Genomic DNA, 72089 nt, shown 5'->3' with positions numbered 1-72089 from the left:
TATGATGGAAGCAGTAAAGAAAAGGGTGGGCCTGAGTACCTAATATCGCACTCCATAATGCTTCCACATCCTGCTGGGACTTGAACATCCAGGCGGATTTTATGTGAGGATCATCTTGACAGAAGAGGGCAACGCCCGCTGGGCTCATGCGTGAACTAAGGTGATGAAAGAGTTGATATCCTCAATATGACACATTTCAGGTAATAATTTGCCAAGCCTCACACATATGGCAACGACGTCATGGGCGCTGACCTGGATCAGGAAGGCCAGCTCGCCCAACTTGTTAGCTACATAGGGAAGTGACGTTGGATAGCAGTAAAGACGGGAGATCATACTCATATCCGAGGAACTTCAGTGTGTGGTGGTATGGTCTGTCAGGGTGGGTTTCTCTGGTTTCTAGTGGAGGTTACGGTTCTAATGGGCTTATGTGTATGACTTGCCTTCGTTCACGGCCCGCGGAATATGTTCAGTGACTTGAGTCGTATGAGCAACACTGCCATCAGGATAACCGTTCCCACGCTTTAGATGGTACAGAGTGTGTCGGGAGTAAGTGATTGGTGGCCATCTGTTGAAAACTAAGCCAGGGGTGGACGGAAGCAGCTGTCATCGACGGCACTTTGAGGGGCCACTGACACTGGTAGACATCTGTTAGTATTTGTCAGTCGTAAAGACCGTAGGGGTCTTTGTCCCTTGGTGCTTGGGGGTCGCCAATACAGTTATCACGAGAGTATAAATACCAAGGTGGTCTCGTCACTGGCACTTTAAAGGTGACCGATAAAGTGCCCACTGTCTGACTTTTCCTTGGGGTGCACCATCGAGCACTGTATGATAATCACTTATTAAAATTGATGACTTGAATGCTTTGCTGAGAAAGTCTCCCTATGCACAGAGAACACTGCCCGTGAATCAATTCTGCTCACTAATCACTAGAATGTTTTATTGAATATCCCGGTGTAGTAAGGCTGGTAGGGCGTTGGGGTATAGCAGGGGAGGGCAGGGCCAAAACAGACTCGGCCTGGCTGCTAAACCGGAGCTACTTCTTCGGGCACGCTCTTGTCTCACTGTGTGTGTGAACCTCCGCCTGTCTGTCTGTTTGTTCACGAACTCCTCCTAGGGTTTTGGAGATAGACCCCCATAACCATATATATTCTGAAACTACATTACCCAGGGTACTTGGATAAGTATATTTCATTTTGATCAAAGGGGGTCCCCGGGGGGGGCACAAACCCCCCACTGAAAATTTTTTTCCCTTCGATTTAAATGAAATTTAAACCATAGGTAAATGACCAGAAATGATGCCTATTCACAAAATATCAGCAAATTTCAATAATATTAAGACACCCTAATGGGGGCTAAACCCCCCTATATTGAAAATTTTGGAAGCCCATAACTTGAGTATTGGAACCTCTATTATTATCACGGGCTTTTTCTATTAATTAAACGTAAAACAACAACAAAAATTACCTCTCTTTTATAGAAAAATTTGGCAAATTTAGACATTTTATCTATGACAAAACATCAATAGAATTATGGCAAGAAAAATTATTAGTTAATGCCTCTACTTTTTTAACATTTTCATTTATTTATTTTTTTCAGACATCCATTATGCCACGGAAAAGAAAGTCCAGTTATACAAATACTCCACATGCACAAAGGCTTCGTCGTCAATCTGAAAGCTGTGATGCAAGGGAAGAACGACTTTCTAGGCAAAGACAGAGGCAAACAGAGTCTCGGCAAAATGAAACCTTGGGTGAGCATCAAGAAAGACAGGAGCACGATAGATTTCGCCATATCGTTGCAAGAAGAAATGAGTCTGAAGAAGAGAGACAACAGCGTTTGATTGCTGATAGAAACAGGTAACAAAATTTAAGACAACGTGAGATTCAAAATGCTAAACGTTCTGCATTACTGTATGACAAAAATGACCCATGTAACAAGGCTGCAATTGGAGAAATGACCAAACTTTGTCAGTGTGGCGCTAAGAAATTTACTGGAGAATCACTAGGAATGTGCTGTGGAAATGGAAAGGTTACACTGGATCAATTTCCACCTCTGCCTCAGTTATTTGAAGAACTGTTCACTGGGGAAAGTCAATTCAGCAAACACTTTTTGTCAAGACTCAGGGAGTACAACTCTCTGTTTGCCATGACCAGCTTTGGTCACAAAGATGCAGCTGTCCAAGGTTGGAATCCATCTGTAAGAATCCAAGGTCAAATTTACCATCAACTTGGGTCACTGATGCCTCCTGAAGATAGAGGGGCAAGATACATTCAAGTTTACTTTTTGGACACTTTGGAAGATCAACTGAGAGCAAGAGGAGAGCATCAAAACTTAAATGCTGATATATTGGAGAGAATTACAGCCTGGTTAAATGAAAATAATCATTATGTGAGGGAGCTAAAGACTGCGCTAGAGCAAGTACGGCAAGGAAACATAAATGACAAGAAAATTGTAATTTGGGAAAATAAGCGTGCCCAGGGAGAACATGCTCGGCGTTTTAATGCACCAACAGGGGCTGAAGTTGCAATTTTAATGTCAAATGAGCCTACAGAAAATAGAGATATTGTTCTTCAGTTGAAACAAGGTGGATTGAGGAGAATTTCAGAGCTACATCGATCCTATGATCCTTTGATGTATCCATTGTTTTTTTCCATATGGAACAGACGGCTACCACATATATTTGCAAGGGAGAAATGGTCGGAAAGTCACACAGTTGCAATTTTGCTCTTTCCATATTATGTGCAGAGAAGGGAACTACCTCTTGCTTGGAAGGCGACTCTTCCAGCAATTCTTGGTGGATGCATACTGCAAAATAGAAACTGAAAGATTGAAGTTTTGGAGAAGAGAACAGCAAAGTCTCCATGCTGAAAATTACTCAGATTTACGTGATAGTCTGCTTGCTGCTGATGGAGATCCAAATCAAGTTGGTCGTCGCATTGTGCTTCCAGCGACCTATACTGGTGGTCCTCGATACCTTCATGAAAAAAGGTCAGATGCGATGGCCTTTGTGAGACACTACGGAAGAGCAGATTACTTTATCACTATGACATGCAATCCACGTTGGCCCGAAATTGTTGACAATTTGGCTCCCGGACAAGAGAGTCATGATCGACCAGATATTGTTGCGAGAGTCTTCAGATTAAAAGTGAAAAAGTTTATGGAACATATGAAGAAGGGAATATTTGGTACTTTGCAAGCATGGCTGTACACCGTTGAGTACCAGAAGAGAGGTTTACCCCATGCACACTTTCTTTTCTGGATAGCTCCAGAGCACAAAATCAAAGCCGAAGAATATGATTTGGCAATTTCTGCAGAAATCCCTAAAAAAGAGCAAGATAAAGAACTCCATGATCTGGTCATGAAACACATGATCCATGGCCCATGTGGTCCCCTAAATGCAGGATCGAAGGCATTTAGGCAATCCTGTTTTTTCTTTCTTTACGGGGATTAAGCCCACTTGGGCATAGGTCAATGACCCACATTGGGGCCTTGGGGGGCGAAAATATTTTAATAATAATATTAATAATAATGATAATAATGGTAATAATAATAATAATAATAATAATAATAATAATAATAATAATAATAATAATAATAATAATAATAATAATAATAATAATAATAATAATAATAATAATAATAATAATAATAATAATAATAATAATAATAAGAAGAAGAAGAAGAAGAAGAAGAAGAAGAAGAAGAAGAAGAAGAAGAAGAAACATAAACACACAAAAAAGAAGATCAAGAGAAACAATATATGTGTGTTGTGTTGTAAGAGAAACAATTGAGACTCTGCAATTGTGTGTAAATGTGGCAGAAAGTCAGTCAGATGAGGAACCTGGGACTTGGTCACAATTTTGATGATGCCATATGGCAGCAGGGTCTACCATTAGATAACACATTATGCTTCCAATATCTTTCCAAGCGGTAGTACCTCCCTGTTTGGTAGCTGCCTACTCCCGATGATGTAGTCCTGTACTATGTAGTGTTATCCTGTGTTATATGATGCTATTCTATGTTATATGGTACTATTCATTATAATGTAGTGCTCTCCTGTGTTATATGGTGCAATCCTGTGTTATTTGGGTCTATCCTGCATTATGTAGTGCTATCCTGTGTTATATGATACTATCCTATGTTATATGATGCTATCCTGGTTATATGGTGCTATTTTGTATTAAGTAGTACTATCCTGTGTTATATGGAGCTATCCTATGGTACAGATATGGTGCTATCCTGTATAATGTAGTGTTATATCATGATATTCTGTGTTGCATGGTGATGTTCTGTGTTTTGTCGTGCTATCCTGTATTATATGGTGTTTCTTGTGTTAAGTATCGTGTTATACTGTATTATGCAGTGCCATCGTCTGTTGCATGGTATCTTCACCTGTTTTTGTTCTTTTCTACTTATTGCTCGGCTGCTGCCCAGTCTTGATGCATGTCTAATGGTGTTATATAATGCGAGATGTTAACATTTTATTGTGCAGTGTTTTCATATGTACATAAACCTCTATAGGCCTCGGCAATGAAGATATGAAAAGTTATTTAAGTGGAATATATTGAATTAGTCAACACATGTCATAAGGAAAATCTAGAGGATGTCAGCAAATGTTTTTTTGTTTTGTTTTTCTGACGGAGTGCGTTGCCGCCAGTGGTGTGCCAGGTGACCTTACATAATGACAGGATCTATCGTCAGACGTTATCCCTTCCTCACCTGTAAGAAAATCATTACATGTTTAAACCTCGGGCTCTCTAATAATGTATATACGGAATTTCAGGTGGTGGACATCAATAGTATAAAAAACTTTACGTCAACCACAGCCTGATGCACAAAACAAATTCCACGCTCGTCTCTTGTCTTTTGCCAAATAATTTTTTGTGTTACTTTATGCTCTTGTCTGTTAATTATAAATGCTGCAAAGGGGTAAATGTTAACTACTGTACTCAGTAAATGAGAGAGAGAGAGAGAGAGAGAGAGAGAGAGAGAGAGAGAGAGAGAGAGAGAGAGAGAGAGAGGTGCATAACACCAGAAAGCCTTGAAATTCACCAGATAATATTGATATCATAAGGTGAAACCAGATAGAAAATAGTATCACTAGATAACACATTATTGCGCTAAATAAAACATAACACGAGATAACACATAATAACAGGAAATAACACAATCAAAGACATACTGTTGCCAGATGATTCATTAACACCTTATTGTAGATATATGAGACGAATATGCTGTAATATGTAACTGTACTATTTACCATTATTGATTCAGGTCTCTGTATTATATGTTATAATCATACCCCCTTTTGTCACTGAGTGTAATTCATGTTTTAGGCACATGCGCGCTGTACACGCATGCGCAGACAGAGATACCCAGAGAGATTCCAAGACAGGACAGTTTTCCCTGTCTTAACTCCTTTTGTGTGTTTGTCCCAGAAATAGAACTTACGAACTTGACACCAGTGTGTTTCCTTTACCCTTGATTGGAAGCATCACCTGGGTCTCCCACATGGCGCAGTGTTTAGCTGGGACATCACATTATTCAGAATTGGAGTGGACACAGAATCTCTCTCGGAGCCGCCATCTTGTCAACTCCTCCTGTCCAGTGGATCGGCGCGTACCTCTCAAGATATTCCTGGATTTACAGTGCAGTGTTGTGAAGTGCTTTTTCAGTGTTGTGTGTGCCCTTTAGTATCTTTAAAGTGTTTCCCGGTGTTCCTGCACTTTTTACAAAAGAGGGAAGCCTATTTAAGACCTATGGGAGAGCTCAAGTTTTGACATCCGCCTTCGGTCGTGTTCCTACCGGCACTGGGCGTCTGAGCCGCGAGGGGAGTTGCTGTAGCCGCCAGTGCGCTCCCGAGCCAGCCCGACCCGAGTACACGCACGAACGAACGCACACACACACACACTCACAGACGCTCGCAGATATCTTCCATTTAAAGACAATTGCTTTTCTGCTCACTTATTAATTACAGTAATTGTGAGAGAAATAAACCAGGCCATATGGAAGATCAGGAATTTATTGGGTTTTCTTCAGATACCCAACAAGTCCAACTTCAGATTGATGTCAGTGCAGTAAGTGGACTCCAAGTGGAGCGGAAAGTGGATCAAGCGGCCCCACCCACCCTTAGCCCCCACTACACACGTCCGCAACCTGCCACAGGTGTCGACTTCCTTCATTTAATTCAGTTTTTGGAAGAAAACCGACGACAAGACGACATCAGGAGGCGACAGGAAGACGATGAACGAAGACGTGAAGGGGATCACAGGCGTCAACAAGAAAATGCCAGATTCAGTGCCATTATCGAGTTGTTGGCACCTGTTACCCTTCAAGCAGCTACTACACCTGCCTCTTCGTCCACAGGCGCGCCTGCAGGGTCCTCTTCAACTTCTTTGCCCCCCCTCACAGAAAGCACTCGCTCAGAGTCCACCGCCACTCCAAGCTGATGCCTCGTTCCAGGTATTCCGTGAATGGCGTCGGAGGTGGGACGATTATTCGATGATGGTCGATTTATCGAGGTTGCCTAGGGAGAAACAGCTGATCCAGATGAGAATGTGTCTCACCCTAGAGACGCAACGTATCCTGGAGCACACCCTGCAAATTCCCCACAACACAGACAAGACTGTGAAGGACGTCTTGGATGCTTTACAGACGCATATCAAGGGTCTCCGCAACGAAGCTCTGCGTAGGAGAGAGCTTCTCAGTTGTAAGCAGCTGGAGGGTGAGTCATTTGCAGATTTTTACGTACGACTCAGACGCATCGCTGAGGAGGTTGACGTTTGTCCTGGGAACTCGTCGACTTGTGAGGAAACACAGCTGAAGATGATTATCCTCATGGGCGTGCGGGACGAAGAGCTAATTCAGAAGCTTATCTCCCTCGACACTGCCTCCTCTCTACAGGATGTTGTCACCACCTGCCGCTCTTACGAAGCCACCAGAAGTGCGACTTCTGCTATTCGTGCTCCATCTAACCAGCTGTGTGCCATCTCCGCATATAAGAAGAACAAAGGACGTGACGGGACTTCAGCCTCACATCCGACTTCAGCTTCACATCCGACTTCAGCTTCGCATCACTCTTCAGCATCACTTCAGACTTCGATGCCAGGTCATTCATGCCAATATTGTGCTCGTCGGCATGGTTCTGAATGCCCTGCCGCTGACAGCACCTGCAATAACTGTGGCCTTCGTAGTCATTGGGCTAGGACACTGAAGTGCCCTGCCAACAACGTTCAGTGCCGCTCCTGTAGCCGCATTGGACATTATGACAAATGCTGTCAGTCACGGAAGAAAAATGATACTACTTGCAATTCTCAGGCGGCGAAGAACAAGCGCTGTTGTCGCGTGGGATCCTCTTCTTCTCCTGTCAGCAAGACACCTCAACCCATCTGTGTTCACCTGTCATACGGCGACATTACTTCCCGTATCCAGATGCTTCCTGACACAGGTGCGGACGTCACAGTCATCGGCACAAGACACCTCGACATTCTGGGGATCCCTAGGAGCAGTTTGCAGCCACCGTCAACTTCTACAACGCTCACCGCAGACGGTTCTACAATGGCACCTGCTCTGGGTACACTTCAGGCTACCCTCACCCTAGGTAAGCAGTCATGTTCTGCCAGGATTCAGGTCCAGAAAGGTGTTCAGATGCCCCTACTGTCTTATGGCCACTGTCAAGAGTTGGCCATAATATCTCCAGACTTCCCCAAGCCAATTCTGGAAATTAAACATGTCAACAGGTGCAAAGAGCTGCCCCTCCCACCCAATACGTCACCTTCTGCAGCCAGGGAGTTCTTCCTACTGCAATTCAAGGACGTACTGGGTTCCAAGGAGGACCTCAAGACGGCTCCACTCAGCAGTCAGCAGCAGGAACCCCTCATGAACAACGACAACCCTACGAGGCCCTTTGAGTCCGTCTCTGCCGATTTCTTCGTTGTGGCGGGAAAGTCCTTTCTCGTCATCGCCGACCGGCTCTCAGGGTGGCCTGTTGTCGTTCCCTGCGGAGGCAACACTACTGCCTCTCATACAGTACGTATGTTCTGTCGCTACTTCCGGGAAGTTGGTGTCCCTCTCCGCCTGAGGACTGACGGCGGGCCCCAGTTCACCAGCAACGACTTCCGGGACTGCATGGAGCGATGGGGAGTTCATCATGTGGTGTCCTCGCCACATTATCCCCAGTCCAATGGACATGCCGAGGCTGCCGTAAAGTCCGTCAAGCATCTCATCCTCAAGACGGCACCCTCAGGCAACATTGACTGTGAGAAGTTTGACCGGGGTTTATTGGAATTGCGGAATACCCCAACTTCACAGGTCGCTCCCCAGCACAGATGTTATACGGCCACCCACTACGGTCATGTGTCCCTGCCCATCCTGAGTCCTTCTCGAGGGAGTGGCAGGCCAAGACCGAGGACTGCGATCGTCGTGCAGCCGCCCGTGCTGACCAGGTAAAGGCACAGTACGATCAGCACGCCCGACCCCTTCCCAGGTTGAGTATCGGGCAAACAGTTCGGGTTCAAGACCCGACGTCTCACCGCTGGGACAAGGTCGGGGTTGTCATGGGCTGCGGCAAGACCAGGGATTACGAGGTCCGTCTCCCTAGTGGTCGGGTATGGTGGCGGAATCGCCGCTTCCTTCGTTCAGTACCGTCCCCTAGTGGTGAACCCCTCCCCCACATCCCTGTGAACCCTTGCTTGGACGAGAAAAGTAAGTCCTCATTCAGTGACCCCCCAGTCTTCCCACGTCACTCTCAAAGGCTCCTGGAAAAAGAGTCCGCTCGAGATTGCACTACGAGCGTGAGGGGGAGGGAGGTGTAGATATATGAGACGAATATGCTGTAATATGTAACTGTACTATTTACCATTATTGATTCAGGTCTCTGTATTATATGTTATAATCATACCCCCTTTTGTCACTGAGTGTAGTTCATGTTTTAGGCACATGCGCGCTGTACGCGCATGCGCAGACAGAGATACCCAGAGAGATTCCAATACAGGACGCTGTTTCCCCTGTCTTAACTCCTTTTGTGTGTTTGTCCCAGAAATAGAACTTACGAACTTGACACCAGTGTGTTTCCTTTACCCCTGATTGGAAGCATCACCTGGGTCTCCCACACTTATAATACAAGTTAACGTATGATAACATTACATAAAACAGGTTGTGATTAGGCATTTTTGAAGAAAAGTAGACAGACCATCTCTCTTTCCCCAATTTGAGTGTGCTGGATCCAAGTTTGGTGTCTGTCGCATCTTCAGACCACTCTTAACCCTTTAAATCGCGGAAAACATAATGACTTTCGTGATCGCCACTGCGGTACCTGTATAAGATTTACTATATATCTTGGCATGTAGACCAGCAAGAACAATAATTTTGGTGTCCTTTCCTAGATTTTCGGGGTCAAGGAGTTTTTATTGAATATTGTAAATACCGGTAGATTTATTTTTCAGCAAGCTAATTGGCATAACTAAAACTTCTACTGCTTTGAGTAGATGAACCCTCTCATATAACCTGAGATCACACATGTCACACGAAACAAAATTTCTGTACAATCTAGACACAGAACCTGAAGATGCGTCTCAGCACAAAGAGTCTATGAGTTCTAGGCAGAGAAATGACAAACACAACGAAGACAAACTGATGGCTACAATGATGTCATTTAAATTATTTTCTAATTAGGGAGAACCATTCTTGCTAAATATTGCGAAAAAAAAAACTTGGCCACACAGGAAATTGGAGAGAGTCTGTTACATGTTAGAGAGAAAGGACATGAGCAATTCAACACATTTTTGAAGGACAGAATTTTAACAAAAGGTGCACAAACGATAAATTTTCGAGGAACTTGCACAGAAACAAAGTATTGACATTTTCCTCGCTGTTTGAGACAGAAAAAAGTCAACAAGGTCTGGGAATCCCAAGGGATTTTTCCAGGTATATATGACAAAGGTCAAGGACAAAGTTGGGCCTTTAAAGTCAGGGAGGGGAGAATTGATAAATGGCAGTGAAGAAATAAGCAAAGCATTGAACAGCTACTTCTTATCAGTTTTCACAGAAGAAATTTGCGATGAAATTCCGGAGGTGGAACTGATATTTAAGGGAAAGGAAGAAGAGAAATTAAAGAATATCACTATCAGAAAAGAGGATGTTCTAAAGAAGATAAATAAACTAAAGAATACAAAATCCCCAGGGCCGGATGAAATTTTCCCTCGAGTCTTAAAAGAGTGTAGGGAACAGATTAGCGGACCCTTCGTAAACTTATTTACAAAATCATTAGACACCGGATTGTGCCAGAGTTGTGGAAACAGGCAAATGTAGTACCCATATTCAAAAAGGGAGACAGAACATCAGCGTCAAATTACCGGCCGATCAGTTTGACGTCAGTAGTGGAGAAATTTCTTGAATCAATTATAGTAGATAGCATCCGATCGCATCTAGAGAAAAGCAAATTAATCTACGACTCTCAACATGGGTTTACAGAGGGAAAATCTTGTCTAACAAATCTGCTAACGTTTTTTAGGAAAGTCTTCGAGGTAGTAGATAATGACGAAAATTACGATGTTATTTACTTAGACTTTAGCAAAGCATTTGACAGAGTACCGCATCAGAGGCTTCTGAGAAAAATTAAGGCTCATGGTATCGAGGGGAAAGTTTTAAATTGGATAAAATCATGGCTCACCGATAGAACGCAGAGGGTCAGCGTAGATGGTGTTAAATCTGAGTGGGGCCGTGTAACCAGTGGGGTTCCCCAGGGATCAGTACTAGGCCCACTCTTGTTCATAATCTACATAAACGATTTAGATACTGGGATCAGCAGTGACATAAGCAAGTTTGCGGATGACACCAAAATAGGGCGGCAAATTAATTCAGGGCAGGATGCAAATGCATTACAGGAGGATCTAAATAAACTGCAGGGGTGGTCTGAAAAATGGCAAATGAAATTCAACACCAGCAAGTGCAGCGTACTTAATATTGGAAGAACAAATACTTATATAATGTATACAGCCTTAACAACATCGACCTAGAGAAGTCGACTTGTGAAAGATACCTAGGGGTACTTGTAAGCCCGGACCTACGGCCTAGAAAACAGTGCGTTAGTGTTCGAAATAAGGCAAACAGAGTATTGGGTTTTATATCTAGAAGTGTAAGTAATAAGAGTGCAGAGGTCTTATTGCAACTATATCTTGCGCTAGTCAGGCCGCACCTCGATTATGCGGTTCAGTTCTGGTGCCCCTATTATAGAATGGATATAAATTCACTAGAGTCGGTGCAGCGAAGAATGACAAAAATTATTCCGGGACTTAGAAACCTTCCATATCAGGATAGGTTAAAGAAACTTAACTTGCATTCCCTAGAAAGACGAAGAGTGCGGGGAGATATGATAGAAGTATTTAAGTGGGTGAAAGGAATCAATAAAGGGGATATAGATAAAGTTCTTATAATATCTGAGCAGGACAGGACTCGGAGCAACGGATTCAAGTTGGATAAGTTTAGGTTTAGGAGGGAGATAGGAAGAAACTGGTTCACAAATAGGGTGGTGGACGAGTGGAACAAGCTTAGCAACTTTGTAGTAAGTGCGGGAACTCTGGAAATTTTCAAAAGGAGGCTAGATAGATTCATGGATGATAGAGAGTGGTAGTAACTCTCGACAGGAGCTGCCATGCACATTGCACAGGCCAACCGGCCAATTACAGACTCCTTATTTTCTTATGTTCTTATGTTCTTATTTTTCCACGGCTGATTATTGCTCATGAGACGAGTGGGACAGTAAAGTTAAATCTAACATCAGAAGGACAGTGTCTGACAAAATTGGGTTGAGGTGAGGTTGGTGATGTTGCGAACCTTATCGTTGATGGCCAGGTTATGGTGGTTGATATTGGAAAATCAAAGTAAGCAGCAACATGGTGAGACTTGTATGATACGAGGTATAATAGAAGCACCGTTCTTTGAGAGGAATCTTTCAGTTGGCTAGATATTGAATTTGATAGGTATCATGAAGTCTCAATAAAGTCATCAACAAGAAATAGGCGTAATAGAGTAAGTGAGAATGGTGATGTACCTTTGCCTTCAGACTGGAGTATTTCCATTGGTTTGTGAAAAAATGAGGATGATTTGGCACGGTTTCTCTCTGAAGTGATAATAAACGATGGTCGTAATGCACCAACACTTGTCATATCTGGTGGGTTCATTGACGAGACAGAAGTGAAATCAACCAGTCCAAACATCGACACATCTGTTCTTCAAGCAAAACATGAAGAGGCTGACACAAAATTCATTCTATATTTTATTGAGAATCAGTCTAAGATTATAATATTACATGCTCGAGACATTGATATATTTCCGCTACTTCTTTCTCACTGTCATATTATGTCATGTACACTATGGCTAAGAGCTGGCACAGCCAAGAAGATAATATTTATTCCAATACATGCACTTTTTGAGCAAATGTCCTTTGACTCATCTGTGATGGAGAAAATTTTTGCTTTCCATGCTTTAACTGGAAGTGATGTTACTTCATACTTTGGTGGTCACCCAAAGAAAACTGCGTGAAGAGTTTTATAAGGCTGGATGCAAATACTATTGACAAGGCTCGGTGGCTGTTGTTCATGAAGTCTAACACCCCTGAATCCCTGCCACCAACAAGCTATGCCTTAAAATTCCATGTGATGTGTTCACACTATCAGGCAGCAATATGGAGACAAGCTCATGTTAACTACCCTAGTCTACCCTCTTCTGAATCCCTATATTGGAAATATGACGAGAAATTAGTATCTATACTGACGTCTCTGTCCCCGGTACCTTAGCCCTTTCTTGTGTTAATTTCATGTGGCTGAACATCAGAGTGTTGGAGTTAATGTTGTAAATGAAGAAAGACTGGTATGTCTTGTACAGCACAGTGCATCTGCAAAGACAATGGTAACTGCCGTAACTAGTGAAAATTCAAAATATAAAATTGAGAGATTCATTTACATAATATTGTAGATACAATTCAAGATTGCTAAGATATTGTTTCCATTGTTTCCTGTGTGTGTGTGTGTGTGTGTGTGTGTAGAGTGGTGTAATGTGTGTAGAGTGGCAGCATTATGATAGCGTTATGGTGCAGGCGTTGCTTGTTTCCTCTCAGTTTCTGATTCCACCAGTAGCTAGCCCTCATAATGAACAGGGAAGCAACCTTGCATAAGATTTGCCCTGCCAGTACATAGCCTCGGAATCCCAAAGAGAAGGCACATAGGCGATCCGTCATGTGAACACGCCTAGGTGCCTTGCGGATTAACCTTGGCAGGTATAAGGCTACGGGAGTAAACCACTTGATATTATGTTCTTGGGGGGATCTTCTAAACAACAACTCTAAGTACAGCTATTTATAAGTTAACTCAATGACACAGATACATTAATAGATCATTATATTTACGTTACTAGACATTGACTTTTGGACACAAACAAGAAAGGGATACACTTCCCACCGTAAGTAACTTACCCAATGGATCTCTTTGACAATGACTCACGTGTGACCTGAGGGAGGCCCAGCGGCTAGGGAGGCTGTCTGCAAGTGCTGCAGGACTCTACCTCCTGTGGGAGACTCTGCTAGCTGGGGACTGTGATAGGAGTGGGGAGGGAAGTCTTCCTCTGTGAGGGAGCTGTCATCCCCTTCCCCGTTACAATAAAAATAAGAATGTTAATGTTGAAGGTTGGTTGGTTGGTTATACAGAGAGAAGAGAGCAGTGGCTCTGAGAGTGGAAGAAGGGTATAGTACAAGGTAAAGTTCAGAAGTGGGAAGTAGAGGAGAAGGTTAACAGCAGGTGGGCTATCCACCTTGCGGAGACGGGTTTTTTTGTCTTCCGTAACAGTGCTGCCTTAGTGGTTCATGGGGTTAGGGAAGGCCGGTCTCAGCCAAGCTAAGCTAAGTTATTCTAAGTTGTCCTTGGGGCATATTATCTTAGGGGGGGGGGTCCCTCCAGGTCCTTGTGGCACTGGAGGGATGATCCCCATCTTTTTTTTTTGTGAACTATTTAGGTCTTTGTTTATTTGTGGGGTCCCTCCAGGTCCTTGTGTGACTGGAGAGTTGTGCCCATCTTTTGGTTCTTATTTGTTGTTATTTTTTATTGTTATTTTATTGTTATTGTGTATATAGAGGCTCTGGTTCTTCATTATCATTTTTCCTGCTTCTAGGCCACCATCTGTGTGATGTGTTGTTGTTTTCTTCGATTAGTTTGTTTAGTATGGGATCCTGTTCTTGCTGGATTTTTTCCCATATTGCATTTGCTTGAGTGTGTATTCTGGTGTTGAGTGGGTCTATGCCGTGTTCTGTGTGTATGTCTTGTACTGTTTGTGTGTATGGTGGTTGGTGTTTTGCCGCTCTTCTGAGGGCTATATTTTGCACTGCTTGATATTTAAGTTGATTAGTTCTTGCGATTGTGTTCAGAGGTATCGGAGGGTATTCTAAGTGTGGTCTGATCAGTGCTTTGTATAGGTGCAATTGCGTGTTGGTGTCCAATTGGCGGAATCTTCTGAGCTTTGTAAGTTGTGATCTTGCCATAGCTATTCTTTCATTGATGTGAGGGATTATTCCGCTTCTGGATATCTTGAGTCCTAATGTTTTTCCCTTGGCAACATATGGTATTTGTTGATTGTTGATAATAATAGGGCATGGGTTCGTTTTTGCGATGTGAATTATTTGGAGTTTTTGGACATTGGTTTTTATCTTCCATTTTCGTTCATAGTTGTTTATAATCTCCATTTCTCTGCTTGTTCTAATGGCCATCATTTGTTTGGATTTTCCCGGGTACCTGATTATCTGTGTTACATCATCTGCGTATGCTATATATTCTGATTGCCGTGGTTGCGGCATATCTGCCGTGTATACAGTGTATAACGTCGGCGATATATTACTGCCTTGGGGAACTCCGCTATGAAGGTTGAAGGTTTGTCCTAGATGGTTGTCGATGATTAATTTGGCCTTTCTGTTATCTAAGAAATTGCATAGTAGTGCTGTGATATTGGTAGGCATGTCTAATTTGATTATTTTTAACTTCAGTCCTTCATGCCAAACTTTATCAAATGCTTTTGAAACATCTCTTAGAATTATATTGCATTGTTCTTTGTTACTTGCAGCATTTGCAATTGATTCATATATTAGTGCTATTGCTGTATTGGTTCCTCGGTTTTTTCGAAAGCCGTGCTGTCTCGGGTTATATTTGTTTTCTTGGTCTAGAAAATTTCTGAGTCTGTGGTTAATTATTTTTTCCAATATTTTACCGGGTGTTTCCAGTAATGAGATAGGTCTGTAGTTTTCTGCTTGAGTATGGTTCTTTCCTGCTTTCGGGATGAGTCTGATTTTGGCTAATTTAAATTTGGTAGGGAAAAAGCCAGTTGCAAGTGAGGCATTGTATATATTTTTGAGCTGTTCGATCATAGACTGAGGAATGTTTTGTAGTACGATTTTATTAATTTGGCTTATGCCAGGTGCTTTATTCTTGAAGCTTGCTATTGTTTTTACAATATCATTTTGAGTTAGAGGAGCAATTATTGGGTTGTTGATGTTTAATGAATTGAGGTTAATTTTTACGGTGGGTTTCCATTTCTCTGTGTTCTGGCTCAAATATGTTCTAGTTGCCTGTTCTGTTTCTTGGCAGAAGCTTCTATTATCTTCGCCGTTGATTCTGAATATATCTTTCCAGAATTCTCTAAATATTGGTTCTTTATCGTGTGGTTCTGTTGCCTTTCTACCGTTTTTGTCCTTTATGTAGCTAGTTTCTTCTGAATTAATTCCCATTAGGATTTTTATTTTTTTCCAGAATGCTTTTGGATTTCTATAATCTGCTTGTGTATCCTGGATCAGTTTGTTCCATTTTTCATTGTGTTTGTTCTTGCTTATGTCTTTCAGTTCTTCTTTTAGATTCCTGTATAATATTCTGTTGTCATTGCTCCACCCGTGTGTTTTTGTGTATTCATAAAGATTGGTGAATCTAGTTTGAATCATTTTCTCTTCATATGTTAATTGTGCATGTGGTAATGTACGGTATGTTGTTTTTGGGATGTTGTTTTGCATTGCTGTTGTTACTTCATTGTACCATGTATCCAGCGATTTGTCAACCTCAGTTGTGTCTTTGTTGTGTAGGAGTGTTGGTTCGTTTTTGCTGAGATCCAATTTAAATTTTTCCCAATTTGCTCTATTAAGTGAAAATCTTGGGATTGATGGAATTTGTATCGGGGATGTGGATAAAGTTGCTATTATGGGTAAATGATCACTGGTTGTTGTGGGTCCAGCTTTTAGATGTACGTTTAGATGGTGATGCCTATTGGTTAAAACAATGTCAGGTTTCCCAGTGTTACCGGCTGATACGTAAGTTGCGAAGTCGGGCCCAAGGTGTGTTATTGTCCCATGTTCGATGAGAGCATGTAGAATTTTTCCTCCTGGGTTTCTGATATTGTTTCCTAAGGTTGTGTGTTTAGCATTGAGGTCTCCTATGAAGTATGCTGGATTGTTTTGCCTCATTAGTTTTAAGATGTCCCCTGTAGGGAATATTGGCCTTCTGAATGTTAAATATGACGTTCCTATTGATATTGGGCCTCTGGTTGTATTTACTTCGGCTGCAAGAAAGTTGCTATGAAAGTTGTCAATGATTTTGTATTGTATGTTGCGTTTTATAGCTATTGCTATGCCGTCGTGTGGTTCATCGTGTATGTTCATTTGATGTACATGGTAGTTAAAGATCTTGATTTTGTCACCTTCTTTCCGACCATGTGCGTTGATAAGGATGATGTCTGGGTCTATTGTGCTGTATATGTTGGTGAGTTCTGATTTCCTCGTCAGATTCCAGGCAAGGACGTTGTGCTGAATTATCTTTAACAATTTATTTGTGTAATCGTGGATCCCGAGAACTTGGTGTAGGGTGTTTGCTGGCTCGTGTATCTCCTGGTGAGTGTCTACTCCTTTCCTCCTTCAATCCCGTTCTGATTTTCTTAAATTTAGTTACATCCACTTTTTCAATTCTATTGTATTTGGTGTTTATAAGTCCTGCAGTTATCAATTGGTCTATATAGGTTTCTTCTACCCTATCGTCTTCGTAGGTGAATTTTACTGTGCCTTCCTTGATTTCCTGCAGAAGTCTGTCATTTGTTATTGTAGAACATAAGAACATAAGAAAGTGGGATACTGCAGGAGGCCGACTGGCCCATACAGGGCAGATCCCTTTCACACCCATCCCAGCACTTCCATGTGCCAATCCAACTTCGTCTTGAAGCTCCCTAGCGTCCCCGATCGTACTGTAGCACTCGGTAGCCTATTCCACATATCCACAACTCTATTACCAAACCAGTGCTTGCCTATATCCTTTCTGAATCGGAATTTATCTAATTTAAAGCCATTTGTTCTAGTTATTTCGTTATTACTGAGCTTCAGAACATCTTCCATTTTACCCTTGTTAATCCCACTTACCCACTTGTACACCTCTATCATATCTCCCCTAACTCTACGCCTCTCTAATGAATGTGCCTAAGCTTTTCAGTCTTTCTTCATATGGAAGGTTTCTAATATTATGGATCATTTTTGTCATTCTTCTTTGTACTCTCTCCAAAGAATCTATGTCCATTCTATAATAAGGACACCAGAACTGAACCGCATAACCCATGTGTGGCCTCACTAATGCTAGGTAAAGTTTCAAGATAACGTCAGCAGTTCTGTTACTCACAGACCTAGATATGAACCCAAGAATCCTGTTTGCCTTGTTGCGAACGCTAATACATTGTTTTCTAGGTTTCAAGTCGTTGCTAACAAATACACCTAGATCTTTTTCACAAACTGAGTTTTCTATTTCCGTGTTACCTAGTTTATACTTAACGTTTGTATTCGTCTTCCCTATCTGTAGTACCTTGCATTTATCAGTATTAAAATTCATTTGCCAGTCTACTGACCACTCATGTAAGGTATCTAGATCTCTTTGAAGGTGTTCAAAGTCACTGTCTGAATTTATCACTCTCCCCATTTTGGTATCATCTGCAAATTTACTAATCCTACTAGTTATGCCTAAATCAAGATCATTAATGAATATAACAAACAGCAGAGGGCCTAATACAGATCCCTGGGGAACTCCGCTTTTGACCGCACCCCAGTCTGACTTTAATCCATTTATGCTGACTCTTTGTTTCCTACCAGTTAACCATGACCTAATCCATTTTAATACTGATCCACCTATTCCATGTGCTTCTACCTTCCTTATCAATCTCTCATGAGGGACTCTATCGAATGCTTTACTGAAATCTAAATAAATTATATCATATGACTTATCATTATCTACCGCTTCATATACTTCTGAGAAAAAGCTAAGCAAATTTGTGAGACAAGAACGTCCCTGGGTGAACCCGTAGGTGGTGTGTTGACTGAATAGAAGCGGATGCCGATCTCATTGCCTAGGTCTGCTGGCTGCACATCGCTTGGTGAAGATGGGGGGGCACGATGGCCAGAGTGGAATTCTTGTCTTAATTTCGCTTTGGTTGGATCAGCTTTTGCAGGTTGTGGTTTCTCTGTTTGCTGACTTGTGGAATCTGATGATTTGCGGTGTGGTGTGACTGCTTGGGTGATAGGGTCTATTTCCATGACGGTTTCTTCTGTGCCTAGTTTGGTTATGTTGAAGGAGGAGCTGCAGGGCCTATATATTGGCGGTCACGAGCCGGAAGATATCGTCACTAATCTGGGTTTGTCTGTTCAGGTGACAGGTGTACTGGCTGGGGGGTAGCTTCTTGAGCAACACGGTCATAACGCCGGGTTAAGCTAATCGCGTGTCAGTGAGAACCGTGACCTCTACTTGGGTCAGGTCTGGACAGCTGTGTTTGCCCAGGTGCGTTTCTTGAGAAACACGGTCTTAACGTGGGGTTAACTCAGGTACCTTGTCCTTGACCTCTCCTGGGCATCTACTTACTGTTATATGTGTTGTATTTCTCTGGGCTGTAAGCTGTTTTGCCTGATTAACAATCATTACATTTGTAGTATATACCAGAGGGATTTGATACAATCAATACAGCCTGTGAGTAACATATAGCTTATTCTTGTTATCATATTGTACAATTTATCTTCATTTTTGTGTCACGGAATCCAATAAATTTGCAAAAAAATGTATGTTTTATGAGTCCGGTTATGAACTGTAGATTAATTGCATTTCAAGGTACATATAAGAACATAAGAACATAAGAAAATAAGGAGTCTGCAATAGGCCGGTTGGCCTGTGCATGGCTGCTTCTGTCGAGAGTTACTACCACTCTCTATCATCCATGAATCTATCTAGCCTCCTTTTAAACCTTTCCAGCATTCCAGCTCTTACTACAGAGTTGCTAAGCATGTTCCACTCGTCCACCACCCTATTTGTGAACCAGTTCCTTCCTATCTCAATCCTAAACCTAAACTTATCCAACTTAAATCCGTTGCTACGAGTCCTATCCTGCTCGGATATTATAAGAACTTTATCTATATCCCCTTTATTGAATCCTTTCACCCACTTAAATACTTCTATCATATCTCCCCGCACTCTTCGTCTTTCTAGGGAATGCAAGTTTAGTTTCTTTAACCTATCTTGATATGGAAGGTTTCTAAGTCCCAAAATCATTTTCGTCATTCTTCGCTGCACCATTCCATAATAAGGGCACCAGAACTGAACCGCATAATCGAGGTGCGGCCTGACTAGCTCAAGATAAAGTTGCAATAAGACCTCTGCACTCTTATTACTTACACTTCTAGATATAAAACCAAATACTCTGTTTGCCTTATTTCGAACATTAATGCACTGTTTTGTAGGATGTACTTCCGGGGTTACAAATACCACTAAGTCTCTTTCACAAGTCGACTTCTCTAGAGTAATGTTGTTAAGGGTGTATACATTGACAATATTTGTTCTTCCAATATTAAGTATGCCGCACTTGCTGGTGTTGAATTTCATTTTCCATTTTTCTGACCGCTCTTGCAGTTTATTTAAATCCTCCGGTAGGGCATTTGCATCCTGCCCTGAATTAATCTGCCGCCCTATTTTGGTGTCATCCGCAAACTTGCTTGTGTCACAGCTGATCCCAGTAACTAGATCGTTTATGTAGATTATGAACAGGAGTGGGCCCAGTACTGACCCCTGGGGAACCCCACTGGTTACACAGCACCCACTCAGATTTAACACCATCTATGCTGGCCCTGTGCATTCTATCGGTGAGCCATGATTTTATCTAATTTAAAACTTTCCCCTTGATACCATGAGCCTTAACTTTTCTCAGAAGCCTCTGATACAGTACTCTGTCAAATGCTTTGCTAAAGTCTAAGTAAATAACATCGTAATTTTAGTCGTTAACTACTGTTTCGAAGAGTTTCCTATAAAACGTCAGCAGATTTGTTAGACAAGATTTTCCCTTTGTAAACCCATGTTGAGATTCGTAGATTAATTTGCTTTTCTCTAAATGCGATCGGATGATGTTTGCTATAATTGATTCAAGAAATTTCCCCACTATTGACGTCAAACTGATCGGCCGGTAATTTGACGCTCATGCTTTGTCTCCCTTTTTGAATATGGATACTACATTTGCCTGTTTCCAGTGTCTAATGATTTTGTAGATAAATTGACGAGGAGTCTGCTAATCTGTTCCTTACACTCTTTCAAGACTCAAGGGAAAATTTCATGCGGCCCTGGAGATTTTGTCTTCTTTAATTTATTTATCTTCTTAAGAACATCCTCTTTTCTGATAGTGATATTCTTTAATTTCTCTTCTTCATTTCCCCTAAATATCAGTTCCACCTCTGGCATTTCCTCGTGAATTTCTTCTGTGAAAACTAATAAGAAGTAGTTGTTCAATGCTTTGCTTATTTCTTCACTGCCATTTATCACTTCTCCCCTCCCTGACTTTTAATGCCCAACTTTGTCCTTGACCTTTGTCCTATATACCTGGAAAAATCCCTTGGGATTCGCCTTGGATTCTCTTGCTATCCTGATTTCTTAGTCTCTCTTTGCCTTCCTTATAATTTTCTTAGCATTCCTAGATTGTTCATTATACCTATTTCTGAGCTGCTCCTCCCCTCCCTTTATTTTCTTATAAATTCCTTTCTTTATTCTTATGTCATGTTTAAGTTTTCTGGTCATCCACCATGGCTCATTCTTATTTGACCTAATTTTTCTGTATGGTATATTTTGTTCTTGTGCTTTATGTAGTATATGAGTGAATATATTATAGTCCTGATCAATTGTTGTGTCACCTGTGACCTCACCCGTTCCTACTGGAGACTGACCTGACTGCTCCCAGGTGAGATCACCTCGGTACCTTCTTAACCCCTCATAATCAGCCAATCGAAAGTTTGGGACTCTGACCATATTGTCATTGTTTTTCGTTTCCCAATTTAGGATGAACCTGATTTCTCTGTGATCATTGTTACCTAGTTCTTCCCCTACTGTAATTAGTTGTTTCATAAAATTGTCCTGCACTGCGTCTAGGAAGTCTTCATATTAAAAGTCACCTACAATGTTATCCCAGTCAATATTTCTGAAGTTAAAATTCCCCATAATGCACAGGTTGTTGTATTTTGCTGTCCTTCTCATTTCCTGCCATGTGGGCTGAGTTGCTTCTTTCGCAAGACTTGGGGGCCTGTAAATCACTCCCATAATTAGTTTTTCGCTTCCTTCCTTACTTTCTACCCATACAGACTCTCTTCCTATTTCACCCTTTCATGAATTATTAATACAATATAATAATGTGTCCCTGACGAAGAGTGCGACCCCTGCCCCCTTCCTACCTTCCTGTCCTTGTGAAAAAGGTTGTACCCTTCTATGTGGTACTCTGATAAAAAAAATTTGCTCACCAGATTCATCCAAGTTTCGGTGATTGCTATGACGTCTACATTCTCGGTACATACAACTGCTCTCAGCAAGTCTATTTTATTTCTAACACTCCGACTGTTTGTATAGAATACATTTAAACCTACCCTTCCCTGGTCCTGTTTTACCCCTTGTCCTGAGTAACCAATTTTACTTCCCAGGGCCTGCTTGTTTTTTGACTCCTACTTACCCCGACCTCTCTCTACTGGCACCCCCCCCCCCCATTTGGAGTGACAATTTCACGCTCTAGGGATGCAGACAACGTCTTTACCCCCGCACGAGACAAGTGTACTCCGTCACGACTGTACAGGTAGTCGTTGCCATTGAATGGTTGCCGGTTATCAATGAATGCCCAACCATTTTTTGCACAATGTTTTTCCAGTCGGCAATTTATAGCAATTGCCCTGGACAGCCATTCACGACCAACTCCTCTTCTAGGCAAGACATCACATACTATCGGGATCCCTCTCCTATCTCTAACCTTCCCCAGCGCCTCCCTATACCTCTTGAAAAGTTCCTCACTCCTAACCTTTCCTATGTCGTTACCTCCCACACTAAGACACACTACTGGCTTGGTACCCTCCCCTGACAAAACCCTATCTATCCCCTCAGCTACATGCCCTATCCCAGCCCCAGGAAAACACACCTTAGCCCTACGTCTGCTATCTCTTGCACAAAAAGTCCTATATAAAAACCTCACCTGGCTGTCCCCAACTACCACGACCTTACCACTGGGCAGGGTTTGAACAACTGCCCTTTTCTCTCCTGGCACCACACCGTCCTGCCTCTTCTCTTCCTCGTCCTGCCTCTTCTCATCCCCGCCAGCTTCCTCCAACCTCTGGTACGGGTTACTGCACTCCACACCCTGGTCAGCTTTCCCGAGTCTGACCCTAGTCCCCTTGGAAACAACCACTCTCCACGCCTGCTCCTCCGTTGAAGGTGTCCTGCTAGGCAGGACACCTACCTGAAGGAGTTCAGTCCTGAGGGCTTCGTTCTCCCCCTTTGGAGCGTCTATCTCACTCTTCAACTGCTCCATCTGACTTAACAGAGTGGCCAGTGGTTCGTCTTTCCTGACACACCGTCCCTCTTCCCCCACAACACAACGATCCACGGCGGCCATTTCCTCTGGTCACTAACACAGTGAGTGCACGCAATGCTGTAGCCGAACATCTGCTATACCGCATCTCTTAAACTATGCTTGGCTGATATTATGATTACATTGTTTTGTTTTCAGAATATCGCCAGTCATAATTCCCGACGCGTTGGCTATCCTCGTCCCCTCTTTTTGTAAGAGTATCCACATCATCGGCTTCTTATGAATTTGGAACAGCCATCTTCTTCTTCGTACCGCCTTCTTCCTCAGCTGTGTCTCTCTGATATCCTGATTGCGTTCTTCAGTTTCATGATCAATTTTTCGGGATATTGCAACTTTTTAAAATGCCAAATTACTTTGAATTAAACCTTCAAATATATCTTGCTACATATCCAGATTAATTTTGCAGTCCCGCGGAAAGGCAGAACTTTTCAAATAGTGAGGAAAACACCAAAATTGGTGGATATGTAGCTTGAGATATATTCATTGATAAGAGAGTTTGAATTATGCCATGTATTCACATGGCGAATATTGATGATGATCCCCTTTTTTGTATTCAGCTTATATTTGAGTGTTTTAATTGTCATTTTATTATATGTCCAATTAATCTAAGTAATAAGAGGTTTCAAATTAGTTTATAATATATTTATTATAAGAATACGGAAATTTCAACACTTTTTTTAACGTCATGCGACCCATGTATTCCCAAATTTCTGTAAACATAGCTAGCGATTTCCAGTCTCAAAACTATTACAGCTAGTCTAGGATCATAATCAGTGATATAGTGCATGAATACACATATTATTCTCGACTCTGGAAAGATGCATTTTATTCAGAAAATATCAGTCTATTCAATAAATTAATAAAATAATCCCATGATATCAGTAACTTATGACTGCTTCTCTCATTATATACATCACATCTACTGAACAAAAGAGTATGGTGGATACACATAAACGCATAAGTGAATATGAAAAGCAAATTGTTACCTTTCAACCTAAGTAGAGTAGCTTAACGCTCATAATAAAAATGCAAGGCCGATATACCTCTTCCTTTGTGTAGATTACTGAAGATTAAATTTACATGAAATAGCTGGATACAATTGTGTACATAGAATTATGGTGCATGATTCTCCAGAACACAAAACAAAACAGACAACGTACCACAACAGCCAGTTAATGAAGTCCTGTGAATTAATTTAACGATTCTTGGGTTGTACAAATGCACTTAGTAGTTGGTGAAGAACTGACCTTTTTCTTGAGATATACGAAAAAAAAACCCAGACATGATGGAACATCATTAACGATAAAAGTATTTATGTTTAAAAAAAAATAAAAAATAGTAGTGTTTGTGATTGTATAGATTCCCATAGGAGAACAAGGGTTTAACAAAAGAGATCGTATTTAGGGAGTGAAGGACTGTATATATTCAAATTGATTTACTTTTGACATAAAGTAATTTTCATTGAACTGAAATTCACTTAAACCAGCGATGCTCCAAATTCTTTACAGCTAAAACTTTTGGGCAACCGCGTTATCAAGGTTAAATAGCACACCACGTCATTCTAGTCAACTTTGCAATATACAGTAGTTATCTGCGACTGTGATGGTAAATCATATCTCCAGGTAATCGGTAGACACAACTTTAGATGAATTACAGGAATATGGAATACAAATGCATGTGATATTGGCGTTCCTATGAACTGTTAAAAATATCCAAAGTATATTGCTTTTTCAATTAACACGTCTCAAATAAATTATTTAGATTATAGGAAATTATATATTTGGAATGCTAAAAATATAAAATTTTCTTCGGAAAATTCCTCAAGACAACTCCTGCTGTCCACGTCTTTACCACAAGCATTTTACTCCTCTTTTTTACAGTCTAATTATGAAAATAAGTAATACATTTCCCTTGTCTCTACATTTATTGCATACAGTAGCATTAAAGTCAGGAAAAATTACACAATATCTCAGCAAAAACTGTAGTAGTCTCTGTAGTGTTTAGTTATACAGATAAATTATTTTAATTACCTGCAGACCAAAATATCAGAAAATATAAAGGTAAAGAATATAATGTTTGTGAATTAAAAAGGAATAAATAACTCAGATGTGGTAAGAGGGTGTCTGAAGGCGTTCTTACTCAATGGGATCTAAATTAATTATTTTTTTTAAAGACATGATACACTGCGTCTTAGTGACTGACATTAAGATGACTGAGAAACGGTTTGAAAATAATGCATTGAACTCTGCAGTAGTTAAACGTGCTGTTTCATCAAGACTTGTATGGCAACATTTAAATTCCGAAGTTTTATGGAAAAAATAACTCATGTGTGAGATATAAATAGGAATATAGCATATTATTATTTTTTATATTCTCTACGTTATTTAATCCCAGTATGTTTAAGATGAAGGCTCAGAAGCTCAAGACACAGTACAGACAGACTGACAAGGTGTCCAGCAGCGAGGATCACGTACATTCCCTGAAGTGCAAAAAGATGACTTTGTTAGTTACCAAGACACTCGTGATATAAATGCACATTGATTCACATCTATGAATAAAAACAAATATGATATCTTTCCTAAGACTGTAGCAATTATCAAAGACACTGTAATTTTTGGTAATACTTAAGAAATAACTTACCCATATGTTAGTAAGAGAGAGAGAAGTCTTGACAGTGACCTTGGTAGGTGTTCGGTAACACACGGTGGAGTTTGGCTCCTCTGTTTTAAGCCACTGGAAAAATAACCCAGCTTCCGTCATCGACGTAATCCTGTTAGTCGAAAACATAATTGCCATAAATAGAAAAACTTGCATTACTTCTTGGTGATATTAAATGATGTATGAAACTTATTTCCAAAAAGTGTTGGTAACTGAATAAGTAAAGAAGTTGAAGCATGAAAAAAAAAATAGCACTATTACCACTATTGATAATATTTTACATTTATCAGTAAAAGTAGCTGTTCAGTCTTGTATCGAAAAATATATATTTTTGTGTAAGTAATATTAATCGTATGCTCCGATCTGGGGGTATATGGACTCTGAATCCCTGAACTTTTGAGTCTAAAAATTCATAAACAAGTTGTTCTGTTTACCAACAGATCGCGCGCTTCTCTTAGTAGTTTTTGGTGTATGTATGCATGTGCCTGCATGTAGGTTTACATGTGCACGTGTGTGTATGGACGGCTATACAACAGAACATATCAAATCAGTTGTAATTATTCATGTGAAGTTTATTGTCTCAGCATATGTGACAAATACATATATATATATTACGTATTTGATATGTTTCTAAGTACAATTTTAACCATCCATATTAAAAATGAATGATGAATTAATGTCCTACAACCGGCACGATAATTAAGACCAAGTGTGTGTGTGTGTGTGTGTGTGTGTGTGTGTGTGTGTTAGTGTATATATATATATATATATATATATATATATATATATATATATATATATATATATATATATATATATATATATATATATATATATATATATATATATATATATATATATATATAGTCTTGTGTGTTTGTTTGCGTGTTGGTATATTATACAAACACAAACAAACACACACACATAAACCTACATACTACTACTCTGTAATCACATGGAATCGAGTATGACTATCATCCAGCTATGATACTGTACAATGATATGAGTTATTAGAGATGCCACCTTCGTTGGTGAGCTTTGAGGTGATTCGAAAGACCGATACGCGATCGGCAGGGCCGTCCACAGATATTGCACGTGTGGAGGGCTACATCTAGTGCGCGAAGGGCGTCGTCAGTGTCTTTTCAACACCTGTATTTGTCTGCCTCGGTATGCAGTCGGGCTAACTCGAAAGTATTGACTCTCTCTCGCGTGGTGCTCCTCCAAGTGTTATGGTATTCTCCCAGGTGAGGGGGCCGATTTGGCACTTTTTCAGGTTTGTCATAAGACTATCCTTATACCTTTCCGTTGGCCGCCAGTGTTACGTTTGCTATTCGTTAGGTGACTGTAAAGTAGTTGCTTTGGCAGCCTACTGTTGTTCATGCGGGTAACATGGCCAGTCCAACGTAGTTGTTGGTGTCAGCTAGAATACTGGCATTTGTTCTCTTGTTTTCTCAGCGAACTCGAAGGATTGAATGGAGGTGAAAGTAGGTGAAAGTTTTCAAGTGCCTTGAGGTGCCTCCTGTAAGTGACCCATGACTCGCTGCCATACAGCAAGGTGGGAGGTCCACTGCTTGATACACGTGCAAATTGCAGCCCCCTATAGCTAAAAAAATGGGTATGGAGTCTGTCAAAAGCTTGAGATGCACATCAGATCCGATGTTGGATTTCTTCATCGATGTCTGCAGTGGTGGATAGGTGGGAGCCTTCTTCTCACTAAAGGTATCAGCTTTGGTCCGAGACATTGGGTTGTTTTGCCACTCAGTGAACTCAGCACGTTTATTGTTGGCAAGTACTTCGATTTCCAGGACATTTTCATCAAACCAATCCTAGGGTTTTCTTTTGACATGGCTGAGGGTCTCGTTGCAGGTTTTTGTGATAACAGCTTTGATGGGATCCAATTCGGCACTGGGATTTTGGTTGTTTGTTGTTGGGTTGTTTATCAGCCCATCGTTGAGCTGCTCTCTGAAAGCATGTGATGCCGTTGGATCCTCTAGTATCTTGGTGGTAAAGCATCTTCTGGAGGCTTATTGCTTTCGCCTTTTTAGGGCGACGAGGAGGAAAAGTTTGGCTCTGACGAGCAGATGATCTGTGTCCTAGTGGTCTGAACCACGCATGGCTCAGGTGATGAGGACACCCCGGCGATCTCTTTTTCTGACAATGATGCAGTGAATGAGATGCCAGTGGGTGTTACCAAAAACCCTTGGACTTGAGGGCCTGCCTAAACAAAATGTTGGTGACAGTTAGGTTGTGTTCAACATACTTGTTGAAGAGAAGTAAGCCATTGTGATTACACTTGCCTACTCCGTTTCTACCTATGGTTCCCTGCCACATGTCAACATCTCTGCCAACTCTGGCATTGAAATCACCTAGGAGCACAACCTTTTCTTCTCTGTGGATAGACGTTAGCACTCTATCAAGGCCGGCATAAAAGGCCTCCTTGATGTCATCCTCTACATCCAGTGTTGGGGCGTATGCACTGATAAATAAGGCATGGCGTGAGTGATTCAGCGGGATTCGGAGTATCATAAGGCACTCGTTGATCCCAACAGACATTTCAGTTAGCCTATGTACAGGAGGATGTATTGGCGAATGGAAAAGCCAACTCCGAAAATGCAGTTTCTCTCCACAGCAGGTTTACCCTTCCAGCAGAAGGTATAACTGGACCCCGTTCTGTGAGCCGACCCTCGTCTGGGAGCGGGAACTCACTAATGGCTGCTTTGTCGATGTTATACCTAAACAGTTCTTTTGCCATAACGGTGATTCGTCTTTTAGGGCGCTCTCTTGTGTCAGTATCCAGAAGGGTCCTGCCATTCCATATAACGACCATAAGAGGTTGCATAGTTTGTTTTTGTTTAGATCTGTGATTGTGATTATGTTTTCGATCGCATTAAGTTGACCTTACTGGGTGCAGCTACCCAGCCAGGTTGCTTTTTTAGGCAGGTTATGTTCAGGGTACCCTTTCTAGCCCCCTCCCCATGTGGGGAGAGCAGAATGGCTCCTGGAAAGGGCTGCTCAGTCCCGCAAACAGGGTCTGATTGCACTGCTGCCTAGATCCCAGCACCTAAACGACCATCTAATCTATGCAGACCATGTGCAGAGTTGTGACTGGAGACTCCTGGCAGTCATCTCTGCCTGTCCCCATCGCCATTCATCTGTCATTATAGAATTTTTGGCCCGTATAGGGATTTTGATGATGATGAAAAGTATGTTGAGCTGGAATATGGCCGTGCGAGAGTTGATTTATGTGGTGAGGCAGGAGCGCAGGTTGTAGCCACACATCTTGGCTCTCCATTTTCCTGGTCCAGTGGTGCAAGAGTTGCAACGACTGGAGAGAGGGAGAGTTGCATTGGACTGATGGTTGCCCAGTTTGTTGGATTTAGCCTTAGTAGCCTGTTCATCCTGCATGGCCTTCATCAGCCGGTGTAGTTGTTGGGTTTCCATATTGGTCACCTCTTCCGCCTACACCACCGTTGGGGTCTTACTTGAGATCTCTAATCATCTCTGCCTGATGTGGGGCTCCACCGTGTAGCCTTATTGCTACCAAGGTTAATCCGCAAGGCAGTGGGACAGTGGTGATAGGCGCCTGGGCGTCTCCATATGTCAGTGGGCCTATGTGCCATCTCTCTGGGGTCCACTGCTGCTCTGAGATTTGCTGGTCTAGCCTGGACCCATGAGGCACCCAGTTACTGTGTGGTGCCACGAGGAGGCACAGCAGGTGTCTTGATGGTGAAGATGCTGTGTACTGGCAGAGGAAGACCTACGCAAGGTTGCTTCCCTGTTCACCACAAGGGCTAGCCAGCAGCGGTAGGTGAAGCAAGAAGAAGTAAGTACTGCCTGCATCTTAACACGAACATAATGTTGCCACACTAGATGCATTACGCCACCCTGTGCACACACACACACACACACACCTACATGCACGAACATAAACCAAAAACTACTTTCAGAAGCGCGCCATCTGTTGGTAAACAGAGTGAAAAGTTAAGAGATCCAGCATAAAAATACCTCCTGATCGGAATATACGAAATTTTGTCCGTGAGTTTACTGTACCTCTTACTTATAGCTGGTACAAGTGGACTGTTCTTTGGGCCAACCATGGCAAATATTAAGGGCAGGAATTCCTCTTTTGACTCGTAGAATGAGCATTCTCCTGGAAAAGAATTTGTATATGGGATATCATGCTTCAGAGATGCGATGGCAGAGTGAACACAGCACTCGACCTCTATCCTAGTTAGATCCCTATAAATGAGTGCCTAACTTTGCAGCTGCCTCCCTCTGTATCGAAAGCTTACTAAGCAGTGTTCTGTATCTGCACTGTTCCTAATGAGTCATCAGGTGTGGGTAACCCGCTTTAATTTGTAATATTTTACAGTACGACGTTAAACTATGACTGATGGACTAACGGAAATTCGTGCAGGCACCTACTAAGGTAGGCTAGCGTGTACGTTCCCTCCCCCACTAAGCAGGTCTATGACGTCACGTGAGCCGGTCCTGACCGTGTTGGGTTACACTCAATTAAAAACATCGTGGTAAATACTTGTAGTTAGCGTCCTCACAAGCGGTATCACATGAGACATAAAATTTAGTTCTCTGCAATTATTAATATATAAAAGAACAATTTTGAACACTATTCACAGGAGATGGTTGGCTGTGAAATACCTCACTATTACTTTTACATTGTGTTAAATCCACTTAGACTCAGGGTTGCTGCTTGCTTGGTTATGTTTCTGGCACTCTTAAGTGGTTTGTCGTTTTGTCCAGTGTGGTCCTACACACACACACACACACCTCGCTCCTGAGCCAGAGGTCAATAGACAAAACGTGTGATGTCTAACAAATGCTTAACATGTGTAACCAGTAACAGAAATAAGGCATTTTTATAAAGGCATGATCCTTAACTTTCACACAACAGTCACTTGTGGTACGATATGACGGTACCACTGACAATTCCTCTTTGTGGGCAGACTCCGTTAAGACTGTAATGATGGCGACATCAAAGAAGAACCATGTAGGGTGTTAGGTCATGATAAAGCCGTTGCGGATCAGGAACGAGTCTTACACAAAGCAGCGAGCAGGCAACAACTTGGAGTGCGGTATCTCATGTTTTGAAATAACAACACGGTAATTTTGTGTAACAATACCGTATAAATTTTCAGTTTTTGGCTGGTTTAATGGAAATTAAATACATCAGGCTCAGATGTTCACCACTTTAGATTCCCAAGAGAAATACACTTCAGAAAATTGTTGGTAAATTTCTGTAATCGTTCACTTGACTAAACACGACTACATTGATGATATGAAGAGTCGTTTTCTGGGAACTGAAAGTCCTAAGAACAAAATAATCCCAAAGAAATATGCCGTACCGACTCTCTTTCTGAGAGGCTTTGCCGATTAAATGTTATTGTGTTATAAAATACGCAAATTTTATAGCGAGGCATCGTCCTGTCCAGAAAAGATCAATACTCAGATCCACCTATGACCCACATGGCATGGGTTTACGGTTGAATGGCCTGGCTGTCTATTTAACCCTTAGTGTAACAACAGGTCTGAAAGCAAAAATGCATTCAGGGTGGTACTACCGCCTGGGAAGATATTGGAGGCATAATGTATTGTCTAATGGTAGACCCTGCTGCTATATGGCATTACAAAGATTGTGACTAAGTCCCAGGTTGCTCATCTGACTTTCTGTCTCATTTACACACAATTGCAGGATCTCAATTGTTTCTCTTACCATTATTATTATTATTATTATTATTATTATTATTATTATTATTATTATTATTATTATTATTATTATTATTATTATTATTATTATTATTATTATTATTATTATTATTATTATTATTATTATTATTATTATTATTATTATTATTATTATTATTATTATTATTATTATTATTATTATTATTATTATTATTATTATTATTATATCATTATTATTATTATTTATTATTATTATTATTATTATTATTATTATTATTATTATTATTATTATTATTATTGTTATTACATTTTCGCCCTCCAGGCCCAATGTGGGTCAGTGACCTGTGCCCCGGTGGGGTAATCCCTGCAAAAAAAAAAAAAGCTCAGAAGTATTTAAATCATCTTGTGTCACAGAAAGACTTCTGGCTGAAGCTAGTTTGATTAAGAAATTAAAATCAATAAACCTTAGTGATGGTCAGTTCAAAACTGATAATATGTTACATAAATTTATTTGTCAGTGGCCCAAGGTTAAAAATGCTTTGAAAACCTTTGATCTTGATGTATGATAGTTATTTAGTGGGTCCCATATTTTTGACCTGACCTGACTAGTCACGTCACCCCCCTTCTCTTAAGCTCCTCTACGTGTGTGTTGGTGTGGGGATTAGTGGATGACATCATTATGACCTGTCCTTATGTTTTTAAGGTCACCCTGTATATTTATGCCTCTCTCTGTCCACGTAATCCAGTTGCCTCTGAAGATGTCTTGAATAAAGACGAAAGCTAAGGTGCTCCGTTGTTTCCCTTTTCCCGTGCGATTTTATATATATATATATATATATATATATATATATATATATATATATATATATATATATATATATATATATATATATATATATATAAACAAAGAAATATGTGTTTGTGTGTCCCCACGATAATCTCGGAACCTACTTTACCGATCTGTAGTGATGATGGATGGTGTTATATGTAGTGATGATGATGGATGGTGTTATATGTAGTGATGATGATGGAAGTTGTTATATGTAGTGATGATTAGACTTAAAATAATATCAGTTTAATGCTAAAAAATATACTTTGCTGTAACATTGTAGTGAAAAACATGGTGGAACTTACATACACCGTTAATGAACTATTGGTGGAAGAAGAAGTTTTGGGGACTGAACAGTGAGACAAAGTGGAGCCTCCTGGAGGGTGGCGTCCTACCGTGGCCTAGCATATGAGCCGCCCGTCTGTTTGTAGGGGGGTTTGTTTGTTTGCGTGTTCGCATGAGAATCTCGGAAAATACTTTACCGATCTGTAGTGATGATGGAAGGTGTTATATGTATTGATGATGGATGGTGTTATATGTAGTGATGATGGATGTTGTTATATGTAGTGATGATGGATGGTGTTATATGTAGTGATGATGGATGTTGTAATATGTAGTGATGATGGATGGTGTTATATGTAGTGATGATGGATGATGTTATATGTAGTGATGATGGATGTTGTATGTAGTGATGATGGATGATGTTATATGTAGTGATTATTGACAATAAAATAATAACAGTTTAATGCTAAAAAAATATACTTGGCTGTACCGTTGTAGTGAAGACTTGGTGGAACTTATATACGCCGTTAATGAACTAGTGATGGAAGAAGAAGTTTTGGGGAATGAACAGTGAGACAATGTGGAGCTTCTCGGAGGGTGGCGTCCTACTGAGGCCTAGCGAATGAACCGCCCTGACCAAACTTGGCATGGATAGCAAGTGTTTCCTTCCTTTTCTCATGGACAGTTCTATGTTGGATGCTACAGAGTGGGAACTGGCAAAAATCTATACAGACTTGCTACTAATGGCAAAACCAAAAATGTGGTCTACCCTAATGTACTACAGTGAGACAATGTGGAGCCTCCCGTAGGGTGGTGCCCTACTGTGTGTGTCCGCTCTAGAATCGCGGAAACTACTTCACCTATCTGTAGTGATGATGGATGGTGTTATTATGTAGTGATGATGGATGCTTTTATATGTAGTGATGATGGATGATGTTATATGTAGTGATGATGGATATTGTTATATATAGTGATGAGGTGTGGTGTTATATGTAATGATGATGGATGATGTTATCTGTAGTGATGATGGGTGGTGTTTTATGGAACCTCGTGTTTCGAAGCCGGATTTGGTAAAACGTTACTCTGACCACCTACGTTATACGGGTAGTCCCCATTAGAGGTTCACGGCTCCATAAGCTCGTTGAACAGGCTTTGTGTGAAATATAACAGAGTCTAGGACTGCTTTTAGTATCCTGGTGGTCCAGCGGTTAGTGTTCTCCGGTCACAGTCATGGGCTCGTGGGCCATGGGTTCGAATCCTGGCGGGTTGAGGTGTTTAATATATATATATATATATATATATATATATACATTTATGCAAGTAAATCACTGTAGGTGCGCGTGATCTAGGTATATGCTGATAACCACAAGGAAAGAAGAAAACACGAAGTTCCCAAGCGCTTTCGTGTAATTCACATCTTGCGCTTGGGAACTTCGTGTTTTCTTCTTTCCTTGTGGTTATCAGCATATATATACATATGTATATATATATATATATATATATATATATATATATATATATATATATATATATATATATATATATATATATATATATATATATATATATATATATATATATATATATATATATATATATACTCTGCCAATGTACTGTACTGGTATTAATAAACACCCTCCAAACTTGAAAAAAATTAATATCCTTTTATTTCCAAATGAGAACTGACGATTATCATTCGCAATCTTGAAAGTAATTAATTAGTGAAATAAAAGTGTGGCCGCACAACGAGCGTATTTGGGACTCTGTCTGGCTGACCTAGCATATAATTTATAGAACTTGGCACCCACTGGAGTCTATGATGTGCCTGATTTTGAGCAAATTCTCTTAATATTTCTAATAATTGGGTAAACCAAATCAAATCGAACAACTACGGATTAAAGCTAAGACCAAATACTCTTATGTATACTGTACATAGTAATTTGTTTTAAACATCACCTGTTTTCGTGTAGTCTTTACCCAAAGACATCTTCAAGCCATAATGTACCTCCATGAGGACATGGGTGCCTCTCCTCACCCAGGTGTCGATGTCATTGGGGAACTGGGCCTGTGTTCTCCATAATAGGCGACCTTCCTTTTCCCGATCGCCAACTTCACGGAATATGCCAGACTCAGCTTCCTGGAATTAATACCAGACATGAAACGAAATCATTGTTGTTAAGCGATTAAAGTCACCCCTTAGCCGTGAAAATATGTCCGATTGGAATTATAAAAAAACGCCCATATAATACAAACTGACTCTGCATAACAAGGTGTCGAGGGTTTAGTCAGAGTTAGATGATTTTAGAGACTATATAGATATTAATACCTTTTAGTTTTGTTTTTTATATATCATAATGGGAACTTCACTTCATTAAACCAGAGGATATACAGATGATAAAGTGAAGTAAAATAACATTTTATTAATAAAAATAAGCTTTTATTAACATAAACTTCACAAGAAGTTTAAAAAAAAAGGAGCTAAATTTTGATAATTAATTGACAGTGTAAATATAAAGGATATAATTAGATAACATACTGTTTGGAGATATCACTAGTGCTCAGTATGATGTCATGTAACTCAAGGTTAATAATAACTATAGATTAAAAACAATGCAAGGAACTAGAGGGCATTAGATCTATAGGCTCTAAAATCATCTAACTCAGACTAAACCCTCGACACAGGGGTTGATCAAGAAACTTCTATTCAAATATCGGGGTTAAATTGTACTTTTCTAAAATAAAACGTTGTTTTGATAGTGTTTATTAAATTTTATTGTTTGCTTGAGGCATATCAACAGTGAAATCGAAATCATCAGATATCTCCTTTTGTAGGGTAGAACTACGCAGGAAGTTCATGCAAACATGAACAAACATTAAGGAACGTTTCTGCAGCTTATTTCACTGTTGTTAAGTGGTGCGTAGAATCTAAACGAGAGAGAGCAAGAGCTTCATGTAAACAAGTCCACCACCTCAGGTAATCGTTACAGTTTGTTTCTAGGGAAATTAATGGAAAAGTGCGTAATCTCGCCATGAACGATCGGAGAATGAGCCATTCATTTCTGAGTCTGTTGGCATTACATACTTCGGTAAACACAATATTAAATGATAACGTAAAACTCAGTAAGGTGACTATAAGGTGGGTGTCACGAATGTTGACAAATTAACGTACTAAAACTTGACTGAGGACGTCAAAATTACTTTTATAACTTTTCTGTCTTACCCCAGGAAACATTATATACTAGTTTATCACATTGGATAAAATATAAGTTCAACATTTCGATGATGAATTGAAACACCAAAGCAATGCTTGGAAACAAACACCATTGCCACTTCCCAAGAAATTTCATGGCGTTCCCTCGTCAGGATAAGGCATGACTTTTCATCATCTGGACTGGGAAAGTAATCCTGCTTGTCGATTACTAAGAGAGAAGCGTTACCATCACAGGTAAGAGACATAAAAAGTTGATTGGAAAACTGCTTCAGGCAATAAAATGAACAGCGAGAGTAGTTGCGACATGGTGTGTCTTCAGTTGCAGTGCTTGTTATCAGCGATGCGGGATAAACTATACACTACCTCAACAATCACCCCACGGGTATACGCCAGACTTTACTCCTCGTGACTATTAGTACCCTAATCCGAAGAAACACAATCGGGGACGGAGATTTTCTATGGATCAGGAAGTGATTGTTTTTCTAGTGTTTGGTTAGGGGATCAACAAAAAGGTTTTTCTAAAAGAGGGATAAAGATTTTGAAGCGTCACTAGTTCAGTTGCATTACAGATTGGGGAGATTAAAATAAAGGTTAGAAATTATTTGAAGGTGCACTGCCTTTTACTCTCAAACAACGAATTTATTGATCAACTCTTGTATTCATGTGTGATTCTTATTTCGTTAACTATGGTAATTCATTAGTTTTGCATTGATTACACTGGTCAACATAAAAAAAAATTCTCATGGCTCTGGATCAAAACAGTCTGATTCTAGTGTAATTGTATGTGCTGAACTCAATTATGACATTCGTATAGCTGTATCAGGCTCAGTTTTCCAGAACCAGCATATCTATATATTTAGTGTACCATGCTATTCATACAGTAATTTATATGCTCATTGGCTCCACTTATGCAATTATTTTGTCCTGATTTGTGCTTTTTTGTTTGTTTCAGTTTGCTGATTCATGATATAGCATATCTACACCTGCATGATTTGTAATTACTCTGAAATTAACAAAACATGGAACGTCGCAAGTGTGTGAACGGTGCTGACAGTTTTTGCTACATATGTGGTGCCTTCACTCCTGGTAGCCTCAAGAAACCAATCACAAAAGCTGTTCGACTGAACTACAAAAGTTACTTCAAATGTCATTTGGGTGACCAAGACAAGAAATGGGCACCTCATGTAGCCTGTAAGCCTTGTGTTAACCACCTGAGCGAGTGGATGTGTGGTAAACGAAGTTCAGGAATGCCGTTTGCTGTACCAATGATATGGCGTGAACCTAAAGACCACAGTAGTGACTGCTACTTCTGTCTCACAAATATTAAGGGAATAAAAATCAAGACACGAGGCAAGGTACAGTACCCCAATATTGCTTCTGCAATCCGACCAGTACCGCACAGTGCTGAACTTCCAGTCCCAAATCCACCGACTGAACAAGAATTGAGTGATTCCGATTCTACCTCTACCTCAATGGAAAACGACTACCAGGATGACTCTGAAAATACCAGGCCTAAACTATTTACTTAAGAAGCGCTTCATGATCTCATCAGGGACCTAAACTTGTCTAAAGAAAAAGCTGAAGTTTGGGATCCAGACTAAAGCAGCGTAACCTGCTAGAAGATGGAGTGCATATCACTACAGCGCGTTACCGACATAGACAGCTGTCTGCATTTTTCAAGATGGCAAACAACCTTTGTTATTGCGAGGACGCAGTATCTCTCATGCAACAACTCTGCAAGTCTGAAACATACAAGACAGAGGATTGGAGGCTGTTTATAGACTCAGGAAAAGACTCTCTGAAAGCTGTTCTTTTACACAATGGCAATCGGCTTCCATCTGTCCCAATAGCACACGCAACAAAAATGACTGAGAGCTATGAAACAATAAAAATTCTGTTGGCCGCTATAGAGTATGAGAAACACCAGTGAAAGATATGTGGCGATCTCAAAGTCATCAGTTTACTACTGGGCCTTCAAAGTGGCTACACAAAGCACATGTGCTTTTTGTGCTTGTGGAACAGCAGAGCTGATGCAGAGCACTATGTGAGAAAGGATTGGCCGACAAGACCAAGAGATGCGCCTGGAAGGTTTAACTGTGCTCACATTCCGCTTGTAGATCCAGAAAAGATATTTTTGCCTCCACTGCATCTAAAGCTCGGTTTGGCTAAAAATTTCATCAAAGCTATGGATCAATTCGGTGCTGGGACTCTATACTTATCTCAGAAACTAGGTGGTGTGGTTTCCGAAGCCAAGTTGAAAGCAGGTGTCTTGAATGGACCACAAATTCGTATACTAGTTAATGATAGCGAATTCACCAAAACATTGAACCCACTGGAGAAAAAAGCATGGGAATCATTTGTCAATGTGTCAAAGAATTTTCTTGGAAACTATCGTGCTGACAACTACAAAGAAATCGTAACAACCATGCTTCAGAATTATCATGCATTGGGAGCAAGGATGTCCTTGAAATTGCATTTTTTCCACTCTCATATTGAATTTTTCCCAGGTAACCTTGGAGACGTTAGTGATGAACACGGCGAAAGATTTCATCAAGATATCGCCCTAATGGAGAGCAGATATCAGGGACAATTCAGTCCTAACATGATGGGCGACTATTGCTGGACACTGCAACGAGAAGAGAGCAAGCTGTACAAGAGAAAGAGTAAAGTTCAGAAGCACTTTTAGAACTTCATATTTTGTCATTATAAAGGATTTGAACTTATGTTTTTTGGTACAATTTTTTATGAGCTTATCTGTGATAGGTTTAAAATTGTATCTTGCATGACGCGATAATGTTACTATATTTACTATTTTTTTTATTCTTTAAGAAAGTAGGTCTGATGGTAGAATGAAACATCCAATTAATATTCATTAATATGAAATTAGTCATGAAAGCACAGTCACATGAGATAATCTCATCTTTTGCACGACACGTGATGGAATATTAAATATTTGTACCTATTGATTTTTTTATAAAACCTGGTCTGATAGAACAAAACAAATATCAGATTCGAATTCAGCAATATGAAATTAGTTGTGTGAGCATGATCTCATATGTGAACCATTTTGGCTGTTGACCAGTGTTATCAACAGATGAGGTTATTTCACAAAAAAATATTGGTTACTCCAACCACTTCTGTATGAGGAACTGACATAACAGACATTAAAAAAAAATACAACAAAAAGTGTTTAATTTACACACAGTAAGGTAGCGTCCGACGGATGAGCCTTTCAACCACACCATGGTAACCGAAGGGTCATCAAGCACCTCCCGAAGGCTGTGGTAAGGCTCTGAGATGTGTCTCACGGCCAGGAGGGCCATGAGGTTGCCGGCGTAGCTCCGTGTTAACACCAGCGTCATCAACATCCACACCGCCAACACTACCCGCTCCCACCACCAGTCATCAGACACTAAGATATCTGTTGAGGAAGTTATACCATGAAATCTAAGTAAAATATTGTTCTTTATTTAAAATGAAATTGCTCTATCAGTCGTGATATCCTTTCAAATATATTCAATTAAATCATCAAACAGCGGAACAGTCTCTTGCAACACATTCTTTCGTTTTTAACAAATAAGTTAACGTTTACTTTATGTCTGAGCTTTAGATTACTTTGGAATCTCTTTACATATTCAAGCAGTGTGCTAACAGAGCTTCATTAACTGTCGGTCATACTAATCTACGTCTTGCTTCATCCCCAATTCTAATATTCTTAATTATATCTAGTTCTATTAACTAAACTTAATCTAGTCTACGTTAGGACAGGCAAGTTTATTTAGCTTTCTAGTGCGCCAAATTACTTTTCATGTTAATAATTAAATTTTAACCAACCTTGCTGTAGCAGTATACGGCAGTAAGAGAACAAGATCTGTAACAAAGACTCTTGACTTTTTGTTTTGGGAAAGAAAAACGAAGATATAAAAAAAATAACCGCTGCTAACACCAGGAGTGCTGTCAGGATGACCACCCACACTAGCGGCGCCAGAGGCAGCAGGAAGCCCCACGGGTCCACCTCTGGCTTCCCTCGAGCACCCAGGATCCTCCAGTAGTCCGTCAGTATTGGCACAGTGAAGTCCACCACGTCAGCTCGGGATTTACTCAGAATGAAAGGGCCAGTACCAATACTTACTTCCTGCAATTACCAGAATTCAATGTAACATAGAAAAAAATATGTTTTACTGAAGTAGAGTGACACTTCGTTATAACCGTAAATGTGAATTTATATTTCCAAATGATAATCATACCAGCATTAGTGCTATGACACAGTCTACTAATTTCCAGTCATGGCAGGTTTAGCATATTACATTCCACGTCAAGACTTCCCAAATTATAAAAAAAAATCAAATCAAATGGGATATAGGTAAACATAAAACAGGGCAGGGATAGAATATGAAATTGAATCAGAAAATAGATTTTTAGCATTGCTATAGTGTGACTTTGATGAACAAGGAACAGGACAACAATTTAATAATAAAACAAAAGGAGTGATGTTAGAGAGTGGCGGAAACTTTTATGTCATAAGAAGAACGAGGCTAAAAGGAAGTAGATGACATATGAATATTTAAAGAAAATGGATAAAGCTTGTGGGAATAATCAGCTTCCAGCAGAATTTATAAACAAAAGGGCAAGAATGGGATAAAATGTTTGACTAAAATATGTAATTTGAAATACTTGCCAAAAATGCAAGAATCCTTAGTGTGAACACAGCTTAGAACATTAAGATTCATAAGTCATGCTTACAAAGTTGTAGTAAACAAAATTTTAAGGAGAATAAAATTTAGAATAGAAAGTTTGTCATCTGAAAAGCAAAATTAAATTCAGAAAAGGGAAAAGGAACTAGAGAATTTATATTTGGTTTGAGAATTTGAGAGAAAGGGCTTTACAGGTTCTAAAAATTTCTACGTCTTTGTTGATTTAAAAAAAAAGCGATTGATAAGGTAACGCACAACCAACTTACTGGCAACAGGAGGATGCAGTGTTTGTAAATAATGAACTTACTAATTTGTTCATAGTTAAACAAGGAGTAAGTCATATATGTGTTATAACTCTAATATTGTATAATATATTTACAGATATCTTAAGGAAAAAAATATAATGGTAAAGTAATATCAAATATACACAATGCAGATGATACTGCTCATATGACAGATAGTGAAGAGGCATTACAAAAACTCGTGAACAGATTGGTGGAAAAGGTGAAAAATATGATTTAAGAGTTAATGCCGTAAAGGAGAAAGTAATGTTAGTTTCCAGTTTGGAAAAAAAAATCCTACAATAAAATTACAGTAGACTATAGGGAACTTAAACAAGTGGAAAATTTTGTGTATTTGGAAAGTAACGGTAGCTATGATGGTAGATGTATGGAAGAAATCAAAACCAGAGTAGGGCAAACAAAAACAGCATTTAATAATCTAAAATACCAACACGTAATGATAAGGAACATTAACTTCAATATGAGGAAAAGAAAGCCTGCTTAAAAGCTTTATTGTCTATGGCTAGGACCAATGTTTGGGTTAGATGCGTGGACACTTTTAGCAGACACCAAAGGCCTTTGGAATGTGGTGTTATCAGCACATGATAAGAATAAACTACACTGACAGGAAAACAAATGAAGAAGTACTAAAAGTTGCAAAAATTTCAAGAGGAATACTTGAAATGTACAGAAACGTATAATTAGAAATTTGGTAATATAATTAGGTATGAGGAGACAATAACAGAAATATTACTAAGCAAAGTTGATGGTAAGATGGCCAGAGGAAGGCATAGACTAGGATGGATGAGAGAAATAAAAAACTGGGTCCCCAGAGAGATACAAAATCTTAGAGGATTGGTAAAAACAGCTCGAGAGCGTTTAGAGTGGAGAACTGTGGTCGTCAATAATCATATATGTAGTCCAGTCAAATTAGGATTTTTGGTGGAAATATTGCATACATACTCATGAAGGCTATATAAATCAAGATCAAAAGACTTCCCCGCAGTCTGGGGGGAGCATCCCCCCTGTTGGCCCAAACGCCACCCCAAAAAGGGGGTTACGCTTACTTAATTATTTTTTCATTTTCGGCTAAATTATGCATCAGACGATAATATTTTATTGATATTAAGATACTGAAAATTAGATTTTAAATAAGATATTTTCTATTCATTTTTTCCATAGGTGTTACAGTTTTTGTGTAATCCATGTCTGAATTCGGGGGGGAACTTTTTGCGTGTAGTAAAAAAAATGATACTCGCACAAGGTTTTCGGCAAATAACTCAAAAACGCCTAGTTTTTATTACAAATGCATTTATTTGAAATTGTAGAGCGTAAAGTTCTCTATAGGCTCAGTGAAATATATTTCCTTAAAATAGTTATCAAAGCTTTTTCCGACTCATTCATTAAATCTGTAACATAAACTCATTTCCACACCACCTTTGAGGTAGAGTTTTGGCGCGTTTTTCATAGTGTTTCCCTATTAGGTCTAATCCAATTTTTCTAGTTTAAGATGATGCCGTTAAATACTTGAAACATCCTCTTCATTAGTCACACTAAGGTCATCAATGAGATCATCTGCACTTTCAAAATTCAGACAACTTTGGCCTTGACAATTACTGCACGTTATAGAACAGGGTAATCCAGATTTTACACAACCACACCACTTCCCGCACCCTATTTTGCAACTACATGAAATAAGTTTCAAAATATTTTCGTGGGCTGGTGCCTCAGTTGTGTAGACAGGTGACAGAGAATTGCATTTTTTTACAGCCCCAAGACTCAGGCTGAAGTGTTTCTCCTCGCCAAGTCTGAACTTGGTGAAAGACACGATAAGAAAGTTGTCTAGCTGCTGCAGAAGTGAGCCTGAGACTTGATAATAACACAGCATTATTTGAGTGGCTCAGAGATTTGTAAAAAAGGGTGAAATCTGTAATGATTGGGATTTGTTTCAGTTTGTGGGGCTTTGTACAGAGGGAGAATGAAATGCTCTCCAGCGGCTCCAGCGTCGATTGAGAATTGTGGAAAACTGAAGCCATTGAAAGTTTTCATTTTTCCAAACCCGTAAAATGAGGACGTTGTGTCGCAACCACTTAAAGCATGAGCCAACGAAACTGATTTTTTTGTAGTTCTGTAGAATATTTGAGCGTTTTAAATCTCGAGGACTATAAAACCTTGCCATAAGGTTTCTGTGAGCTTCTCTTAAATACATAATATACCTGTCTTCTGGAGTAAGAACAATAAGCAGAGCTAGAAGATCTACATCCTGTCCAACTACAACAATGGAGTTATGCTGATAAGATCCATTGATAGCACTTTGAACAATTAGTACATCAGCATCATCTGTGGCAATGTGTGTCTCAATACCTTCTTTCTCAAATCTTTGTTTCAATTGCATCATTAAACGCTCTTTATTTTTTAGATAACTCAAGATTTTTTCTTTACCCGTAGGTGTAGTTAGAGCCCACCCGGACACAGGTCACTCACTGACCCAAATTGGGGCCTGGGGGCGAAAATATAATAATAATAACAATAATGGTAATAATTGGTTCATCGTAAATAAGGTTTATAATAAAAAAAATATAATAATAATAATAATAATAATAATAATAATAATAATAATAATAATAGTAATAATAATAATAATAATAATAATAATAAAGAACCATACAAAATAAAATAAATAAATAAATAAATCAGTATTGAGTAACAATATATGTATGTTGTGTTGTCAGAGTAAGAAAAACAATTGAAACCCTGTAATTGTGTGTAAATGAGGCAGAAAGTCCGATCAGCAACCTGGGACTTGGTCACACTTTCGTGATGCCAGATGGCAGCAGTGTCTACCATTAGACAATTCATTATGCTTCCAATATCTTCCCAGGTGGTAGTGTAATGACCACGGTCGTACATGTCAATTAACGTAAAATCAGACAATTCATATTACGCTCAATAGCCCACAAGACATGTAGCTATGCTTTTTTATTGAGTCCCCCATCTAAGGAGTCAATTTCTCATCGGTTCAGGACGTCTGAGTCCTTCGTTTTCTCCCAATCTTAGAGTGCACCCGAGTCTCCATATTCCTTAGTATAACGACACAGAATTTGAAATTGTAACTGTAGTCGTACCTGTTACGGCAACTTAGATATATCTGATTACAGATGGAACATTAAAGACCCCTTGTGAGTGATGTTGAAAGCTACAACGGTCTTTATTGTTAGTAAAACTTGTCAAGTAAGTGAGTGTCGAGTCTGCCAGTACGAGTGGCATGTCCTTATATCGTCCTTGGGGATAGCTAGGAGTTTCTAAGTACTGCTGAAATTAGATTATTTTGATGCCTAAAAAATCAGAGAATCTGAAGTTTGTAGCATAGTTAGTGTCAGTTGCCTATTTAATAAAGTCATTAATCTTCTGAACAATTCTGTCAACCTGTATAATCTCCAAAATCTAACATATCCCCGTGAATAGTTCCTTGTTTGTAGTTTCACTGAGTTTGTGAAAATACTGTTGTTAGTGTGTGTATTTGATGTCCATTTCACTTTTTCCTGGCAAGCTCAATCTCTGATTAGATTATAAAAATAGACTAAGAAATTCACCTGACCCATGGCATTGATTTTCATAGTTAAATGTACAGCGACTGAGTTGAATGTAATTTCTGTCATTGCATGATTAGCCTTTCTGGCCAGTGTAGCGCCTGAGTTGCCAGTTAGCCGTATATAAACTCGTGTATAAGAAGCAGCGTCACATCTCTGTTGCTGTCCCATCATATCTCAGGTATGTGTATGTTCTCAAGCCCGCCAAATTAAGTCAGTTTAACTCAGTGAATTTTTTGAATATCAGTGTTCATGTTGTAACCGTGAAATTATCATTTACCCAGTAAAGAATTAATGTAACGTAAATATCCTCTGTCGTTGCCAGACAAAAGATTGTTTGTGATTGAGTTCTTTTTGACATCTCTGACGCTGTTCCATCATATCACAGTGTGTGTGTTAGCTGAATACCCAACAGTCACCCGGGGACCGGTAGTTGCAAACCAGCTGGTTGTCTTGCAGAATGTCGTTAATTCGGCACAATTAAATTGTGAGCATCCGCACCCTGGGAACTAAGCATGAACTCCCTCGCATGGTGTCAGACTGCAACCTACCCTAACAGCGCTCTTTGTTTGTTGTGGTGACACCAGTGTGACACCCTGGGGCACTCCTTACAGTTATATATATATGATTGGGGATAATTGGCAGAACTATAGTTATCCCATGTTGAGTAGTGAACCCATAAAAATTTATAGTACCAGTAATAACGTGTTGTGAGTACATTATTCATATGTACTACCAACTGAAGGAAAAGTGCCATGTTGATCATTCCGAATTAACATGATGTGATAAATAATATGTTAATTTGGGATATTGTCAAGTGTGTCATATGACCATCTGTATTGACAATGAAGTTATATAATTATTGTTTAACGTTGTAACCAAGAATTGAAGATCTATTTTGCTACTTGTCAAAGAAAGAATATAACAGTTGTTTAATGATGTAATAAGTAATTGAAGATCTATTTTATGAATTGTAAAATAAGACCTAAGGGGTCCAGTCTTGTCTGAGTGTACTTATTTAACGTCTCATTCACTCCTTATGTTAATAAATATTGAATTAGTAAACTACGAGTATCACCGCTCTATTCCTTCTACCCTTTGGTTCTCTGAAAATAACTATTTTAACTCACGTGCCTAGAAGCTCGCAAGCACGCTACCTAACAGTTCAAGGAGATATGGTATATTCTAATAAAAGTCTGGGTGACGGCAGGCTACCGTTGTAAGTATAATAAGTGTTATAGCAAGAATGACATGGTTTTCCCAGACGAATCCATGGTAAAGAATAAAACTAAAGCATGATAATAAATTGAGAGAAAGAAAATATATAAAATCTAGAAAATACTATAATATATATGAAAGAAATAAAGTATATAAAAGAATATTGACTTAGAAAATATAAACAAAGAAATATAAGGTATATATTTATAGAGAGAAAGGTTTAGAAATTAAATTATTAATACATACACACAAAAATATTTACAGAAAATATAGATATGAAGCCAGTATAAAAGTAACATAATAATAAAGAGAATAAAATATGAAGTAGAAAAAAAGTCCCCTTACAGTAGTACCTCCCTGTTTGATAGCTGCCTACTACCTACAACCTGAAGTTCATTTCAAAAGTCTTTTTTGACTCTCGATGCTCTTTTTACTATTTCATTTGTTGAATAACCATCAAATATTACAGTTACATATTCACCATGATGTTTTCTAATGAAGTGGACATAAGCAGTATGAACGTCCACAACTGTGACTTGCTTTGGCCAAACTACACAGTGGATTAAATTGCCTCCATCAATGATATATTTGCATACTAATAATTCAACTACTCGTTCTTCTACAGTGTTGAAAATGTCATACAAAGACGATTTCTTTGTCATTTTCATCAAACCTGTTACGTCAAATATGGAGAGCGGGAATGATTCCAACTCATTTATGAAACAATTCTCCAAATCTTGCTGAAGTTTTACAATGCATATTATTCTCTGAAATAATTGAGTGGTGTCAACCTCTATGATGTTATCAGCGATGCTGACACTTGTATTCGTGTAAGAACTTGGCTTCTGACCTCCCTAGAGGAAAGGTCACAGCGGCTTAGCTCCCGGGGATAAATTGTCAGTAATGGCTAGTGCTACTTGTGAACAGGGCTGTGCCCTTCTGAGGGCCGAGTTAGAGAGGGCCAAGGAAGATATCTTGAAATTAAAGGAAGAGCTAGCGAGGATGAAGGAAGAAACTAGGCAAGGAAAGCCGGTGATTGAGGAAAACTCAGGCGAATGGAAGGTTGTGAGAAGAGTGACAACTAAACTGGTGGTGAAAAAACACACCAAGGATACGACAACAACGACAACAACAGCTAAGTGTACCAACTCTTTCAGTCCCTTGATGGATTAATTGGACGTTAGTCTAGTCAGGGACAGGGCTGACAAGGAAAGTAAGAAAATCTTGATTGTTGGCGACTCCCAGGTACGGTACATGGAAAGAGCTTTTTATGGCAAAGATAAAAATAGGATGAGGGTGTGTTTGTCAGGAGCTGGGGTGGGGGATATAGTTGACAGGATGGACAATATCTTGTCTGGTAATGGGAACAAACCCATTATCTGCCTCAGTGCAGGAGGCAATGATATTGGCTGGTGTAGGAGTGAGGAGCTTCTTGATAAGTTCAAGACAACTATAGAACGTGTTAGGTCTAAGGGAGGGATCCCTATCATATGTGGTGTCCTGCCTGGAAGGAGAGTTGGCAACAAATGGTTGTCAAGGGCAGTTTGTGTCAACGGCCGTCTTGACAGATATTGCAAGTCAATATCAGTCCCATTCATTGACAACTGGGACAACTTCTACGGCAGAAGGACCTTTAAGCTAGGGATGGGGTGCATCTGTCTAGGGATGGAGTGGCAACCCTGGCTGGGTCTTTCGAGAGGGCAGTTCAAAAGATGTCAAAGTCTTTAAACTGCTAGGGGATCATATGAACACGGGGGTGGAGGAGACTGTAGTGGGAGCGGGTAAACAAAGTGAAAGGTTACAGGGAAATAGTGCTAGGAATTATGACAAAACTAAATTAGGCAGGGAGTTAAAACCTAAACGCGACAAAGAGAGGACTCAGAACACGACTAACTTAAATGTCTACTACGCAAACAGTAGAAGTATGAGAAACAAAAATGATGATATTAGGGCCTTGTTATGTACCGAAAAAACCGATATAATAACATTCACCGAAACATGGATAAACTTAGACTCACGTGAGTTACCTGTTGAATACCAAATTGCAGGTTACAAATTATTCCATACCGATAGGCAGATTAAGAAAGGAGGCGGAGTAGCAATCTATGTCAGGGATAATCTGACGTGTGAAATAAATAAGGATATCAAAACTGAGCGGAATACAGAAACAATATGGATGGAATTAATCGATGGTAGGGAAAATTAATCACAGGAGTAATAAATAGGCCTCCTAATCTTGATAGAGTTAATGAGCGACTTATCTGGGACGAAAAGCGCAGGGCTTCCATACATAGCAAAGTCTGTATAGTAGGCGAATTTAACTTTAGCCAAATAGATTGGACTGACCTTAAGGGTAACTCAGAATCAGAGGATTTTCTTGAAACGATCCAGGACTGTTTCCTAAGTCAACATATAACCGAACCAACTAGGGGTAATAATATGCTCGATTTAGTTCTGTCAAACAGAGAAAACCTCATTAGTAATGTCGAGGTAGGGAACGAACTTGTAAACAGGTATCACAAAGAAATTAGATTTCAGTTAGAATTTCAGGACAGCCGTAAGGATATTTCCTCTAAAGTCCCAGATTTCAGAAGGGCAAACTGTACTAGTTTGAAGAGGCAGTTGAGAGAGGGGGTATCTCGCTTGGGGGTGAACTACAGGACCTCACATAAGGTGACCTCACTCAATGTACCCACAGAGGGCGACCTCACCCTACTCGGAGACCTGACGAGATCTGAGGTTGCCGAGTTCCACGACAATTTAAATAATGAGTTACTTAATGCACAAAGGCAGAACATACCATACAAAAAAACTCAGATCAAACAACAATGACCCTCAATGGATAAATAATTATTTAAAGAACATTATTGGACAAAGAATGGCTATAGGTAGGAGAATAAAAAGTGGTGGAGTTTACCTCCGAGATTACTATAAGGTATTGGCAGGTAGGGTTAAGACCAAGATAAGAAAAACCAAAAGAAATAATGAGCTGAAGATGGCAAGGGAGGCAAAGTCAAACTCCAAGGGATTCTATCAAATGTATCAAGCTACAACACGAGAAAAAATTGGACCAATACAGTCAGATACCGGCGAGCTAACTAATAACGACGGAGAAATGAACAATAATCTGAATAAATATTTTTTAACAGTTTTCACCACCGAAAATTTAAACATGATACCCGAAGCTCCGACTCTATACAGAGATAGCAAAGAAAATTATATTAAGCGAGATAGTAGTGACTAGTAACGATGTTAGTAAGCAAATAGACAAACTAAAGCCTAATAAGTCACCAAGTCCCGATGAGATATTTGCCAGAGTATTAAAGGAATGTAAGGAAGAGCTTAGTATGCCCTTAACAAAGTTGTTTAACGTGTCCTTAAAAGCAAGTGTAGAACCAGAATCCTGGAGAATAGCGAATGTAATACCGATTTTCAAGAAGGAAGATAGCTCACTATCCTCTAACTACCGTCCAATCAGTCTAACAATAATTGTAGGCAAATTACTGGAAGCAATCATTTCAAACTTTATTCGAAAACATGGCTTCACAAGAGGGCGTTCATGTCTAACTAATCTATTAACATTCTTTTCATCAGTTTTCGAATCAGTGGACGAGGGGCACAATTATGATGTGGTATATCTCGACTTTAGCAAAGCCTTCGACAGAGTACCCCACGAAAGACTAATAAGAAAAGTGGAGGCTCATGGCATTAAAGGTGATATTCTAAAATGGATTAGGGTGTGGTTACAGGACAGAAGACAGCGAGTGAGCATTAACGGCACTAAATCCCAGTGGAGCAACATCACTAGTGGAGTTTTGCAAGGCTCAGTACCTGGACCATTATTATTTATTGTACACATAAACGACATAGATATCGGCATAGACAGCAACATAAGTAAATTTGCTGATGACACTAAAATAGGACGTGTAAATCAATCTGACGAGGACTCCGCAAAACTACAGGAAGATCTAAAAAAAAATTTCGAATGGTCTGAAAAATGGCAAATGAAATTCAATGTGGACAAATGTAAAGTACTCAGTATAGGAGATGTAAACAGGGAAACCAGATACCAGATGAACAACGATGTTATTGAGAAATCCGACTGCGAGAGAGACTTAGGAGTAATGATAAGTAGGAATCTTAAGCCAAGCAAACAATATGTATTTGCTCGAAACAAAGCTAATAAAGTACTTGAGTTCATACAAAGGAGTGTTACTTACAAGACTAGCGAGGTCATCTTAAAACTATATCTTGCGCTTGTGAGACCTCACTTGGATTAAGCACTTCAATTCTGGTCACCGCATTACAGAATGGATATAGAATCCTTGGAAAGAATTCAGAGGAGAATGAAAAAACTAATCCATGGAATTAGGAACCTTGAGTACAGAGACAGGTTAAAGCATCTTAATTTGCACTCCCTTGAGAGACGTAGAGTGAGGGGCGACATGATCGAGGTGTATAAATGGAAGTCAGGACTGAACAAAGGGGACATTACAAAGGTACTCAAACTATCCAACCAGGAGCGAACACCTAACAATGGTTTTAAATTAGATAAATTTAGATTTAGGCGCGAAATAGGTAAACATTGGTTTGGAAATAGAGTAGTGGATGACTGGAACAGGTTACCAAATATCATCATTAACTCGAATATTCTGGATAGCTTCAAGCATAGGTTGGATGGATATATGAGCAATAAGGGTTGGGTGTAAATGGGACTGCCCAGTATGGGCCGATAGGCCCGCTGCAGTTTCCCCCATTCTTGTGTTCTTATGTTCTTATCTCCAAAAGTGTCTTTGCCTTTAATGGCTTCATCCATCAATTTATTGCCAACATCTAGAGCTTTGTAGCAGTTTATGTTTTCAGTTTCAACCAGACTACTGGACAACGAAACGAGGTCTTCTGTGAGGATGAATGGGGAATGTTGCTGAAGCCATACAACAAACTTCTGAAGAGCCTCTTCGTCCTTCTCAATCCTCGAGTCTCTCAATTCGATATGCTGAAAACTACTGCTATTTTGGATCCCACAAAACTCTTCCACATTCTCGCATACGTGGTGAGCTACTGGTAAACCAAAGATCCATTGATTCAGAACACTCTCTGTGAATCCTCTTCCGTGAGTGATGCCTCCAATACTCTTCATATTTTCATTAAAGTCTGCTCGATAGTCATATCAGACCATACACCACTCCAGTACTTGTCTGAACGTCGAATTGTAAAGTAACTCTCTGATGTGAATTCATGAAACTCCTCGACTGTCATCTTGAGATGAAGAGAATCCAAATCTTGGATGTAGAGCTGGCAGGAATTGGCATGAAGAAAATGTCCACGTGCATGAAAAATAGGAAGCATAGCTCTAATGCAATCTAAATGAAGCTTCCAGTTTCCCATGCCCTCTGCCTGGATGAAATGCAAAGCAACAGTCACATGATCAAAATGTTGTAGCCATAATTGTGCTGTCTTCCTTTTTGCTTCACTGATGTTGTGTGATTTACTAGATGCATATGAAGCTCTTTAAGTAAATCATCGATTTCTACTGAGTCAAGTGTTGGGGGCAGTTCTTTAAAATTAGTGAGAATTTGTTGTGCATGTTGTTTGCCAGTGTTTTTTACAATGACTTCTGGGAACATGATCTTGGCCAAAGAGCAGTAAGTTAATAAATGTGCTCGAATGGCTCGTGCATAGGTGTGGCCAGAAAAGATGTGAGGTACAGATGAAGAAGGAAATATTGTAGACCATAGTCCCGAAATTCCGCTGTCTCCCATAATGTAGCCAATTGCCCTAAGATATGACATTAAGAGATGGAATCCCCCCAATCTCACAACAATATCTGAAAGTTCACCTTCATGATTTTCATTTCCTGAAGACATTATATCCTTAGCCCTCATGTACTGTATAGTGGTTAATCGAATGTCACAAAACATGTTTTTTTTTTAGATTTCTTTATTTCTTTAGCTGAAAATTTCAGTTCAGTTAGTATTGTGTTGTACTCTGCTGGAGGTAGATTAACAAAAGGTAATGCAAGAACCTTTGACTTTTCTTATGGCAGCGTACCCATCATGGCCCCCATAAAACCTTGTCATGATGGAAAGGAGTGTGTCTGCAAAGATTCTCCGTACATCCAAAGAACATCCTGGGTCGAAGGCATTGTGACATTCTTACAAGCTTCATCATTTTACACCTTTTGCAGTTTCATTTCATTCAACCCAGCATATCGTTTTCCTCTAAAAAGTTTGTATTTCCATTTGTCCAATGCTTGCTAGCTCTTTTGAAGAAGGGATGGTTTGCAATTTGGTAATATCCTGACTAGTTACTTTCTCTGCTGGTGTTATGCATTTATTCCACCCATCGAGTGAAATGATCCTTTACCAGTTAGGGTTTTTAAATTGAAGTCTCCATTGTAAATACATATTGACAAAACCTTTTTTCCAAATCAGGTTTCCAAGATTTAACAACTGATGACTGGAACAATGCAACACATTATAATTTGAACAAAATCCCAAATTTAACACTGCATTGACAATGCTTTTAGAAGCTACTCCTTCCGAAATAGATACACCGAGAGACCAAGCAGTATGGAAGATAAAAATGAGTGCTGTCTTGCTGCAGTAATTAGAGAATGGGCAATTGCACTACACTGTTTTGCTACCTTTTCTTTTTCGCCTTTTCTGCTTTTCAGGATAACGGTGTCCAAAAGTGCATGTAATGTTTCTTCAACCACACCATGTGCTGCCACCTTCATAAAGTCTGTAATATCAGGGTAGTCCCTAGTGTTATAAGCAGTTGTCCTAATATCCTCGGACTATACAGTAGTTGCTGCAGCTTCGACGATTCGCGAGCGCTCATCATTCCCATTAGTTTTTATTTCACTGTACCATGAATTAATCAGTTTAAGACCAGAGCTATGGAAACAAGCAACTGGTGATATTCTATTTTTTGAAAACATGACACCATCACCGTAGTGATTGTTAATTTTGCTTTCAGCGTTTTCTCAGTCATCGTCGTGTCTTCTGGCTAATATTCATCGAATTTCTTCATCAAATCATACAAAGAAAACTGGTATTCGTCAGAGTCATCAATAAAGGCGAAGAGCTTTTCGTTAGCAGAAGTCATGTTATCATCTTGTGGGCGTCCTCTTTTTTGAGTTAATGGCGGGTTGCATGCAGATTTGGATAAGCTTATTCCGTGATAGCGGGCTTCTGCTACAAGACTAATCCCACTTTTTAATCGCCTCAACATCTTCTCATCCCATTCGTCGTTCCTTTGTTCAGCATTCTTCAATAGTCTATATTTCAGAGTCAAAGTTCGAACCTCGTTAATTACTTGGCGTTTCCATGCAGGCTTTTTTTCCGCAAGAATGTCACATTTTTCACCCAAAAAAAAAAATCCTTTGAAATAAAATTGTTCTTGTGATCGGAATATAGTACACTGATTCTGTTTACTAGATTCTGCTTTTTTTTTTAAATCCCTGGCAATGTTTTTTTTCTTTGATGTGCTCACGTCTGCACACCATGTGCATTTCAATGGTGTCCAATTTTATATATTTTTCCAAATGACCGTCTTTTCGGATTTGACTAATACGTCTTAAGTTCTTTATGCCGTCCTTTACAACCACTGTTTTTCCATCTGTTAAATTTTTACCACAGTAAAAACAATCACTTGCGGACGCCATACTGATTTAATGCAAGTAGTTTCACTCAGGTAACACAGCAGTTTTCTAAGTCATACCTAGAAAATAAAAATTTTGGAGTGATTGAGGAAAGGCCTCAAAATTTTTACACAAATTTTATTGTCACTTATTCGAATAGAGAATTTTCTGCTCTATAATTTAAGTTACACTACCTATATATGCGTTTGTAATGAAAAACTAAGCGTTTTTGAGTTATTTGCCGAAAACCTTGCGCGAATGTAATTTTTTCACTACACGCAAAAAGTTTCCCCCGAATTAAGACATGGATTACACAACAACTGTAACACCTATGGGGAAATGAATGGAAACAATCTTGTTTCAAATCATATTTCCAATGTTTTTTTTTATCCACATAAAATATTATCGTTTAATGCATAGTTTAGCCGGAAAATGCAAAATAGTAATCAGAATCCCCATTTTGGTCAGCGCTTGGAGCCAAAAGAAGGGGGAATTCTCCCACCGGACGGAGCGGAACTCTTTTGATCTTGATTTCTATAGCCTTCAGGAGTATGTATGCAAAATTTCATCTTAATATAAACTTTTTCCACCATTTGTCTATTTTCGAGCTAATTTTACAGGACTAATGAGGACGGTACTCTGATTGATTGATACTCCCTTCCCTGTTCACTATACTCACCAAGTCAGGCCAGGACCCATCGTTAGTTCTGGTGCTTCACTACACTTACCTCCCTCATCACCATGCCCACCATGCCATTCCAGGACCCATTGTCAAGCTTGACGCCCCACAACCTATCAGGAGGCCTCACATATCTATAACTGTAGCATAAAATGTAAGTTTGTGTTAATTAAAACTTCCGCCATATTTTGCATTATCAACAAGCAATGTTACACGGCACTATAACGCTCTTCGAAAAACAGTTATTGAACAAACTAAAGAAAAAATTATTTTAAATTTGTTTTACACTTTGTGAAGCTCCATATTAACTCAGCATGACATATGCCATGTTCATTGTATATCCACTCCCTGACGGCTCTATAACGGAGTTTAGAGTTACATGGAATCATTCACGGTCGGCTGTTTTGTATTAGAAGAGCTTCACTCACTTGCAAATATTTTTATATAAATATAGTTTATATGATATATAACTCTTAAAAATTCACATGAATTTAGGCTCATGCTTATATATTTGTATTTTTTTTTTAGACAATACATTGACTTCTATGAGAAAATGTGGTTCAAATACCGCCCGGTGAAAGTCGAGTTTCTCTTTATTTTGTAACTCAATGACTGAGGTCAGGAACTCTCATATGCTGTTATTGTGAAGATCATTAATGTTTCAAATGTCACGGCTTCGAGACATTAAAGTGAGAAGGCGGTCAAATGAAAAGCATGGAAACAAACTAAAAATAATGAAGAACAATATAAATTATCTTCTCTAACAATACAAGACTTTTTCTGGTGTTGGCTTACAAGAACTCTGTGTATAACAAAGATTTCTACAAAACTGCAAAAAAATATATATATTTCATTTAACCTCATTAAATAACGTTTTCACTTAAATACAATAAGAAAATTAGATTTCTGAGTTTTTATTACTATAATGGATATATTTTCAGACTGAAAGGCTTAGGACTTTACAGTACAAAGATAAACTTTAACAACAAAATCAAAGTTAGGGCGCAACTTTTAAATTTTTTAGCAACAGCGGCGCTACCTTCAGCAGTTAGCGGGCAGAGCGCTGTGTGTAAAGAGACTCTCTTTAAAAATTTTACCTGTGTTATCTTACATGTTTCCAGGAACATTGGTGAGTTTAAGGAAGAATTAACTTACGAGAAATTTAGGGCTTTGGCGAGGTAGTCAAGCAGATTTGGTATGGGACCTTTGAACTTGATCCTCGGTTCCCCGGTAGTTTCAAGATCTTCCTTTATGACCATCTTATTAAATGGGTTCCCCTCTGACGCTACTAGCAGAGTTGGCCTGTGAGGGAATCTACAAAAATAGATATATAATAAAATCCATTTAGTTGTACAGTGCAATTGGAGAACTGGTACTTTTGCTCCTGAGGAATTCATTACACTTTTTCAGTCTATTGTTACCCTTCTCACTCACGTCTATCTTTTTGGTAAGTCTCATTATCTACTGTTTCTCTAAACTGTATTTTTCTTATATCTTATTATCCCTTTTTATTTGCATTTTACCAAAACCCCTTGTTGTATCATTTGTCTCTCCTCTTATCCTTCTTTAAGACACCTTAAAGGGGGAAATGATATCTAGAGTGGTGCAAGAGGACAAAAATGGATAAACAGGTAAAAATATTTGCCGATTCTTACTCATATCCTCATTTTCATATCTAGTATATAAAGTGAATCCTAACTTCCACAATTTTCCAAAATAATCCATATCGGCTCAATATACTGTACAGTGTACATACTAAGTCTTCAGGTTCTTTTATGCACATATTATCACTTATGAAATGAGTCCCGTGGTCACGATTCACAATACTGTATTTCTTTGTCGATTATCTAGCCAGACACCTCTAAACCTCAGTACAATACCTCAGTACAATACCTATATAAGTGTTTTCGCCGCTGGCTTCAACTACAGTGCTGGCGTTGCCTTACCCGAACAAACATTCAATCTATCAGCCTGGGACCACACGCCCCCCCACTCGAGCTGCACAAACAAGATGCCCTGATTCTGATGAGTGTATGGTTTAAAGGGTGGCGTGGCCGCCTGGCCTCCATGAGGCAGATCGCCTTCTCAAGTGATGCTGTGAGGACCATGCAGCCACCAGCCCTCTGTGGTAAACACCGACTCCCAATCCTGGCCGAGTTTTGTGCTGGAACAATTTACACAGTACTATTGTCCCTTGGAACACCATACTGGTTCGCATTGACCCGCACTTGTAAGAACAGCCAAAGTGATGACATACCCCTCAGTACTGAAATTTTGTGGACTAATTACCACCACACCACAAAAACAAAAAACAAAAAAAAACCAAAACAAAAAAAAAAAAAAAACACAACAACTAATTATGTCCAACCTCAAGCTAGATCTGCTAGGCCTCACCATTTCCTCTAATATGCCATGGAAGCCACACATCCTCAACATTGCTAAAGTTGCCTCCCGAAAGCTGGGGCAGATGCCGTAGCTATTTCACTCCTGAGCAGTTGTTTCAAGTGTATAAGGGATTCATTCGTCTTAACTTGGAGTACTGCTCTCATATCTGGGGTGGCTCTTCTTCTGTCCAACTGTTAGATAGGGTGGAATCAAAGGCATTTCATCTTATTAACTCTCCTCCTTTAGCTGATAATCTTTCTTCCCTTTCTCTTCACCGCAATTTTGCTTCACTCTCTCTCCTTTACAGGTGCTTTAACGGGCAATGTTCGGTGGATATGGCATCCTGTGTACCGCTGGCGAGGCCGTGGGCTCGTAACACAAGTCTTGCCCGCGGTGCCCACTATTTCTCTGTGGATGTCGGTCACACTAGAATAACCCATTATATTACACCCTTCTTTCCTCACACAGCCAAACTGTGGAATGCTCTGCCTTCTTCTGTGTTTCCAAACTCATACACTCTGTCTCACTTCGAAAAGCTGGTTTTCCAGCATCTTCGTGGTGGAGATTAATATAACTTTCTTTTCTATTTTAATTTCTTTCTATTCTTATATTTTTCGCTCCCAGGCCCCGTTGTGGGTCGATGACCTGTGCCCGGGTGGTCACATAAAAAAAAAAATCAAATACTTTTATCAGCACTTAAGCTCTCAGTCAAGACACGCAACGCTTGGACTCAGACCCTCACTAGGCTATTACTAAAAAGCTGTTACTACTATCACACTCGCTACACCACGACTACAGCCAACACCCTTGCTGATCAGTGCAGACAGTACAGTATTCAAAAGCTGTGATCTACGTCAGGTCAGTAACTGTAAGGGCACTAAAGCGTTGTAGATCCCTGAAAATACTTGTACCGTGAAAGAGGTAGGCTGCAGAGACAAGATGTTACGTGCCTGTTATCGCCGCTGGCTTCAACTACAGTGCTGGCATTGCCTTACCCGAACAAACATTCAATCTATCAGCCTGCGACCACTTGAGCCGCCGCCCCACTCACGCGACCTGCACAAACAAGATGCCCTGATTCTGCTGAGAGTATGGTTTTAAAGGGTGGCGTGGCCGCCTGGCCTCCATGATGCAGATCGCCTTCTCAAGTGATGCTGTGAGGACCATGAAGCCACTGCTGTGAGGATCATGCAGCCACCAGCCCTCTGTAGTAAACACCGACTCCCAATCCTGGCCGAGTTTTGCGCTGGAACAGTTTACACAGTACTATTGTCCCTTGGAAAACCATACTGGTCCGCAGTGACCCGCACTTGTAAGTACAGCCAAAGTGATGACATGCCCCTCAGTACTGAAATATTGTGGACTAATTATGCCTACTCGTTTCTGCCTTATCTGGAGAAATAAGACAATGCGGATTGAAGTGTAACTAAGATTAATAGAGTTATGAACTTTGTATCATGTCACTATGCTTAATAATCAATTGTAATTTAAGATGAAATCGTCTGAGACTAACTAATTATGTATCAGATAGATCACCATGTAATACTAATGAACGCCTTGTTCTCTGCAGGTTTTGACCACATCAATAATTATTGAATGCGTCAAAAGACGGGTTTCAATCATTCCCTTCGACTTGCCCGTCACCTGAACGTCCTTAACTGAGGCGTTTACAGTGCCCTTGTTTAGACGTAATGTGCTATAATTATGTCGTGTTTCCATGACCTTTAAAAGTGAATGAAGTAAAACATAAAACACACAAACGTCAGATTTCAAAAGTATCATTACATAAAACGCCCACACTGAACTGATAATACAAACACAACAACACGGGAGCCAATAAAAACATACCGATCAGGTGTCAGCAGGCTGTCCCGTGTGTGTCACACATATCGTGACACACAGTTCCCCGTGTGTAAACTCAGGAAACGACAAAATAGTAAACAGAGAGAAGAAAGTTCAAAACAGAAAAAAACCATTCATAAAGACAGTCAGTAAAAAGACCAAGAATAGTAAGTCATAAGATCAGCAGTATTAAAGAAGGAATGGGGCAATGAGGACCAAAGACAACAAGAACGAAGCTTAGTGACCTGAGGCGGGACCTAAATAGCAGTAGGTCGAACGAGGGATTGATCTCCCTTCACCCATGCTTGTCATAGTATTTTACTCGACCAGTGTTGGTGGGTGACACACTAGGCCACTGTTGGCGTTAGTGGGTGACGATACTAAACCAATGTTGGTATTGGTGTAAGACGCCATCACAAGATTGTTATTTAATTTAGCTATTAGTGTTATTTAATTTTACTATTATACATAAGAATCAGACAATATTGAGATAGAATATTTGCATAACTAATAGTAGGTTCGATACTGTGTACGAGGTCTGCTGATGCCACGGATCACCCCCATCAGTTTCCCAGGCTCGCTAGAATTAATTCCATATGGATAGATCATGCGACATTGAGTCATGTGACGCCACCCTCGCCTCTATCACGCGGCCATGGCTGTGAGACGCCGCAGTACGACGTAGTTTCTCAGGCCCAATGCGACGCAGTTTCTCAGGCCCACTATAATAGACTCCAAATGTATCAATCACGAGGTTACGACCATAAGGCGTCACATGACTCAAATGCGTCTAAAGGCATCGCTACCCTAGTCGCTATTTAAATTGAATTGAAACAGTCTATTTAGCCAGAAAAACACAGATACAGTGTGGATAATAATAACAATATTAACATGGCTGAGCCAGTTGAGAACCTGGCCTCTCTTTAGGCACCTGATAATATATACTATACTCGTACATTTATCTCAAGGAAGTATTGAAGTATTATGTAACATTTAGTAACATCTGGAATAGTTCAATAGCATGATGGTAACAAGAATATATCGGAATGTCACCACGGTTGTCACTTCAATAATTATCTATTTTATATATATATATATATATATATATATATATATATATATATATATATATATATATATATATATATATATATATATATATAACAAAGATGTATGTCTGTGTGTTTGTGTGTGTGTCCGCACGAGAATCTCGGAAACTACTTTACCGATCTGTAGTGATGATGGATGGTGTTATATGTAGTGATGATGGATGATTATGTTATATGTAGTGATGATGGATGTTGTTATATGTAGTGATGATGGGTGGTGTTATATGTAGTGTTGATGGGTGGTGTTATATGTAGTGATGATGAATGATGTTATATGTAGTGATGATGGATGATGTTATATGTAGTGATGATCTATCTATCTATATAAAACAAAGAAGTATGTCTGTTTGGGTGTGTGTGTGTCCACACGAGAATCTCGGAAACTACTTTACCGATCTGTAGTGATGATGGATGGTGTTATATGTAGTGATGATGGATGGTGTTATATGTAGTGATGATGGATGGTGTTATATGTAGTGATGATGGATGATTATGTTATATGTAGTGATGATGGATGGTGTTATATGTAGTGATGATGGATGATGTTATATGTAGTGATGATGGATATTGTTATATATAGTGATGATGGATGGTGTTATATGTAGTGATGATGGATGGTGTTATATGTAGTGATGATGGATGGTGTTATATGTAGTGATGATGGATGATGTTATATGTAATGATGATGGGTAATGTTATATGAAATGATGATTAGACAATAAAATAATAACAGTTTAATGCTAAAAAAATATACTTTGCTGTACTGTTGTAGTGAAAAATATGGTTGAACTTACATACACCGTTAATGAACTATTGATGGAAGAAGAAGTTTTGGGGACTGAACAGTAAGACAATGTGGAGCCGCCCGGAGGGCAGCGATTCTGCTAGTTATACATAAATTACAGTGGAATTGAAAAACATAAATATAATAGGGAAGCAGTACAACATGGGTTGTACAGTATTAAGGTTGAACAAGAGGACAGAGCTGTCAGGATTATGTCTAGTTGGCAAATATATTTGTTGCAATGGTTATTTCTTATCTATTTACATTATAATTTCCGATAAAACGGTTTTGATGGTACAATAAAAGCAGGTAATGTATATATAGTAGGTATTACAAGATATTTTTAAAGAGATGATTTAAAGGAAGGGAGCGTAGTCATTGCTCGAATGGGTGAGGGTAGATTGTTCCACACACCTTCACACCATATTTTATGGAGGTCTGGGACTGAGAGGAGCGCATGGGGGGTGGTCTTAGTAGCTCTTGGAGCTGTATTCCCGATTATTGCGGAACTGGAAATAATTGCTGCTACAAGTGATTAATAAATTTGTAAACAAAGAGGGCACAGCAGTAGGTGTTAATATCTCGAATTTTAACATTTTCACTCTACCAAATTTTTCGTTTGTGGGATCTGTTGGTTTTTTCAAGCAGGTCATTGCCAGTACAACCCCTTGTGCAGTAAATCAGGGATTGTGTTTTGAAGAGCTGGTGAGGCCCCATAGTGTGTGACAGTAACAGGTGTTGGTAAACAAGATCATGATGGATTTCTTTCATTGCCAGAGAGTGAGTGATCGTCGATTGTGATACATGATATCAAGACTTTATTGACTTTTACTGTGAATGGCTTGGTATGTGGTTTCTCCAGTTAAGTTTCTTATCAATAACTCTGAGGAATTCTATATTTGTTCGCGTTTGAGGACTGTGGCTGGCCATGAAAACATGGGGTCCAAGTCTGGGGTAAGTTTTTCTTCTGTGAAAGATCGTAGTGGGTTTTCTCAGGTTTAGTCAGTTTATTACGTATTACCCAGGTCCTGACTTTAGTCAATTCAGTGTCTATAGTTCTCATCACGGAATGGAGGTGTGAGTTGTTGGTATAGAGATTACTATCGTCTGCAAATAAGCTAGCTTCTTATGAGTGTGCTGGCGGACTATGTCGTTTATGTACAACAACAAAAATAGTACTGACCGAGAAATGGAACTTTTCGGGGACGCCATACAAGATTGGCGAGGGAGTCAGGATTGGTGACTATTATAGAAGACATGCTGCTTCCGGTTGGACAGATATGAGGTAAACCAATTGTGGATAGGCCCTACGCCGTAATGGTCAAGCTTTTGAAAGAGGATGGTATGCTCGGGATAAGTATCGAAGGCTTTAGAGAGATTCAAGAATATACCGACTGTGAACTGACTGTCATCAAAGCTGAATCTAAAATGTCATTAGTAAAGGACAGCAGAGCACTCTCAGTCGACCCTCTAGCCTCTAAATCCAAATTCGGGGAGTCTGTAAAGATGTTACGTTGCAGTATGAATTTAGTCTAATACATGCTAGCTTTCCAGCATCTTACTCAAGGCTGGAGGACTGCTATGGGCGGTAATTTTTAAAGAGACCCTTGTCCCCAGCTTTTTATATGCTGGGTGAACTTTTAGAAATTTCAGTTTATCCGGAAAGACACTATTGCGGTGAGGAGCGCAAATGTGAAGGAGAACATGTAGTAATAAGGATAACAGCCTATTTTGCTATCTGTTTTGCAGGTAGGCTCTAATTGCCCTGCAGATCAATGATGTTTCTGCAAGATTTTTACAACATTACAAAATATCTGCTGAAGTGGTTAAGGTCAGGAGGGTTCCTGTTGTCAACTGAACACTTTATCATAAAGATGAGTAAAATAAAGGCCGAATGTTCCTGAGCTGAAAAGAATTTATGACATTCCAGGTTTTCTTACTGTCGCCTGATGCTGACCGGAGCTTATTTATAACAGCTACGTCTGGCATTTCTGACTGCTTGAGTTACTCTATTTCTAATACTCGGTAAGCACCACCGAAAGTTGCGGATCTTTTTGCAAATGTCCTTGGAGTTTGTGTTTTTCTTTTATCATTATCTTAATTTCGCTTAGATATAGGTCGGAAATGGATACAGTTTTCACTGACTGGCCTGAGGGGGGGAAGCATTTATCAAAGCAAGCATTGAAGATGTAGAAGTTGCAGCTATTCACGTAAGGGTTGTCGGAGGGCTTAGGACAAGATCCCCATGTTAGCATTCATTAGGTTGTTTTCAAAGAGGCATGTTGTCGGCAGTAGTCTCTGTATTGTATTGAGACTCTAATAGACCCCAGGTCTTGTGTTGCTTTTGACATGGCAAAAAACTGGGAAGTGATCTGAGATATTGTTATAAATAACTTTACTTGCAAGATTGTTAGGAGTGTTGTTAGTCCAGATATGATCTATCACAGTGGCAGAGGTGGCAAGTTACTTATGGGCTTCGGTTATAGTGTTGAAGAAGAGCTTAGAATGACAGGTAGCAAGAAGGTCCAATACTGAGATATCGGTTTCCGATTTTAATAGATCAAGGTTGAAATCTCCTGTAATGTGTAGCAAAGTTTCCTCTCACACACACTAAACCAGTGTTGGTGTTGGTGGGTGACACACTAAACCAGTGATGGTGAGTGACACACTAAACCAATGTTGGTGGGTGACACACTAAACCAGTGTTGGTGGGTGATACATTAAACGAGTGTTGGTGTTGGTGGGTGACACACTAAACCAGTGATGGTGGGTGGTGAAACACGAAACCAATGTTGGTGGGTGACACACTAAACCAGTGTTGGTGGGTGACAAACTAAACCAGTGTTGGTGGGTGACACACTAAACCAGTGTTGGTGGGTAACACACAAAACCAGTGACGGTGGCTGACACACTAAACCAGTGTTGGTGTTGGTGGGCGACACACTAAACCAGTGTTGGTTGTTGAAACACAAATCCAGTGTTGGTGGGTGACACACTAAACCAGTGTTGGTGGGTGACACACTAATCCAATGTTGGCGGGTGACACACTAAACCAGTGTTGGTGTTGGTTGGTGACACACTAAACCAGTGTTGGCGTTGGTGGTTGATACACTAAACCAGTGTTGGTGGGTGACACACTAAACCAGTGTTGGTGGGTGACACACTAAACCAATGTTGGTGGGTGACACACTAAACCAGTGTTGGTGGGTGACACACTAAACCAGTGTTGGAGGGTGACACACTAAACCAGTGTTGGTGGGTGACACACAAAACCAATGTTGGTGGGTGACATACTAAACCAGTGTTGAGGTTGGTGGGAGACACACTAGCCAGTGTTCGTGTTGGTAAGTGGCACTAAACCAGTGTTGGTGGGTGACACACTAAACCAGTGTTGGTGTGTGACACACTAAACCAGTGTTGGTGGGTGACACACTAAACCAGTGTTGGTGTGACACACTAAACGTGTTGGCGTTGGTGGGTGACACACTAAACCAGTGTTGGTGTTGGTGGGTGACACATTAAACCAGTGTTGGTGTGTTATACCTTAAGCAAGTGTTGGTGGGTGACACACTAAACCAGTGTTGGCGTTGGGTGACACACTAAACAAGTGTTGGTGTATGACACACTAAGCAAGTATTGGTGGGTGACACACTAAACCAGTGTTGGTGTGTGACACACTAAGCAAGTGTTGGTGGGTGACACACTAAACCAGCGTTGGTGTTAGTGGAAGACACACAAAACCCAGTGTTTGTGTTATTGGGTGACACTCTAAACCAGTGTTGGTGGGTGACACACTAAACGAGTGTTGGTGGGTGACACACTAAAACAGTGTTGGAGTTGGTGGGCAACATACTAAGCCAGTGTTGGTGGTTGACACACTAAACCGGTGTTGGTGGGTGACACACTAAACCAGTGTTGGTGTTGGTGGGTGACACACTAAACCAGTGTTGGTGTTGGTGGGTGACACATTAAACCAGTGTTGGTGGTTGACACACTAAACCAGTATTGGTGGGTGACACGCTTAACCAGTGTTGGTGGGTGACACACTAAACCAGTGTTGGTGGGTGACACACTAAACCAGTGTTGGTGTTGGTTGACACACCAACCAGTGTTAGCGGTGGTGGTTGACACACTAAACCAGTGTTGGTGGGTCACACACTAAACCAGTGTTGGTGGGTGACACACTAAACCAATGTTGGTGGGTGACACACGAGGCCAGTGTTGTCGTTGGTGGGTGACACTGAGCAGTATTGCTGCGTGACATACTAAACCAGTGTTGGTGTGTGACACACTAATCTAGTGTTGGTGGGTGACACACTAAACCAACGGAGCGGTGACACACTAAACCAGTGTTGGTGTTGGTGAGTGACACAATACACCAGTGTTGCTGCGTGACATACTAAACCAGTGTTGGTGTGTGACACACTAAACCAGTGTTGGTGTGGACACACTAAACCAGTGGTGGGTGACACTAAACCAGTGTTGGTGTTAGTGGATGACACACTAAACCAATGTTGGTGGGTAACACACTAAGCCAGTGTTGGTGGGTGACACACTAAATCAGTGTTGGTGTTTGTGGGTGACACACTAAACCAGTGTTTGCGTTGGTGGGTGACACACTAAACAAGTGTTGGTGTATTCCACACTAAGCAAGTGTTGGTGGGTGACACACTAAACCAGTGTTGGTGTGTGACACACTAAGCAAGTGTTGGTGGGTGACATACTAAACCAGTGTTGGTGTTAGTGGAATACACACAAAACCAGTGTTTGTGTTATTGGGCGACACACTAAACCAGTGTTGGTGGGTGACACACTAAACGAGTGTTGGTGGGTGACACACTAAAACAGTGTTGGAGTTGGTGGGCAACACACTAAGCCAGTGTTGGTGGTTGACACACTAAGCCGGTGTTGGTGGTTGACACACTAAACCGGTGGTGGTGGGTGACACACTAAACCAGTGTTCGTGTTGGTGGGTGACACACTAAACCAGTGTTGGTGTTGGTGGGTGACACATTAAACCAGTGTTGGTGGTTGACACACTAAACCAGTGTTGGTGGGTGACACACTTAACCAGTGTTGGTGGGTGACACACTAAACCAGTGTTGGTGGTACACTAAACCAGTGTTGGTGTTGGTTGGTGACACACTAATCAGTGTTGGCGGTGGTGGTTGACACACTAAACCAGTGTTGGTGGGTCACACACTAAACCAGTGTTGGTGGGTGACACACTAAACCAATGTTGGTGGGTGACACACGAGGCCAGTGTTGTCGTTGGTGGGTGACACACTGAGCAGTAATGTTGCGTGACATACTAAACCAGTGTTGGTGTGTGACACACTAAACCAGTGTTGGTGGGTGACACACTAAACCAATGTTGGTCGGTGACACACTAAACCAGTGATGGTGTTGGTGGGTGACACAATACACCAGTGTTGCTGCGTGACATACTAAACCAGTGTTGGTGTGTGACACACTAAACCAGTGTTGGTGGTTGACACACTAAACCAGTGTTGGTGGGTGAAACACTAAACCAGTGTTGGTGTTGGTTGGTGACACACTAAACCAGTGTTGGCGTTGGTGGTTGATGCACTAAACCAGTGTTGGTGGGTGACACACTAAGCCAGTGTTGGTGGGTGACATACTAAACCAGTGTCGGTGGGTGACACACTAAACCAATGTTGGTGGGTAACACACTAAACCAGTGTTGGCGTTGGTGGGTGACACACTGAATAGTGTTGGCGTTTGTGGTTGACACACTAAATCAATGTTGGTGGGTGACACACTAAACCAATGTTGGTGGTGACACACTAAGCCAGTGTTGGTGGGTGACATACTAAACCAGTGTCGGTGGGTGACACACTAAACCAATGTTGGTGGTGACACACTAAACCAGTGTTGGCGTTGGTGGGTGACACACTGAACAGTGTTGGCGTTCGTGGTTGACACACTAAATCAATGTTGGTGGGTGACACAATAAACCAGTGTTGGTGGGTGACACAATAAACCAGTGTTGGTGGGTGACACACTAAACCAATGTTGGTGGATGACACACTAAACCAGTGTTGGTGGAAGACACACTAAACCAGTGTTGATGTTGGTGGGTGACACACTAGCCAGTTTTTGTGGTGGTGGAGTGGCACTAAACCTGTGTTGGTGGGTGACACACTAAACCAGTGTTGGTGTGTGATACACTAAGCAAGTGTTGGCGGGTGACACACTAAACCAGTGTTGGCGTTGGTGGGTGACAATAATTAAACCAGTTTTGTGAGTGACACACTGCTAAAGTGTTGTAAGTGACACACTAAACCAGTGTTGGTGGGTGACGCACTAAGCAAGTGTTGGTGGGTGACAGTCAAACGAGTGTTGGTGGGTGACACACGAAACCAGTGTTGGAGTTGGAGGCAACACACTAATCCAGTGTTGGTGGGTGACACCAAACCAGTGTGCTGGAGCTGCGGCACACTAAAACCAGTGTTGGTGGGTAACACACTAAACCAGTGTTGGTGTGTGACGCACAAAACCAGTGATGGTGTGTGACACACTAAACCAGTGTTGGTGGGTGACACAGAAAGCGAGTGTTGGTGGGTGACACACTAAACCAGTGTTGGTGGGTGACCCACTAAACCAGTGTTGGTGGGTGACACACTAATCCAGTGTTGGTGGGTGACACACTAAACCAGTGTTGGTGGGTGACACACTAAAACAATGTTGGTGGGTGACACACTAAACCAGTGTTGGTTGGTGACACACTAACCAGTGTTGGCGTTGGTGGTTGACACACTAACCAGTGTTGGTGTTGGTGGTTGACACACTAAACCAGTGTTGGTGGGTGACACACTAAGACAGTGTTGGTGGGTGACACACTAAACCAATGTTGGTGGGTGACACACTAAACCAGTGTTGTTGGTGACACACTCAACCAGTGTTGGTGGGTGACACTAAACCAATGTTGGTGGGTGACACACTAGTCCAGATGTTGGCGTTGGTGGGTGACACGCTTAGGAAAGCTGGCATTGGTGGTTGACACACTAAACCAGTGTTGGTGGGTGACACACTAAACCAGTGTTGGTGTTGGTGGGTGACATACTAAATCAGTGATGGCGTTGGTGGTTGACACACTAAACCAGTGTTGGTGGGTGACACACTAAACCAGTGTTGGTGGGTGACACACGAAACCAATGTTGGTGGGTGATGCACTAAACCAGTGTTGGTGTTGGTGGGTGACACACTAGCCAGTGTTCGTGTTGGTGATTGTCACTTAACCAGTGTTGGTGCGTGACACACTAAACCAGTGTTGGTGGGTGACACACTAAGCCAGTGTTGGCGTTGGTGGGTGACACACTAAACCAGTGTTGGTGAGTGACACACTAAACAAGTGTTGGTGGGTGACACACTAAACCAATGTTGGTGGGTGACACACTAAACCAGTGTTGGTGGGTGACACACTAAACCAGTGTTGGAGGGGTGACACACTAAACCAGTGTTGGTGGGTGACACACAAAACCAATGTTGGTGGGTGACATACTAAACCAGTGTTGAGGTTGGTGGGAGACACACTAGCCAGTGTTCGTGTTGGTAAGTGGCACTAAACCAGTGTTGGTGGGTGACACACTAGCCAGTGTTGGTGTTGGTGGGTGACACACTAAACCAGTGTTGGTGTGTGACACACTAAACCAGTGTTGGTGGGTGACACTCTAAACCAGTGTTGGTGTGACACACTAAACCTGTGTTGGCGTTGGTGGGTGACACACTAAACCAGTGTTGGTGTTGGTGGGTGAAACATTAAACCAGTGTTGGTGTGTTATACCTTAAGCAAGTGTTGGTGGGTGACACACTAAACCAGTGTTGGCGTTGGTGGGTGACACACTAAACAAGTGTTGGTGTATGACACACTAAGCAAGTATTGGTGGGTGACACACTAAACCAATGTTGGTGTGTGACACACTAAGCAAGTGTTGGTGGGTGACACACTATACCAGTGTTGGTGTTAGTGGAAGACACACAAAACCAGTGTTGGTGTTATTGGGTGACACTCTAAACCAGTGTCGGTAGGTGACATACTAAACGAGTGTTGGTGGGTGACACACTAAAACAGTGTTGGAGTTAGTGGGCAACACACTGAGCCAGTGTTGGTGGTTGACACACTAAACCGGTGTTGGTGGGCGACACACTTAACCAGTGTTGGTGGGTGACACACTAAACCAGTGTTGGTGGGTCACACACTAAACCAGTGTTGGTGGGTGACACACTAAACCAATGTTGGTGGGTGACACATGAAGCCAGTGTTGTCGTTGGTGGGTGACACACGAGGCCAGTGTTGTCGTTGGTGGGTGACACACTGAGCAGTATTGCTGCGTGACATACTAAACCAGTGTTGGTATGTGACACACTAATCTAGTGTTGGTGGGTGACAAACTAAACCAACGTTGAGCGGTGACACACTAAACCAGTGATGGTGTTGGTGGGTGACACAATACACCAGTGTTGCTGCGTGACATACTAAACCAGTGTTGGTGTGTGACACACTAAACCAGTGTTGGTGTGTGATACACTAAACCAGTGTTGGTGGGTGACACACTAAACCAGTGTTGGTGTTAGTGGATGACACACTAAACCAATGTTGGTGGGTGACACACTAAACGAGTGTTGGTGGGTGACACACTAAAACAGTGTTGGAAATGGTGGGTAACACACTAAGCCAGTGTTGGTGGGTGACACACTAAATCAGTGTTGGTGTTGGTGGGTGACACACTAAACCAGTGTTGGTGTTAGTGGATGACACACTAAACCAATGTTGGTGGGTGACACACTAAACGAGTGTTGGTGGGTGACACACTAAAACAGTGTTGGAAATGGTGGGTAACACACTAAGCCAGTGTTGGTGGGTGACACACTAAATCAGTGTTGGTGTTGGTGGGTGGCACACTAAACCAGTGTTGGTGTTGGTGGGTGACACACTAAACCAGTGTTGGTGGTTGACACATTAAACCAGAGTTGGTGGGTGACACACTAAATCAGTGTTGGTGGGTGACACACTAAACCAGTGTTGGTGGTTGACACACTAAACCAGTGTTGGTGTTGGTTGGTGACACACTAACCATGTTGGCGGTGGTGGTTGACACACTAAACCAGTGTTGGTGGGTGACACACTAAACCAGTGTTAGTGGGTGACACACTAAACCAATGTTGGTGGGTGACACAGTAAACCAGTGTTGGTGGGCGACACACTAAACCAATGTTGGTGGGTGACACACTAGGCCAGTGTTGGCATTGGTGGGTGACACACTGAGCAGTGTTGGCATTGGTGGTTGACACACTAAACAAGTGTTGGTTGTGTGTCACACTAAACCAGTGTTGGTGGGTAACACACTAAACCAGTGTTGGTGTTGGTGGGTGACCCACTAAACCAGTGTTGGTGCGTGACACACTAAACCAGTGTTGGTGTGTGACACACAAAATCAGTGTTGGTGTGTGACACACTAAAGCATTGTTGGCGTTGGTTGGTGATACACTAATCATGTTGGCAGTGGTGGTTGACACACTAAACCAGTGTTGGTGGGTGACACACTAAACCAGTGATGGTGGGTGACACACTAAACCAATGTTGGTGGGTGACAGAGTAAACCAGTGTTGGTGGGTGACACACTAAACCAATGTTGGTGGGTGACACACTAGGCCAGTGTTGGCGTTGGTAGGTGACACACTGAGCAGTGTTGGCGTTGGTGGTTGACACACTAAACCAGTGTTGGTGTGTGACACACAAAATCAGTGTTGGTGTGTGACACACTAAAGCATTGTTGGCGTTGGTTGGTGACACACTAATCATGTTGGCAGTGGTGGTTGACACACTAAACCAGTGTTGGTGGGTGACACACTAAACCAGTGACGGTGGGTGACACACTAAACCAATTTTGGTGGGTGACAGAGTAAACCAGTGTTGGTGGGTGACACACTAAACCAATGTTGGTGGGTGACACACTAGGCCAGTGTTGGCGTTGGTAGGTGACACACTGAGCAGTGTTGGCGTTGGTGGTTGACACACTAAACCAGTGTTGGTGCGACAAACTAAACCAGTGTTGGTGGGTGACACACTAAACCAGTGTTGGTGTTGGTGGGTGACACACTAAACCAGTGTTGGTGTTGGTGGGTGATACACTAAACCTGTGTTGGTGGGTGACACACTAGCCAGTGTTGGTGTTGGTGGGTGACACACTAAACCAGTGTTGCTTCATGACACACTAAATCAGTGTTGGTGTGTGACACACTAAACCAGTGTTGGTGTGACACCTAAGCCAGTGTTGGTGTGTGACACACTAAAGCATTGTTGGCGTTGGTTGTTGACACACTAATCATGTTGGCAGTGGTGGTTGACACACTAAGCCAGTGTTGGTGGCTGACACACTAAACCAGTGATGGTGGGTGACACACTAAACCAGTGTCGAGTGGGTGACACACTAAACCAATGTTTGTGTAGGTGGGTGACACACTAAACCAGTGTTGGTGGGTGACACACACACCCGAAGCCAGTGTGAGTGAGTGAGCACACTAAACCAGTGTTGTTAAGGTGACACAAAAAACCAGTGTTGATGGGTTACACACTAAACCAGTGTTGTTGGTGTTGGTGGAAGCACACTAACCGAATGTTGATTGGGTGACACACCCTAAACCAGTGGTGGTGGTGACACACCAAACCAGTGTTGGTGGTGACACGCACTAAACCAGTGGTGAGTGGGTGACACAATAAACCAGTGGTGGGTTACACACTAAACGGTATTGAGTGTTGGTGGGTGACACACTAAACCAGTGATGGAGTGGGTGTCACACTAAACCAGTGGTGGGTGACACTCTAAACCAGTGTTGGTGGGTGACACACTAAGCCGAATGTTAGTGTTGGTGGGTGACACACTAAACCAGTGTTGGTGGGTGACACTAAACCAGTGTTGGTGTTGGTGGGTGACACACTAAACCAGTGTTGGTGGTTGACACATTAAACCAGAGTTGGTGGGTGACACACTAAATCAGTGTTGGTGGGTGACAGACTAAACCAATGTTGGAGGGAGCCACATTAAACCAGTGTTGGTGTTGGTTGGTGACACACTAACCATGTTGGCGGTGGTGGTTGACACACTAAACCAGTGTTGGTGGGTGACACACTAAACCAGTGTTAGTGGGTGACACACTAAACCAATGTTGGTGGGTGACACAGTAAACCAGTGTTGGTGGGTGACACACTAAACCAATGTTGGTGGGTGACACACTAGGCCATTGTTGGCATTGGTGGGTGACACACTGAGCAGTGTTGGCATTGGTGGTTGACACACTAAACCAGTGTTGGTTGTGTGACCCACTAAACCAGTGTTGGTGGGTGACACACTAAACTAGTGTTGGTGTTGGTGGGTGACCCACTAAACCAGTGTTGGTGCGTGACACACTAAACCAGTGTTGGTGTGTGACACACTAAACCAGTGTTGGTGTGTGACACACTAAACCAGTGTTGGTGTGTGACACACTAAAGCATTGTTGGCGTTGGTTGGTGACACACTAATCATGTTGGCAATGGTGGTTGACACACTAAACCAGTGTTGGTGGGTGACACACTAAACCAGTGATGGTGGGTGACACACTAAACCAATGTTGGTGGGTGACACAGTAAACCAGTGTTGGTGGGTGACACACTAAACCAATGTTGGTGGGTCTCACACTAGGCCAGTGTTGGCGTTGGTGGGTGACACACTGAGCAGTGTTGGCGTTGGTGGTTGACACACTAAACCAGTGTTTGTTGTGCGACAAACTAAACCAGTGTTGGTGGGTGACACACTAAACCAGTGTTGGTGACACACTAAACCAGTGTTGAGTGGGTGACACACTAAACCAGTGTTGGTGGGTGACACACTAAACCAGTGTTGGTGTGTGACCCAATAAACCAGTGTTGGTGGGTGACACACTAAACCAGTGGTGGTGGGTGACACACTAAACCAGTGTTGGTGGGTGACACACTAAACCAGTGTTGGTGGGTAACACACTAAACCAGTGTTGGTGGAAGACTCACAAATCCAGTATTGGTGGGCGACACACTAAACCAGTGTTGGTGGTTGACACACTAATCCAATGTTGGTGGACACAAACCAGTGTTGGTGGGTGGACACACTAAACCAGCATGGTGTTAGGTGATGACACACTAATCCAGTGATGTAAAAAAGATAAGACCCACTAAAACCAGTGCAAGTTGGTGGGTGACATTTCAAAACTGAAAACA

At 40.8% G+C, this 72089-nt stretch overlaps 2 protein-coding genes across 2 annotated transcripts; one reads left to right on the top strand and one right to left on the bottom strand.

The window, feature by feature from the left end:
* Positions 1-1953: 1953 nt before the first annotated feature.
* On the top strand, positions 1954-3451 carry LOC121873947. Its single transcript, XM_042377826.1, has 2 exons — positions 1954-2633; positions 2746-3451. Exons 1-2 carry the CDS (start codon positions 1954-1956, stop codon positions 3449-3451), a joined length of 1386 nt encoding a protein of 461 aa, XP_042233760.1.
* Positions 3452-24833: 21382 nt separating this feature from the next.
* Positions 24834-55655, bottom strand: LOC121873803 (glutamate receptor ionotropic, kainate 1-like). Its single transcript, XM_042377507.1, has 8 exons — positions 54869-55655; positions 53763-53853; positions 39441-39741; positions 38810-39027; positions 34352-34532; positions 29632-29731; positions 25564-25693; positions 24834-25402 (listed from the first exon to the last, which is right to left on the bottom strand). The coding sequence occupies exons 1-8, from the start codon at positions 55108-55110 to the stop codon at positions 25304-25306; spliced, it is 1362 nt and encodes a 453-aa protein (XP_042233441.1). The 5' UTR covers positions 55111-55655; the 3' UTR covers positions 24834-25303.
* Between the last annotated feature and the right edge of the window lie 16434 nt (positions 55656-72089).

This window comes from Homarus americanus, unplaced genomic scaffold, assembly GCF_018991925.1.
Source record: "Homarus americanus isolate GMGI-L3 unplaced genomic scaffold, GMGI_Hamer_2.0 scaffold25827, whole genome shotgun sequence".
Lineage (NCBI taxonomy): Eukaryota > Metazoa > Arthropoda > Malacostraca > Decapoda > Nephropidae > Homarus > Homarus americanus.
This window is presented reverse-complemented; position numbering and strand designations above follow the sequence as displayed.

Coding starts and splice junctions, on each gene's coding strand:
- LOC121873947 (XM_042377826.1), top strand. CDS start 1,954: ATGACCAAACTTTGTCAGTGTGGCGCTAAGAAATTTACTGGAGAATCA. Junction 2,634..2,745: donor CGATCCTATGATCCTTTGAT/GTATCCATTGTT, acceptor TATTATGTGCAG/AGAAGGGAACTACCTCTTGC.
- LOC121873803 (XM_042377507.1), bottom strand. CDS start 55,110: ATGAATTCCTCAGGAGCAAAAGTACCAGTTCTCCAATTGCACTGTACA. Junction 39,742..53,762: donor TGGGCATGGTGATGAGGGAG/GTAAGTGTAGTG, acceptor TGGTAATTGCAG/GAAGTAAGTATTGGTACTGG. Junction 25,694..29,631: donor GTACCAGCTATAAGTAAGAG/GTACAGTAAACT, acceptor TTCGACTAACAG/GATTACGTCGATGACGGAAG.